The sequence below is a fragment of the Mastacembelus armatus genome, chromosome 3, assembly GCF_900324485.2.
Source record: "Mastacembelus armatus chromosome 3, fMasArm1.2, whole genome shotgun sequence".
Classification (NCBI taxonomy): Eukaryota; Metazoa; Chordata; class Actinopteri; order Synbranchiformes; family Mastacembelidae; genus Mastacembelus; species Mastacembelus armatus.
This window is the reverse complement of record NC_046635.1, coordinates 9,925,828-9,991,281: the sequence shown is the minus strand read 5'-3', so window position 1 is coordinate 9,991,281 and position 65,454 is coordinate 9,925,828. Positions and strand designations below refer to the sequence as shown.

The 65,454-nt window shown below is 39.0% G+C and overlaps 2 protein-coding genes across 2 annotated transcripts in view; both read left to right on the top strand.

Annotated features, from left to right (window-relative positions):
* Positions 1–5,098: 5,098 nt before the first annotated feature.
* On the top strand, positions 5,099–29,685 carry lmo1 (LIM domain only 1). Its single transcript, XM_026320105.1, has 4 exons — positions 5,099–5,564; positions 19,412–19,625; positions 27,315–27,440; positions 28,866–29,685. Exons 1-4 carry the CDS (start codon positions 5,543–5,545, stop codon positions 28,969–28,971), a joined length of 468 nt encoding a protein of 155 aa, XP_026175890.1. The 5' UTR covers positions 5,099–5,542; the 3' UTR covers positions 28,972–29,685.
* A 34,101-nt stretch (positions 29,686–63,786) lies between these two features.
* Positions 63,787–65,454, top strand: part of ric3a (RIC3 acetylcholine receptor chaperone a) — a 5,168-nt gene continuing 3,500 nt past the window's right edge. Inside the window, exon 1 of the mRNA XM_026320451.1 lies at positions 63,787–63,904. Coding sequence (XP_026176236.1) covers positions 63,787–63,904 — 118 coding nt within the window. The remainder of the gene's footprint in view (positions 63,905–65,454) is intronic.

The following is a 65,454-nucleotide window of genomic DNA, read 5'->3' as shown; positions in this document are numbered from 1 at the left end:
ATCAGATAAATCATATTTTGAATGTTACAATCTATTTGTACTCATACAGATTACAACTAAATTAATATCTATGCAGTTTCAACCAAGAGGTGAGGAAAAACATTATAATGCACATGAAGCAGAAAGTCCTTTCCACTGAATTAGACAAAAGAAATCCAAAAGGCAGCTATCATCTCTCTGCCTTTTATGGGAGCTTTGCAAAAAGGCTTTCTCCTGCACTTCATACAAAGCTCCTCCAGTTTCCCAGACACCAACTGGCTGGCGTATCATACTTGATTTGAACCAGAGCAGGGAAAATCAGAGTGCATTAACACTGCATGTAGAAGGCACTAACTTAATGATCCTAGCATTATGCGGCCTCTGGCCTGGCCTATCTGCGTTGTTTGATGCATAATTTGAGCATTAATGTAATTTACATTTTAACACAGTCCCAAAAGTAAACTGATTAGTTGATAGTATCTACTAATGTGCCAACAGAACCCACATGTCACTTGCGTGCAGGCAGAAGATCAGGATTACGCATGACAAGGCTGGCCTTGCAGGAACACAGGCCTGCCAGAAGGATAGACACCAGAGAGGTCACACATTCTGAATGTGTACAGTGTCTAACCCAGAATTTTGAGGTAAATGGTTGCTGTTCAGGTTTGCCAGTGTAGCAATTCTGTCTAACAGGATCCATCCTTCTTCTTTATTTTCAAGGACCTTTAAACAGATCATAGCATAAGGAGAGGGAACCGTAACAATAAATCAGGAAGCTATAACAATAGGTCCTCAGTTATGTTTGTAGTCTTTAGACCTAGTGGTAATGTCAACAAATGTGTGTATGTGCAAAGTTTGAAGAGCTGTTCACTTGCCAGGCATGGTGCTGATCAATCTAAAATTTTAATTAAAAAACTTATTAAAAGAATTTCTGGGCCATCAAACGTCTTTTTTCTCTGTCCCGGCAGAGTTCTTCCTTTTTAATGGGACAAATTAGTGCTCCCATAGATGACAGAAGTGCTTTAAAAATAAAGTGCAACAGAGTTGCAGTCCCATGATGCAACGCTCCCAGTGGTTACATCTGCTCCATTCTTTCATCTTTCTCTATTGTTAGGTGGGAGCTGTCACATTAGGAGGAGAATCGTGGCTCCTTCCCACCCCCAAGTACCCCTTTTTTCCCATTCCAGCAGTTGGCAGGGTGGCAGGCCCATACAAAGGAGCATGCACCAGAAGCGCAGAGGGGAGCACCGTTAGAGGAAAAACAGTTTGGGAATTAAGGTCATTAATTTTCCACTTTCAAGGGCTGCCACACAGACGGAGATAAAGTCAGCATAAATATTCCGCCGAAGTTTCTCCTGTTTTTCTCCTCTCCCCATTTTCATCGGCAGCCCATTTATCTCCATGCTGTCAATTAGAGGCAAAAGCAAAGAACTAATTAGGAACTGTGCAATTTTAATTAGCTGTTTTGATAATTAAACTAATTGGTTCCCTTGTGTTTCTGCAATGTGTGCTGAGAACTTTTTTGATATCTGGGCAGCAGATTTCCCATCCGCTGGTTAATTAGTCACTTTTGCATTAAAAAGGAGCCTTCCTTAATAGCCTTAATTTGCAGTTGAAAAGAGAATCTACCATCAATAATTTGTGTAATTGGTAACCGTTTGATTGTAATTTAGAGGCACGGCCGGACAGCTCGGCATGTCTAATTCCTAATGACTAGGATTAAAGTTGGATTAACTGTTTGGGAAAGGGATTCACTCTCCCTTCTTTCCTACCCACCAAATGACACCTTGTCTACATTTGATTGGTCATAAAATTCAAATAGACAACCTGAACAGTAGGGCTTATACCATTCCTATGAGTTTCTATATGGTGAGCCTGTCAGGTCATTTCAAAATTATTCCAGTAATTCCTATCTTTCAGCCTCTGTCTCAGGATCTCTTGGAAGGAAAGGATAAAAAGTGGTTGCAGTTTGTTATATGATGTGTCAAACCTCTGCTATCAAGTCCATTTGTGTGCAAGTCTGAGGGCAAAACATAGCCAAGATCAGCCACTAGGAGGAGCAGCACCTTAGGTCTCAGAGCAACAAAGTAGGTCTCACTGTGAAATGAAACTTCATCCATGAAGTAGGAATTGCTTTATTTTCTCAGAACATTAAAATGTATACACAGTCTACATGCGCAAACAATAACTGAATGTCTGCCTATGAGTTACAGGCCAAAGTTCAATGCAAAGACAGTGGCATTACTATAAAATATTTTGTACAGTTACTTACCATAGCAATGTTTGCTGCAGTGGCAGAAACATCAGAGGAAACCACACTGATGTTTACAGTTGTCAGCATAATGCTAGAATGCATTTAAATATTGCTAGAAGCTGGAAAACCTGGACTAAAAGCATATCATTCAGCATCTAAACTATCAGGCACATCTATACTTTTACAACACTGAGCCCCGTCAGTGGTCTGATTAAAAAGCACCATTCATCCCACTTAGCCAGAATACAATTAAGGGACATGGCTTTAAAAGCCCAGCCCTGAAGCCTCCCCCCATCCCATATAAAAGGAGCACTCTCCACTGAGCCTTGCCTGTAAATATCATGTTTGATATGAGGTTTTAATCTGCTTAGCCATTCTGAACTATAGAATGGGCTCATCCTCTTTCTGAAACCCCCGTCCAATGGCTGTGTGCTTGAGGACGAACAGGAACACAACACTAGTGCGCTATCTGATTAGGTGGGGTTAATTACAGAGCACTGTTTTGTAGTGGCTGCATTTGAGAGCCGCCCATAAATAGATGGGCATGGCTAATGCATGCTCAGAAATGAATTTTAATTAACGGTGTATCAGAGAACCCCACTCAGGGGCTTGTTTCTAGTATGTACTGACCTCCGCTGTTGGCTGTGGAGTGGGAAAGGTTCTGCACTGAAGACACTGTGAGAGGGGTGGAAGAGCACACCATGGCTTACATGAGCCGTGTATGAGAGACATACACACACAATGTTGTTTCTTTACACAAAGGAAATGTAGGTAATTATACTGATGAGAACTGTCTTGATTAAGAGCCACTGTGCAACCTGTCCATGTCTTCACATTATGATTGCTGTTAAAACAGGAATTGGACTGAGATACATAGTCTCTGCAGCTGCCACACCTGTGAGGGACTAAATACCAGTGACATTTGAATGTAAATTAAACTTCTACATGAGTTTCGTGTAACAAGTAGATTGTTATAGTTGTGGTAAATACACGACTTAATTCGTTTATTACCCTCCTTTCACATTTTCTTGAATGGTCTTATATAGAGAGATTTCAAATTGTCAAATGACTATTTGAAGTCAAGATACAGAACCATTATTTCCTTTCCAGTTTTCTGTGTGATTGGATTAATTATGTGTCACTCACTTTGCTAGAGGTCAGCAAACGTACATTCTTGGTCATAAGTCATCAATCTATGTGACCGTGGAGATGAAAAGTCAAGCATGTCAGCCAGGAAGCTGGACAGAGAGGGATCAGCCCATTGATTTCAGGGCCAACCCAATCTCACCACAGCCTATTGCCCTGAGAACCGAAATTATCCCCATAGGCTATGTACAGTGAGTTTTATACCTTAGATTTGTGGTGCATGATCACATTAGCAGGACCAATAAAAAGTTATTTCAAATGCAGGTTAGAATAATTAACAAATACGAAAAGCATGTGTAGTCCATACACTGTACTATAAGTGCAGGATAAAACCAGTGGATTACAATTCAACTCAAAATAAATACACTTCTATGGGCATGTGAGTATTTTTACTTTAGTTTAGCTCACGTATTTCATTCACCTGCACCCCAGTGTATACAGAGATAATGCTAGTTAAACAAAAAAGATGAGGATGTACTGCACAAAATCTTAAAACAACACAGTCTAATGCAGATCTTACAGAAGCACCAGATCGGGAATAGTTCAAGACTAATTATTACTGCAGTTATTTGATTGTAGCGTAGCTAATGATAATGCGCTAGAGTTGGTTTGCAATATCTGGTGCAAGATGTAACAGAAGGCGAGGACAGACTGAGCAAGCTCACACTACAGACAGCCTGCTGGCTGCTGACGAACCAGCATTATTGTAGCTATACTCCACTCCACTCTCCTAAATGGCTAATCTTTGTTGGATCTCACCCTTAATTGGTTAACAGTCTCCGCAGGGCAAGTGAAAGTGGTGCTATTTAAGGCTCCACCATGAAACAGCAACACTTTCATCTTGGCAATAACAGGCAACAATTATATTACCAGATTCGAAACTGAACCTTCTATCTACCCACTAATCAAAAACGCAGCCCATCTGTTGTGCTGTCTCTTTTGAAATGACTGTTTATCTGCAGCCTGTATGATAACTGTGTCTGGACACTAATTAACTGCTAAACAGACCACAATTAGATGTTATTTCTATTAAATTCTGCAGAAAAAAAAAAGTAAGGAGAAAAACAATAGACACATTTTATGTTTACTTCAACTGTACCAGGCACTGATGGAGCAGCATCACCCTCAGTCTCTCTCTCTCTCTCCCTCTCCCTTTCTCTGAAACACGCGCGCCCGCGTGCGTGCGCACGTGCATCAATACAACCTTACGTGCATGCGCATCTCTTCTGCTCTCTCTCTCACTCTCTCTCCCTCTCTCTATCACGCACATTCAGACTGGCAGGCAGACCAGTGACACACACACACACACACACACACACACACACACGCACACACACACACTTTCCCTTAGCTGTGCTTTTGTGTTTTGTCAGAATTAATGAGAAAAGTTCCCTTGCCCTAGGGGTAATTAGTGTCCTTGGAGTTAAATAAGCTAATACTTAGACACCTCTGGCACAAGCAATTATGTTTGTGTATTGAATAATTGATTCAAAGAGGGGGGAAGGGCTGCTAATCAGATCTGAGCATAATGAATTGATTTAATTAACAGGGGAATCCGAGGGTCTCTGGAAACTGCGCGCATTTATTCAGTAGCAGCAGAGGCGAGCGCGGCACATAAACTGGGAGCGAGGCGGCGTGAGTTCGCTTTTAGCAGTTGTCAGAGTTGCAATTGGATTTGTTTGAATATAGTTGCTGTTTGGGAGCAAATGAGAACGAGAAAGAGAGAATATTAACAGCGAGGAGAGCTCAGCCGTTCAGTCTGAGCGTCTGATCCGTCCGTGTGTGCTCAGTTCCACATAGGCGACACTAGATTTATATCGCTTTTCATTGTTTTGCCTTTTTTTTTTTGTTATTCGCATGGAATTTATCAAGAGCTACCAACGCTGTTTGATCGCTATTTATTTGCATTACAGTTCAGTCCGGATAGGGGGATCTCGCTGCGTGTATCACCGTGTTCCGTGTATGAATTATTATTGATAGGAGGAGAAAGAAACGTGCAGACTGCAATTCGTTTTTTCCAGGGTTTTGGTTTATCGAGGCGTAGTCTAGTCAACCGCGCGTTTCAAAGCCATTTCCAGGAGAAGCTCTGAGCAGACCGAGCGGTGCAGCCTGCTGGAGCCGAGGACGGATCGCCCGGGGAAGGACTCCTCGTTCCTCAGGACGATGGTGTTGGACAAGGAAGAGGGTGAGTAACATCTCCGACCTAAGGCGCCTTTAAACCGAGGAGTAACACGGCAAACTACTGACATTTTACACGTTAAGTGTTTCCCGTCGCCCGGGACCCTGCGCACTCGCTGCCTCTAGCTTTACATCGTGTTTTTTTTTTTTTTTTTTTTTTTTTATTATTCAACCCCATTTATTCAAGACTGGGGGGGGGGGTCCGTGTTTTTCGCGAACAAACCTGAATACCGTGGCTGCTTTCTCACCATGAAGTTGGGGTGCACTTACACAAATAGCCATTCACCGCCAAACAGCAGTCTAGTTCGGGAAGAGTTGCGTGTTTATTCGCAGCAGATGTCTGTGTCTGTAGCGTCTTGTTTGAGGATATTCCACAGACGCTGCAGTGCATGCGGCTGCTCTTTTTCCTTTCCTTCCTCTTAAGTGCTTTTTGCGTCTGTGAAGTTAGCGAGGCAGCCTTTGACATCACCACGGGATGGGAGATGACAGCAGAGTGCTTTTAACTTGATTGCAAATTATGGATAGCGCCGTGCATCGTTTCGCTCACTTTGGATCTAAATAGGCCTACTTGCATTACTTATCTATTTCAATGTATTTAGGTTAATGGGTGAGGCAATCTAATTAATTTTAATTTAAATTCAAACCCGCCTCTAATGACGTCCCATTTTGGATGGAACTGATGTTGAAATGTGCAGCGCATTTATCACATTCAGGACTAACTGGTGCATCTGCATTTAAATGTATGTCTAGAACATGGTAGTAATATTGATATGGTATAACAGGCTTTGTGGTCTGAGATGAAGTTATTCTTATGTCTGTCTTTCTTCTGGCACTTCTTTGAGAGTAATTTGAGGATTGATATGCTGACAGTATAGACCACCTGCACAATGCACAATGACAACCTCCATAACCATAAAACATATTTTGTGTGTGTGTGTGTGTTATTTTTCAGGGTACAGTATATTTCTCTTGCAGATTTGAGTTTTTCCAGGGCTGCTCCTCCTCCAAAAGTAATGGATGCATTTGTAACCCATTATTTATGTTTGAAAATGGATATTTCATATCTCTTAGCAGAGCATCCTTTCACTTACACATCTAAAAACCAATAAAAGGATTGCGGCAGAGACATAAATTGGTCTGTCTGGCAGAATCCATGTTGTGCTGCTAATGTACCCAAATTAACTCAACTGTAAATTGTCTCCTTTGGATGTCTGTCTAGCTACAAGTCCCCTATATGATTCATGATTCAGATTGCTTTTAACAGTTATTGGCTAAGCAATATGGTAAATGTACAAGGTGATGCAAATGGCATTAGTGGGAAAGGATGCACAGGAGCATGTAATGCAGTCAATACTACATTAACTACTGATGCCCAATTACAGAACCAGGGAGAGTGGCTTTTAGGAGCATTAGGACTTGCAGAAAAGCTGAGATCACCTGCTGCTCATTGCCTAAAAGCTTCACCCTTTATTTGCTGGGCCCAACCAGCAGCTCCAAGCATTTTGGCCAGGTTGTCAACAGAGCTGCTTGGACCTGGTCTCTTTCACTGTGGTGCCTCTTAGCGTTTATTGGCTCTAAAGTTATAGGCTTGTCAATTCAACCTCCTTGTCTAATGTATCCACTTAGTGCCTGCACAAATAAATGTGTGCGTATGTGGAGAGGGAGGTGTGGGATGGTGTTTTGGGTGGCCACATGAGAGTATGTGTATGATTACTGTCTGTTTCTCTTGACTGATTCACTATTATGCCTGTGTGTGTTTGTGTGCGCTGCTTAAGTGTTCATATTTCAGTCCTTATGTGGCCTATAAAACAGATCACCAGTGTGTCTGCTCTCATTTTGCGATCCTTATTGGCAGACTGTTTTTGAACTCTGACTTCCCTTTGATAAGTCTGAAACAAATTGTGCTAGAAAAGCAATAAGCAGAGATGAATCTCTGTGCCCCTTTACTTTCACTCCATTGAGAAAATCTGCCTGTTACAAATAATTTCACGCTGTACAGTTTATTAAGAGTTAGAATTAGAAAATCAAATTTCAGACAGGCTGCCGTTAGTTATGATTCGATCAAATCTAACAAGGATCAAACCTAAAATATTTGTTAGTTCTACATTTTGCACATCCTAAACTAACCATTGTGCTCTTAGGTGAAGCAGTCTTTAACTTTAAATACACTATCTGGTAAAGCACAAGTCTGACAGCACAGAGTAGGACCTGTAAAAGGAGCACTGCTCTGTGAAATGACCTAATATGCAGGTCATAGCTAGTAATGAATAGCAACACATGTACTAAAATATTCCATGTCAACATTTTATTTCACCCTACGATATGAAGGTTCAATTTGTGTCTAATTTGTGAGGAAATAGCAACTCAGCCATTTTTCCTTCTTCGTACAAACTACAGGAGAAGAAAGTGGGTCCACACATTTTGCACACTGAAAGCATATATTAACACAAGTACATTAGACTCTTTACAGACCTGAGCAGAAGAAAAAAAATCCTCCAGCTACTGATAAAATTGTGGTTACCTTTGCTTGTTAATTTACGATCCTGTTATCGTCCTGTACATTCATAAAGCATGTGATTGAAAAGCAATGCTTCAGATGAATAGAGACTGGTGATCTGTCGGCTGCTGTAATAAAACTTGGGCTTCAGGCTCCGATTTTTATTTTGAAATAATAAGTATTGCTTCATTCTTTACCAGTGTTTCCATGGTAATACTGTCTTGTAGCAATGTTATATTGATTTAGAAAGTGGACAGTAATATTTCTTTTCTGTTATTTGGTTTCTGAGGGTTGATTTCTAATTTCCAGTTGGAGATTACTTTTATATGTTCCTTAAGTCTTTTCACTTTTCCAAAGGAATGCAATTTGCTCCCCTGTATTTGCTATTTTCTCAGCTTATTGGTTTGCTCTTACTTCAAAATTAAACTTGCCCATTTCAAATATTAAAATTACGTCTGGTTTTTGTGCTCTGGGCCCTCAACAATATTGCAAACGCATTGCTTCTTTTGATATTTCTTAAGTCACTACCTTTTTATTTTTTAATAAAGCTTTATTTCAGACACTTGTGGTGCCTAGACTTTAGCAGTTTAACAGAGATTGTAAAAAGGCAGTTGTGTGTTTTAAATAGTCACAAGGACTGTAACCTGTGCATAGCTAATGCATGAAAAATGCCCTTTTTTCATTTGCATTCACATGGCAAAATATTACTAAACACGCAGTATGTGCCCACTTGATGGTTCGATAATCACATTATCTCTTTTGCATTGACATGTATTGTAACTTTCTTTCAATTTTGTCCATCCATATTATACCAGAGCAGTTCCCATTCATTTAAGCTACGCTCAGCAGAAAAAAATGATACAAAATCACATTTGTGCCATTTTCAGATGTGAGTGCATAATTCTGTCTAATCTGTTTCTGATCTTACAAATGCAGAATTCTCACTGGAGACAGTTTCGCCCGTTACAACTAAATCTCTAGATTCCTATCAGTCCTGATCATTTCACATCTATGAGTGCAGGAGATGTGTATCACTTCCCGTAATCTTAGAGGAATTCAAAGGGACTGAATTGAGACTTAAGAGACACGTGTTAGCGAGAGCAACCACCTGTACGTAATGCAATTGGTTGAACTCATCAGTGTGGCACACAAACTCAATTATGCACTCTTGAGCTGTACGAGCATCCCTTTTAATACTGCTAAAGGCCACATGCTTGTAATGTTATCATACAAGTTTTCACAACATCTAGCCACTGATCGCATCACAGGAACGGACAATCCCTGTTGTGTTGTCCACTGTCTGACCCTCTGTCATCGCAAAGCAGACTTTCTCAACCTACTGATACCTGTACAAACACGTGCACGCTTCCTGCAAAATCTCATCAGTTTTTGATTACACAAAGTTATTTTGTCACGTGTTTACCTATTGTGCACTCTGTGGTCTGACTTGTTTGACACTCTGACGCACTCTGTAAAACTTACTCTTTGCTCTCTGTCATCATAGGCTTAGAAAAGGAAAGAAGGAGAGATGGGAAAGGCAAATGACATGCCGCAAAGTTCTTAAAATGAGCAAAATACACTGTCATCAGCTACTGTTCTTTGGCAGGAGTGCAAGTGCCAGGATGTCTAGATGCTCATATAATTTAAGATAAACTTTAATATTGCACATACAGTTAGCAAATAAAATTTCCCCTGTTAAACCCAGTTCCCACATAGGCACTTTGTATACTGCAAAGTTTCGTACTGCCAAGTGTTAATGTCATGGTTTAGATATTTAAAATACTTTGTACGTACTTATTATATGTGTAATAATATGAATGTAATTACATTGTGAGAAACCTGTCTGACAGAATCAGCCACATACTACGCTGCAGAAATGCTTCTCTATTGCAGTGCCAAGGTACAGTACATATTTGAAAGGATTTTAGACCTAGAATACACTCATTAAAGTGGAAGTGGAAGTAAGTATAAGTAAGTGTATTTTATATGTTGATTTGATTACTATAATGCATTATTCAAGTGTTATCAAAATCTCAAATTATAATTGCACTGATGTATCTTAAAGCTTTCTCGGCCTTTAAACAAACAGGTCTGTTATTTTTCATTCAGTATTAAATAGATCTTATTTAATCCCTCCTAAAGTAGTCCCTTGATGCATATTTGTTTAAATGAAAGGCAGCACTGTTCATGTATGTGTGTTTCTTTGTGTTATATAACTGATACTGGATCTTTAAAGCCAATACCAATATATACCAATATGTAGCTAATAAAAAGTCCAATAAAATATATAATCTGACAGTAATTTAAAAAAAAAATATTACATCATATAAATGAACAATTTAATCTAGATTCCTTGGACTTTTTTTTTTTTTATCAAGATCACATCCTGAGTGAGACATTTTACAGTTAAAAAATAAACGTGTTAGTGCTCTGTGGTAGAAAGGTATGTAACAGAGACCATTTTTATTTCACCTCAAACCTACTTTGGTATAGTTGTACTGAAATTTATTGGTACTTACTGGCCAACATGTACACCAACTCCAATATATTTCTAGTAAGCTAACCAGCAATTCATAGGTTCAGCTGCAGTGTGTATCATTACGTTTGTGTGCACTCAGGTCCTGGTGGACAGCAGAAAGGCCCAGGTAAACTGTGTGTAGGTATTTTGAGGGATGAAGACTAAGTAAAAAATATGATCGGCTTCTCATGGAAATTCCTGTTTTGATCTGCGAACAGCAGTTGACAATTTTCACGTACATCCATGTTCTTGTGAGTTGTAAAGCGGGTGGTTGGATGGTTTGATTAACAGTGGTCTATGCTAAATATGGGGAAATGTACTCCTCTAGAAATACATTACTGGTTTTTGTTATACTGTAATGTACTTTTAGGCATAATGTAGTTTTGGGAGAAATCACCTATTTGTGTTCTGCCTGTAATGCACACATTACAGTGGCAAAAGGAATTCTTGCTGGTGCCTTATTTGCCATTTGCCAAATCCCTGATTGTTGCTGCTGAGTATTTTCATTTGTTTTTGGCTCTGCCTGTGTGAACGTGTGGCTCTGAGGATGGCGGTGTTGGTTGGTCACTAAAAGACACTTTGTTCTTGTGGGATGTAAGGAGGAGTGCAGCCTCTAGGGGTTGCTAGTGTGACTTTCAGACCTAAAGTCTTGTTTTACTGTAAGTGTCCTTCCAACACCACCGCACTCTTGTATATTGTATTCCCATTGCAAACTGGGTGTCAAAAAGTAGTTATGGCCTTAATGAAAACTTTCTCTAACCTGTGTTCACAATCCCTTAAAGATGTTGTTATGTGTGCATTTTATAGCAGTGGTAAGTTGTTTTAATCTAACTTCTTTTTTTTTCACACATTCACCCACATAATGCATTCAAGTACAACTTAAAATGACCTTTACTTGACTATTTTTTGGGAAAAACAAAATGTCAAAACCAAATAAAAGCCTCTTTAAAACTTTAAAAAATCCATTTAGTGCAAGAATCCAGAGAAAAAAAGGTTGTAGGCTTCACACTTTTAAGATATTAAAGCTGTCCCTGTTTTGCCTTCTTGCTTATTGCTGATTGGATGACCTTCAGTAAATCAAATCTAAAATAGCTAATTAAATTCTGTGATTCATGGGGGTATTTATTTACTTCTTGAAGCTAATAGATTAGATTTTAGATATTAAAGTTTTCGCTTCAATCTGTTCTCTTTGCAAGTATAAATTCATTAGTAAATGACAGCCACCATTCACATATGTTCCCACTGTACTCAACACCAACTTAAAACTGTTTCTCAGACCTTATCACCCCCTCCCCCAAGCCCACACCCATTCCAGCCTCATTTCTATTCATTTCATTTTAATTCATTTCATTTGACCAGCTGTCTCTAGCTGCCATTTGATTTTAGACAGTAACAAGAATTACTCCTTGAGGAAATATGTCAGTCTTTATGAATATTATATTATGAAGTAATTTAAAAGTATTACAGATACTGATTAAAAGCAAGCTATTTTCATAATCAAACATCACCTAATGTCAGTTATAATGCTAGTCCCCTATGAGTTTTAGTGCAGACTGTTTTACATGAGATAACTTCGTGTACAACCTGTCATGACATCACACCCAATATTCATGACCTGTTCTCTAACTATGCACCCAACCAACCTCCCTCATTATTTATCCCATCAGGTGTGGGAGTAGATGTTTGAATGACATCAGAGGCCCATTCTGCCAAATAACTGCCCCCTGTGGGGAATTTGCATTATTCAAGATTAAAGAGTCTCACACAGTGCACCACAGTGTAGTGTTCCTTCTTCCCCTCCATTTTCACTACACCGAGGGCCCTGAATGGCACACCTGTCTCCTGACATATCCTTTGAGATAATAAGTGTGCAGTAATTGCTGGGGAGTGGGAAGGATTTTGTACATCACTTCCTGACCTCATGAGTGACACAAACTTTAGAAGACTGCATTTATTCCTCTCCAAATGTATTTTTAATGTGCTCTAAAAAGTGTTTGTGCAATATTCTGTTCCAGATAGTGGAAAGTGGCTGTGACAGGTCTAATGGTTAGTTTTTTTTGTTTTTTTTTGCCAGGAATCATGAAGGGGCAGACAAGATTGTCTCTTCTATCAAAGTTTTAAAGAATGTAGTTTGAGAATAGATGGACTTTACCTTTATTCAGTTTCAAATGCAGACGCTTAAAAAAAAATGTCGACTGATCTCACAGCTACGCTATAAGAATTCAATTTGAAGACACATTTACGTTCTCGGTCAGTGAAAGCATGCAATTAAATGAAGACAGGCAAAATAGCACATCTTAAGAGCTAAAAACCCAAGACAATGCCGAACGATAGCCAACTAAAGCCCACATTTGTTTGGCTTACACACAATCCAAATTTTTCTCCTTACACTGTCAACACACTGACAGCCCTCTCTCTTTAAGTGCTCTCATGAGTTTATTTAGGGTAACCCTGCATGGTAAAACCATGAATGTTTGTGCTTTTTCGTCTTCTCCTTATTTGCTTGTTCACTCACTGTCATTTCTAGCTCCATCTCTCACTCTGTTTCTGCTGTTGACAGTTTACCTTGCGGAGCTCTAATCTCACCCTACTACTGAGTAACCAAGTGTTGGAACAAGTCGCCTTCGTAATGATTTGGAAACTCTGCCAGTTTCATGTCTTTAAAAAAAGCAGCAATGAATTTAATTAGAAAGCTGTTGCATATCTCTGTGATACATTTCTTTTAATTAACCCCATGTGAATAAATTAAAAATAATAGGGGGCTGAAAAGTGTGGAAAAAACACCCTAATGAAGTTTTCTGTTAATTGGGATGGAGTCTGAAGCCAAAGCACAGTGAGTAGTGAGCACCAGGAGCTAACAATGCCTTCTGTAAGCCTCAGAAAAGGGCCCAGGGCCTTCGTGCTGACTTCAAGTGTAAGAAATGCACCTCTGACGTGATGGAAATGACCGTGGGCTTAGAGAAAAGGCAGTCCTGTTCCAGGCTGCTCTGCTGAGACTCCCCATGCCGCGCTTGAAGCTGGGCCAGTGTTATTGCAGCCCTAATGCGGCTGACTCATTTGGAGCGGATCAGGAGTAATTATGGTAGGGAAAGTGGCTGCCGACCGTGAGGGTCAGGACACTTGTAACATGTGAAAAGAGCAATTATTCCAGGAGACAAAACCTTCCCTTATCCTGGGCAGTGCCAGGGTCAATGCAAGGGATGGCTGGGCTCTGTTTCACCGGGGCTTATTAGCTGCAGCAAGCTGCAAAGTTTGAGAGAGTGCATCTTGTTAATGAACAGTCCCCTCCTCATCTGCACCAGCCTTGTCTGCTTTCTTTCCCACTTACTGTGGGTGTTAATTATGTCATAATCATAGCATGCATACAGTCCCAGAATTCACCTCACAGACCCCAGCATTCATACACAACCATCTGGAAATGTAGCATGCAGTACAGTAACACAGAAGGCGCTTACAGCAAACTATTAGGAAAAAAAGACTCAGGATCAAATGTAATATTGACATGGGCCTTGTAAGAAACTGCCTAATTTGAGAGTGAGTATGCGTCTGTGCGTTTCCCTCTCTACAAGTGTGTGTGTCCATACATATCTTTTCTTTTGCTCCTTGCATATGCTCCAACTAAGGATAGGAACATGAATCAGACAGTGAATCAGTAGTCTTTATTTTCCTTATCACTCAGAATACACCCATCAGTCTCTTTTCAGCCATGTGTATTCCAGCTGATATTATTACCAGATGTCTTGTATTTTGTCTTGGCAATAGAGAAACATGTCTATGGGCGCAATTACAGCAATGACGGAAGCTGAATGAAAGGGGCTGATTCATGCACACAATGGCAGGACATCTGCATGAGATCCCTATTAACCTTAGTGGCAGACACCCTGGCCCAGGGACAAATTTTATTTGGGATTGCCATGGCCACAGCATTTACGGTGGTGGCATAAAAGAGTGGGAATTAAATGTTCTAAATGTGAGACTCACCGAGTTTGTGTAAGGCTGTACTAACACAATGATTTGGTTTTAGACCATTCTGTACTCTTCTCCGTGTTTGTGTCTCTTACCATCCATAGGAGTAATATAACATAATATAATAGTTATTAAGTTATCCAGGGTTAATGCATGATGATTTGCTAACTTTTTGAATCAATTTACAGATTCATTATATACCATTAAAGTCCAGTTAATATCTTGGGGCCAGAGTGCTTGGGATTAAGAAATGATGATGCTGGTGGGGGTGGTGATGATGATGATGGTGGTGATGATGGTGACGATGACAAAAGCACTTGTTTCAGCTAAATGCAACCTTTTGGTAATGTGGTATCTCATTTCCCAGTCTGTGTATTCACCGCGCTGGTGGCTAATGCTCTTATTTGCTGCAGCTGGGAGTTAGAATTATAGGGGCCCCCTCAGAGGAGGCCCACCCCAGGCCAGCTTCCACCTCCTTGAAAGCCCACCTCATGTGTCAGGAAGCCTGAGTGATTCTCATCAAGATCCCTTACCTCCCCATGAACCGGCAAAGTCTGCACCGCACCATGGTGTCAGTGTGCTTTTAATTGATCAAAAGATATTTAACAAAACGCAGAATCAAATGTAACTGTCCCTTCTGCCATTAACGCTGAGTGCCTGTGAGAGCAGCTGTTCCACTGGGATCATGTGCATAAAAGTGTAGTGAAGCATACCAGGGATTTGTGAGTCAATTTCCTTACAATTGTGTTGTAGGCACATGGAACTAGAAACGATCAGTAGACTAATTCATTTTCTGATCACCACTGACATTATTAACTAATTTAGATAGCAAACATTTGTTGGTTTCACTTTATCAAAAGCAAAACAATTTCTGCTTTTAGTGTGAACTGTTGATTATTGTGATATTTGATGATATTTGAAAATGACACCTTACTGAATTATCAAAATCAGGATTACTATAACATAAACTGAATATCTTGGCTTGGAGCTTATGGTTAAATGAAATAAGCTGTCCAAAAAGGTCAACATTTTTCACTTTATGACACAGACGCAATTAATAATTAATTGAGAAAATAAATATCAGAATAATCAATATTGGAAACAAGTAAGAGGACAAATAATTACACAAATAATTGGTTTTGCACCATCAGCAGCAGATTACAAGTCAATAACTAGTGTTCTTTTAGTCTGCGTGAAATGACACAGTCTGACTAATGATGGCTGCAGGATGAAAAGAAAAGCTGTATACATTACTGCAGCATATTATCCAAGCAGCCCCTAACTTGTTTTAAAGATAATAACCAAACATTTTAGTGATAATGACAGCAAGAAGGGGTTTGGGACAAACCATCTCTTTTCACACACTCCTGTCAGGTTTGAGGAAACGTGGGTTTTTGCCACGTTTATGTGATAATTGCATTTTTCCACTTTTGAAAATTTCCTTGAGTGCTCCAAACAGCATATTTTCTTTTAAAACCTTAAATATATCAAAAAGTTAGCAGACTGATGTGATTTTTTTGATAGCTGTAAAGACGGAAGTCTAAATGGGGTAACACAGAAATCGGATGCTATCTCTATAATGGAAAATACATGCTCTGACAGATTGCTTGGGCTGAGAAAAACTAACTGTACATAGTCTTGAAAGATGCAATCTTAAAGAAAGTAGATAGATGGAAGAAGAGAGAGATGACAGGCCTTTACACACAGTACTAATGGCAAATTAAATTCCTTCTCAGGAAGGATATTTGGCAGGGCAAGAGCTCTGTCTTCACTTTGAGGGGGAAAATGCATCTGTTGTTGAAGAATGAATCGTGATGTGGAGGGGCATGCTTTTGGTGACATCAAATGACACAGGAAGGTCAGTGGCACTTGTATCTGTTAAATGGATTGGATTAAGTGGAAGCTGCCTCCTACTCTGCCGCTTCCTTTCATAATGCAGCTTTTCTTTCTGGGAGGTGGCAAGCATAGGAGGCTCTGTTCTACACCACAGTTTCACAGAGCGCTGGGAGTGGTGACAGGTGCAAGAAAATGTCTCACGGCATTAAGGGAATTGAAAAGACATTTACTTTACACACTCATTTTTTTTTCTGTCACTTCTCTTTGTTTAGCAGGTTTGAGGTAGTGCTTGCTACACTACTATTAAAGTTGTTTTCCAGAGGCTGCTTTGGTAGACGACATCAAACCAATGTTTGTTCCCTGCAATGGCTTCAAGTAAGAGGCATCAGTCGAATGTGCATACTGGTTTCCAGGCACAGAGACATCTCTCTTACAGCCAGGCCTGAAGTAGTAGGACATATGCATGAAGACATGAATGTCAGAGTAATTGCGAACACAGAAATCGGGTCGCAGTAAGATACAGAGTGTTGTCACTTTGATGATGCTGAGCAGGGTTTTAAACAAAGCGTGCATCCAACAGTGCGCGAGCAGCTTACAGAGCTTCCAGCATAGGTTAAGCTTTGGCCTTTTCAAACGTGATGTAAAACATACAGATGATACGTTTAAAGGGATGTGTGGCTGCTGGTGGTCTCCATCAATTAGGAGTAGTTCTCTGGAGGTGGAGTAACGACCTTTTTGTATAATTAGTTCTCTTATTTAAAGCAAAGATTTTGAGTAGAATAACTAATTAGGTGTCATAAAAGGCATATTAAAGATTTTTGTGATCTCTGAGGGAATTGCTGCAACTCCTTTCTTTTTCTTTGTACAAGTACTGAAGCACACATTCATATACATGTACACAGACACACACAGAGGAATTCTCCCTCTCCTCATTAAGACTGTTTTTAGTTCTGTAGAAGCCTGTCAGCCAAGCACTGTTGGCATACCTGCAGAGAGCTCCCCTAACAAGCCATGAAATGCAGGTAGAAGAGTCCGCCCTTATCCAGCGTAGCTTGAATTTGAAGCTTTTTAGCTTCATTTACACTGAACATTGGTATTTATAGCAGGTTTTGTGATCCTAATGTGCCAACTTCAAGGGGCCTGTTTTGGGGAGAGAGGGAGGTGAGGGAGCTGGAGGGCAGACAGAACACTAATTGATGGCTCCCATCACCAGCACTGGACCAATTAGCCTCTCCGTTCCACTTCTGATAAAGAAATAAGACGGCTCAACACCACCAGAGCACTTACTGACATATAAACTAAAGCCATAAATTTAACTAACAAGCTCTCCTATTTCTTTCACCTCTTTTTTTTTAAAGGGTGGAATGCTAATTATATTACAATAATAGCATTATTGATGTGAGGATGGCCAAAAATTTGCAGAGAAAATCTGGATCCAATAACATGCTTTGCAAGTCCATTTACATGTGTAGATATGTGCATGCATGTGCGTGTGAGACAGACAGAGAGAGAGAAAATATGCTTTTCTATGCCAAAGAATTCCTTTGAAAAGTGGTATAAGTTTTTTTTTTTTTGTGAAAGAGAATAAACTTGACAGGCTTAGGCGAGAAAAACAATGCACAAAGTGAAGCAGTCCCTTGTTACCAGCTGAGGTTGTGTTTATCACGGAGCAAACCGCAGACTTACAGTCAAACAGCAGATCTAACTACAGAATGACCCCATTCACACTTTATGGAAACTGTGCATACCGACACAGAAATAAAAATCCAAACTTTTTTTTTTTTTGTGTGTGTTCTGGACAAAGTACACCTGTATGCTGTGCTACAGCAGAACAGTGAAACGGTGACATTTCATACACATCTCAGTATAACATGTTTAAAAAGGGATCTTTATAGTGTACATACTCCCCCACACAACATGCTGGCCTAACCCCCTGTCATGCAGAGTGTCCAGTCTTTTTTCTTCCCAGAGAGAGAGAGAGAGAGAAATGTGTTTTGAAAGTAGAGTGGCAAGTGGCGTCCACTGTGTGTTCTTTTGGACGGATCAATAGCTCAGTGTGTGAGAGAGTGTCTTAAGAGCTGTTGTCTTGTGCTTTCAGCTGTGGCAGACCTGTTAGTGCTACAGAGGGGAGCTGCACACCCCTGCCTCTGTACCAGCAGTGGCCTGAGGGGGGCTTTTAGTCCAAACACAAAATGTCAACCACACATAGACTATTAGTGTTTAGTGCAGTTATTAAATGGACTTTATTTGTCCTTTAGGAGGCTAAAAGGTGCACTTAAAGGGGACCTGCGTGACAGCAGGGCAATTTGTGAGTTTGATAACTTAGGCTCGCTGGTTGCAGACACATGAGTACAGATAAGTGTAAAAGGAGGAAAGGCTGTAATGCTGTGAGTAAGGAACACTGTGCGTGTGTATTTGTGGTTTATGTGCACATGTGTGTGTTTGTGAGTCTGTGTGTGTATGTATGAAACACCGCGAGTGAGTGTATGCTAAAAGGCACTTAGGCCATAACATATCTCACTGGGGTCTGGTAGCAACGTTTTTGTGGTCAGAGGCTTTTTAAAAGGTTAATGTTAATCTATACCAAACAAAGCCCATGAGGAGCTTTTACAGCTGTGGACAGTTGAGTGAAATAGGCTTTGATGAAATGGTAGGTAACTAACATACTGCACAGCTCTCTCAGTAAATACCACAGTAAGCAAAATAAACACTGTGTCTTTTATCCTCAGAATACACAACACATGCCCCTTCCTCTGAAGGCTGCTGCGAGTGATCATGTAACTTTTGTATTACAGCATGTTCTTAGTGGAACCAGTAAGTCAGGGCTTTGTAGTCCAATGTGACCTGTGTGCCTATCTACATGGAAGAATGTTTTCTTTAATGCATATGAAGCAGGCAGGCAGTGTGCTGCAGTCGTGCGCGAGGCCAGGCTTAGGCGACTCGAGAAGCAGCCAGCTTATCAAAACAGAATATGAAAAGTCACTTGTGTTCCTGGGCCGTAAATCACGCATGGCTGTTTGTCTCCTTATCGCTACAGGTGTGCCGATGCTCTCCGTCCAGCCCAAAGGGAAACAGAAGGGGTGTGCTGGCTGCAATCGCAAGATTAAAGACCGCTACCTGCTCAAGGCCCTGGACAAATACTGGCATGAGGACTGTCTCAAATGTGCCTGCTGTGACTGCCGCCTGGGGGAGGTGGGCTCCACCCTCTATACGAAAGCCAACCTCATCCTCTGTCGCAGGGACTACCTGAGGCAAGAAAGACACACAATCACCTTTTCTCCACTCACAACAAGCACAAAGGCCACACCATTCCAAGAGCTGTGTGACATGAAAAGATCACATTGGCTTTTTTTTTTTTTTTTTACCTTCATCTACAACTTTTGCTTTGCTTTCTCAGTGTGTGTGTTTCTCCCAGACGCAGCTAAATCATGCAAACATTCCTCAATGTTTCTATATCACAGGAAAACCTGGCGTAATATATTGAGAACTGGCTGTCATATTCTGTTATTGCATGTGTATAACAGAAGGTAATGCTGTTTTGAGATGCCTGAACACAAGAATTTGGCAGAAGCAGAAAACAAGGACATTTGGGGAATTTTTGGAGCAGCACGTCTCCTTATTTGTAATCCATAAAATATATATATAAAAAAAAAACTGCATAAAGATTCCCGCGCAACCATCAAAACACAATCATGCTTTCATGACATTTCTGTGTCATTGCATCCACAGTAGAAAATGCATCACACAGAAGTGGTGGTACACTTGAGAAGCTGTTTCTAACTTTGACTGCTATTATTGAAAGTTTTTACAGCAACACTACTGTGACATGACTGGTAAACAGTGTGGGGTTCAACTTTAAAAAAGACGGTAAATTATCCCTGTATTGTTGATGCATTTTGAAGACATTGGAAGCTGTATCAGGTGCATTCATTCATTTCAGGTGAAGCAATCAAAACAGGCATGACAACATGGATAACTGCACATCACACAGTGTCATGCCATAGGGACTTTTATACTGACAACAAATATGTCCATTAAGCTGAGTTAGGTATAAACCACATGTTTGTTTTTGCAGTGGTTTTCTTTATATTTTAAATACAATTTTATTTTATATTTTTATATTTTTCCCCATGTTTACATGAACACATAGGACTTCTGTCACGAAGAAGACTGACTCTCAGTTATAACAGTACTGCAGGCTGTGCGAACCCCCTCCTCCTTTTCAGATGCCCCTACCATCTGGTTGTTAAATTAAACATGACCATTTCCTAGGCGTTAAGTCACATTCGCAATGAGATCCTACCATTTATCTGAAAAGGGAATCCCCTGGGGCCGACTTAGAGATGCCGGTGCCCTAGCCCCCATTTCCAAAACTCCCTGTTCACACTGTCCTCCCCCTTTCCCTTTCTACAGTCCTGTTCTGCCCATGAATCTCTCAGTTCCCTCATTGATATCTCCAGCTTGCTGCTACCAACTTATGTTTTGGGCAGGTTTATTGTGTTTATTAAAGAGCGGAAATTACAAAAGAGTAGCACAATTTCAGATCACGACTTCAATCCAAAGGAAGTGGAACCTTAATCAACTTGAGTTTCTTTGGAGTCACTCATAGATCTCCATGACATTTCACTTTAATCTCAGCTTTTCCTCTGACCTGGAAGAAGCCTGCAGCCCACTTGAGAGGCGCTTAGGGACGTTACATAGAGCTAGGCCATTACCATCCATCAGCTCCCACCCACAGTTAATGCTTTTAAGATACAGTGAGAGGTCTACTAAGACCTGATTTTGCCCCCAGAAGGGGCAGATGGTGTAGATGAGGTAATAATAAATGGGCAAATGACCAAGAGAAGGCAAAAATGATGAAGCTCAGAGTTTCACTTGGTAAAATACATCTGCTGAAAGGACAGCAACCCCAACCCCCAAGCCATAAGTGCCTAACTGGCACAGTGAAGGGAGACCGGAAAGCTTTCTCGCACATTAGACCAGTAAGATGTAGAGGTCAGAAGGGATGAAAAAAGGAGACAGGCATATGAAATCAAGAGTTAGGAATACCAAGATAACAATAAAAAAGTAAAGAGAAGGAGAGAGCTTTCTGTGCTCCTCTGTTGCCCTGGATTGCCTAATGAAATCCATCCCACTCGCCTGCTCTTCAGTCTGCGACAACTGCAGAAGTCTTAATGGCTGGAGATGCTTTAGATGAATTCTGTTATGAACAAATTAAAAACCTTGCCTTGAGTAGAGAGAAGAGGCAGTTTGAGAGACCAGAGTATTTGAAAGTAGGTGATGCAGTCTCCATCCAGCACCAGTTTCTTTTTTGTTCCTTTTTTTCATGTAGAAGACAAAGGCTTCCCTCACCTGCAGTAATGAAGTCAAATCTGTGCGCTGAATTAGCCTCCTGTACTTCATTAAAGACAAGCGGGTGGATCAAACACACTTTGGTTATTTCCCAGGGTTTGGAACCCTGCCATGTTCACATTAATTATTATAGGAGCTCCATCTGCGATTGTCCTTCACTGGCATTAGCAACTTATTGAATGCACTCATGCTTTCCTGAATCTTACACTTTGACACACACAAACAGTATAAAGCGCACACACCTCAGCCAGTGTCCTCCTGTGCCCTCCAAACCATTGCACCAACAAAAAAGTTCAGTCTTTAATCCCCCTTACATTCATTTTCCTGTACCAAGTGTTTTTTTAGCTACTTGGACACTCTCTCATTATAAAATGAGAATAATAAATTAATTAGACGTTTCCTTTATGTCTGTGGCTCAGGACTGTACGACATTACCAAAGGGTTGACAATCTAGTCATGGTGTGATCATCAGGACTTGAAGCCTGAAATCATTTAATCTTCTATTTCATATATTAGAGAGGACATAATAGTCATCCACTTATCAAAATGGGGTATAATTAACTCTAAGAGGAAAACGTTTTCAAGATAATGAACATTATAAGTTATCCACAAACCGGTGAAATAGTGGGGGAAGATGATAGCTCCATCTGGATGTGACTGTTTTTCAAATCTGTCCTCTCCTTACTACTTCAGTAAGTAAAACAATTGTTCTCCTCGTAACAGTTGCTCTTCCTCTCTGGGCAAGGTAGATCTGAACAGAAAGGTTTACTCTTTCAAAATGACACAACTGTTGGGGAAGGTCAGAACATGCAATGCATGCATTAACAGCTTTCCCTTTTATGAAATCTGACAAACCCTGTGCAGGCAGGGAAGTCTCAAAGAGCTCAGAGAACAGGTAGAAAACTTCAAGAGCCACAGCCCAATCTGAGGGAAGCAATACAGAGAGGCAGACGATGCACTGTAGGAGCTTTAAGGGTTTGAAGTTAGCAAAGCAGCAAGTTGAAAGAACTAAAGAAGGCCCTCTTTTCTCTGAAGACCCATTGTAATAACTCAATAACAGAAGAAGGAGAGCTGAGCTTCTTTACGTTCCTGCCGTCCAACTTTGCTCCCAACAACACACATCAGCACACGAAGTTACATTTTTAACTACTAAATAAGAGCTCTTTTAAAAGAAGTTCTCCGATGTTGATGAGGTATATGGAGGAAACTGAACAGGCAGGGATACACATTGTCATGTAATATATAATCTCTGCCATTACAAATAATATTACTTCTAGATTCTATTTTGTTGGCACTTTAAACAGCTTTTATTATTATTACTACATTGTTCTCAATCATTTTCAAGCTAATATTGTCTGAATTTATATTTTATATATTTGCTTATTAACTTTATCATATATGATTAAATACTGAATAACAAGCAGGTGGTTGAATAAAACAAGACATCAGAAGTTGTTAACTTAGCTCTGGGAATTTATAATTGAGATGTGTTGTTAGTTTACCACTATATTTACTGCTAAAGTTGCAGCACTACTAACTATTATGTACTATAAAAGGCATCACATAATATCTGAAAAATAATTTTTTTAAAAAAACCAACACCATCCAATAAACAGTCAAGCTGCTCTCACTCTATACAGCACTATCCCACTCACAGAACCCTGCCAGACTGTCTCACAGGTTGTGTGGAACAGGCCAAAATGCACTTCTAACCTTCTAACCCATTTAAATGAATCACAGAAGCATCTATTTTAAAATAAGACTTTTTTGTGCACTTCAAACCCTACTAGAATGCAGATGATTGATCAACTAAACCTGATGGGCTTATTACGAGAAGCCATGAACAGTGCTCTCTTATTTTCCACAAAGTCACCATTCACACACTATTTGAATAGAAATGCTGAAAAAAAAAAAACAGCATTGATACTGAATCTTTTTTTCACTTTCCCTTATGAGAATATTGATTTATTTAATCCAAATGACCAGGGAAATTGAAGTGCATGAGCCACTGCACTCTTACAATACGGAACATGTGTCTGAACAATATGTGGGATTTCAGCGGAAAATAGCCTATTCAAAAAAAAAAAAAAGATTGTAAATGAAATGAATTAATGTTTTCAAATGTAATCCACAACTTGTCTTTGAAGACACTGTTTCAGTGCCGTGAAGCATATCGTGTTTAAAGGGGGGGGGGAATGACTGAACCAATTGTGTTAATACAGTTTTCTTGTGTGTTGTATACATACTGTACACACTACATACAGTTTACTTGTAATTCTTCTTCACAGGTAAAATACAGTCTTCTCTAACTATCGTGAGACCATCCTGAGCCTTTGTCTCGTGTACATGACATTAGTGCCTTAGAGCTTTAATCAAAGTATTGAAACATTTTAACGCATCTGGTCAGTCCATTCATGGGCTGGCTTCTACATTTCTTTCAAAGGCTTAGATAAACCTAAATGTGCCTATTCCTTTTCACTTTCTGTTGCTTACGTCTTTGTTTGTGTGCTCATATGTTGCATTCACATAGTTGACACCAAATCTTTTGACCTAAACTTGCCTCATGAGCATTTTCGCTGTGTGGAGAATTCATTGCTTACCATACACCATTTGAGAGAGTGGTTCAACTCTGGTCACTTTTAGTTCCATAGGAACAGGAAGAGAAGAGCGTAATGTGTTTGAACAGGTATCTCAAGCTGTAATCTCCTCTTAGCATGAGGAGCTCAATTATTCCGTTTGCTGACATTGCATTATAACCCAGTATGAGTGAGAGACGCAGCCATATCCATTGCACTTTTTTTTTTACATTTCAACTCTTCACATTATGGAAATGACGGATCAGTTTTTCCTCTGTGTCAAACTTCTGCCTGTGATAGTAATTTCGCTTCTCATTTGAGAAGTTAATCAAAATTACTATCTAAAGATAAGAGCCCAAGCACAGATTAAGTTTTTTTTTTTTTTTTCCCTTGGCACATTATCTGCTGCACCCTCTCTTTCATACTGTAGTTCCTGAAGATGATCTTCAAAAAGTTCAAAAGGGAGACTCAATTTAATGCATAAAGGTCAGCTAATGGGGAGTACTAGTCTGCCTTATGATGTCCTCGCTATTATCAAACTTCCCTACATTTGTGCTTTCCAGTCCCAAGCTAACCCTTTTGAGACATCATCAGGATTTTTCTTCTCAAACGTGATAATGACGAGCCACAGACGACATCATACAACTGTTCTCGTGGCCGAGCAACATTCAGTACCACTACTAAAACTGGTTATGGTGCATAAAGTTGGTATAGTATGCCCTAAAATAGCTTAATTGTTTTTCAAAAACAAGACAGAAATTGAATGCATTGCCGTCCTATTTTATTTATCTGCATTATTTATTCTCCCTGCTTTATAAAATAAACCTTAAAGGTCAGTTAAAATAACCTGTATGTCTGCTGGGCTAGTAAAGTAAAGGAAAGTAAAATGCTGCATACCTGAGAGGGGCTAGGGTTGCATAAGTAAAAAGCTCTGCAGAGGTGAGATGCCCAATAGAATTCTTTGTGTTTCATAATAAAGCAAAAAAAAAAAAAGGTTATACCCTCAATATATGGATTCTAGGTTTGCAGAGAATATGGATAGAGCTAAAAGCTAAAAACTCGACACAGACGCCACACACTCTTTTGACTGAAGGTAGAACTTAGTGTTGGCAACAAGCTGGGCTTCCCTACCGGGCATTTTCACAACCTATATGTATCAAGTGAGAACCATGTCCACAGCCCAGCGGGGTGTAATGGAGAAGGGTTAGAATAATCCTACGAGTTGTTATAAGGTGTGTGCATGTCAGTCGCTGTAAATGACCCGGGCTTTCTGTGAGCGAGAGAAAAAGACATCACTGTGAGACCGCTCAGTACAGCAGAGCTCAGGTTTTGTGAAACCTGGAGCAGCACCTGTCACATCAAATGGCAGGTGCTGCTCCAGCCACTTGTGTCATGATGACACAGAAAGTGTGAGGCTGTGGTTATTAACAGAGGGACTTCTTGGTGAACAGTCAACAACTGGAAAGAGAATTAACTCACATTTCATATAAGCTGTAAAGCTGACCAGAACAAAATCAGCAGTATTAAATCAACACAAAAAAGGTGTTTACATGTGAACAGTGGACGCATACAGTATAAACACTTTTTATTGTTAAATAAACACCCCCAGAGCTGGAACACCTGGGTGTTTTGTGCACAGGAACTGATCTCTTACGTTTTGAAGGCAGGAATATAACAGTAATAAGGTCCGTTTCTGTAGAAGCTATACTACATGTACTATACTATACAAATTGTTTTGCCTCTAAGTTAAGAAAAAAAAAGCTACTTCTTGGCTTTACTGAGTGCCCTTTGGGTGGCAGATGTCTGCTCCATGAGAACATTCAGATTTTTTTTTTTTTTTTTTTTTTTTTAATTGAAACAGTAACCAGTTGTAATAACGTCTCTGTTTAACACCCTGTGAATCCCTCTCATGGAACATAACAGCCTTTCTCCCTCTGTGTCTGCCTCTCCTGCTCCTCTGGGGCACTGGGCCCTAATTAGAAGCAGGGCTGCTGGATAGACGCTTTCTTTAACAAGGTGAAAGCAACTGAATGGGACTAGCATAAACGAGGCAGAATATCAACACTGTGCCTCCTCTGTCTGAGCCCTACAAGTTTGGGGGAAAGTGTTTAACATACTGTTGGAATGAATGGCAATCTGCTGTTGCCTTATCCCCTCTTGCAAAGCTGTGAAACGGTCCTTTTCCTTCTGCAGAATATATAAATCTATCTGTGCTTCAGAATGTCCAAATTAAACATAGGGGCAGGCGCTTGGAAAATGAAAATGTAAATCTGACTGGGAAAAGCATTTGAGGTTCTGTTGCTTTGAGGAGCAGAGAGATCTACACCAGTGCCTCCTTGGTCTGCTTGTGACCTTTATCATTTGGCTCCTATTTAATAAGCCTAAACAAGCAGCAGCAAAGCCTGAGCAGCGAGTCTGTTCGTTGTGAAACATTTAGTTAACTCTTCAAGGTTACATCTCCAATCATTGGCTCCACTCTGAATGAGAATGGAAGATGGAAAAATAGAGAGAAGGGATTGAGCATGAATCCTTGTAAAAGAAATCTTTTTGAACTTATGACTACATTACAGAACGTAGCCTCTTGTGTAAAAAAAAAAAAAAAAAAAAACCAGCTGGCTTTGGTTGGAGATACACTCATTAGGTATTTTCATTTTGAAAGAAGAAAACTTTCAACAGCTCAAATGGTTTGCCTCAGATCTGTTTTTATTGCTTGGGGGAATGTGCAAGGGGGAAATTCTTTGAAGAAGATTAAAACCATGTGATTATTTTAATTAGATCATTAGCTAAGAATTAAGACCTATGTTTGTAACTCTCCTTAACAAAAGTACCAACTGGGTGCCAAGAAAGATTTGTGCCTTAAATTCAGTGTATTTCCATTCTGACCCGTTTCCCCTTCCATTGTAGCATTTCTTTGCTATTGTTCTTGCTGTCACTACGTTTTTGTTTGCTCTTTTATTGCATCAAGGTAAAGGGAAGGTGGGTTAATCTCTGTCTGTGCTCTCTGTCTTTCAGGCTCTTTGGTACAACGGGGAACTGTGCAGCCTGCAGTAAACTGATCCCAGCCTTTGAAATGGTGATGAGAGCCAGAGATAATGTTTACCACTTGGACTGTTTTGCCTGTCAGCTTTGTAACCAGAGGTAAGAATGGGGGTCATAAATGCAGAACAACATTGCCTTTTTTTTTTTTTTCTTAAACAAAACCATGAATGAAGTGTTAAAATGGCCAATAATTTAAACAATTGAAGCTGCTGAAAAAGGTCTCAGGTGCAACATTTCTTTCTGGCTTAATACATTACTGCAGTAAACTACAGTTTGTAAGTCAGAAAAAAATAGTGTTGGTCTTCCTGTGATTTAAGACTAAAGCCTGCCGTATTGCATTTGTAACACCCTGCTAATTATTTTCTATTGTGACACACTGCCAGCCATTTGTCCTTGTTTGTGGCTAGATCTGTAAATCTTTTAAACCAGCAGGATGGTAAAATTAGTTGTTGCTCGTAGGCATAGGAGCTGCAAAAACAAGGTTCTCCAAAGGTGTGCTGCTTCATAACAGAGAGAGAAAAAAATCTACACAAGTATGAACTGTTGTTTCCTTAATAAAAACTATTATGAAATTGGAGTGAGCAAAAAGCCTATGGGGTGACGTACATAGAAGATGACATACCCAAATATTGCTTTTTTCCATTAATACATTGTCAGTAATGGCACCACTCTGGGAGCAGAACGTCCTTTGCATGCTTGTCAGGGGTGCTGTGACCCTGTTCTTCCACACAGCACAAGCCCATTAACCTTCTGCAGGCCAGATTCAGTTACCATAGTGAACACCTGCTGTAAGGGAATTATGACTGCAGTCTCTCTTCTCAGCTGGCAGACGTGAAGCCAGGTCTCATCTGGCACAGCATTGCCACGGCCGTGACTGTTTTACCAGCCTGGCACATTACTAAAGCCAAGCCACGCTCGGCTATATTCTTATCTTCACTCCCGTTCAGTCACATTATGGAGCTGTCTCCACTGTGTCACACAAACAAACAGCTGCACAGAAAAGAACATCAGTAGGACAAGGCTGCTATGTGTTATTTTCCCTTTTCAGTTTACTTTAAAGGGGGAAAAAAAAAAAAAAACATTCTCGAGCACTGGAACCAAACTGGTGTGTCAAAAACTAACCCCGAGGCAGAGTTTCCTTGGAAACTCTTTTGGAGCCAGCTCCTTTTTGCCGGGCCGAGTAGAGCTGACCAGCCTTTTCATTGTGTGCTTGCTCTGAAATGACGAGGTTTTAATCTACTTTTATTTGAAGCTGTACATTTATGATGACCATCAAACCAGGCTTTTTATCTGACAAGGCACTGTCAGCGTGCATCAGGTAAAACATCTTGAGCCAAATGTGTGCAATTAAACCAAAGCATCATTACCTGCTGATCTTAAATGCAACATTTTTACTGCCAGAGCACAACAGAGACAGCCATTTAAAACTACAGACACACACATCATTTTGTCCTAATGCCAACAGTAATCATCTTTGTATTTTTAACAACAGTATTGCCTTTGTTTCTGTTCGTCTGCCAACAGGTTTTGCGTGGGGGACAAGTTTTTCCTAAAAAACAACATGATTTTGTGTCAAATGGACTATGAGGAGGGCCAGCTGAATGGGAGCTTTGAGACACAGGTTCAATAGTTGGAACCTCATGGCAGCAACGATTTGGCTCCACACTTTACACATGAGATGGATGTTCTGCTGCACTTGGAAAAAGACAAGCGTCTGTCTGCTTGCCTGCAATACTTTTTAAGACCCCTTTATCAGTCCCTAAGGACTCTATTGTAAATGTTCAACTTTTTGCCCCTCCCACACCCCAACACTGAGCAGTTACAAATTCTGATGTACAGTTGTGCCTGCTTAGCTGAGCACTGTATTGCTTGTATGTTTTGTGAAATTTGTTTAAGGTTTGCTTTCTTTTCCTTTTAGAAATGGTTCATTGGAGGGTATGTACAGTCTGTTTTCTCTGTATATATAAACTGGAACATTTATTTTATGAAATGTAATGCAATTTTATTACTAGTGTGAATTAAAGATTCTTAAATGTTCATAGTGAGTTTTTTTCTCTTGTACCAAAACCAAAGTTGTCAGAGGAGGTTGCCCCATGTGTTGATATGTAATAATGTCTCCAAAAACCGCAAAGCTATAAAAAGCCTTGCAAGAGAAAAGTATATTTGAAGTCCTTCTTTAAAACGTGATGCAGCAAAAGAAGTTTTATTACATTTTGCAGAGTTCTGATGGAATTAGAAATGCTGTTTAAGCTGGACTAAATAAGATTTTATTTGGAATAAAAGAATGCTTCTCCAAACTGTGTTGTTGTGAACGTGCAGGTGTCATGAAAGGGAGTGAGTTAAGCTGAGCTACTCTCTGTGATTCATGCTTCACTAATTGCCATCTGATTATGAGGGTGAATTGGCCTGGAAATGAAATGCAACAGCAAATAAATTAGAGAGAAAATAAATGCTCATTGAGTTTGAGCTCATTCAAACTCATCAGCAACAGAGGTGCAGAGCTGTATTAAAAAGTACTTTTCCCAGAAGACTCTGTTAATGGAGCTGTGTGACACTGTCTGTTTATCTGATGAGGTTATATCTGATACACACACACTGACAGCCAACAGTATACAATGTCTGGTGGAGCTGTCAAATATTCAGCAGATCCTTCAAATGATAATTCATGTCAATGACTTTGCTTATTACGTGTAGATGTATGAATTAATCATGTAACCATTTTATTTTGACATCGGCTACTCGATCTCTAAATATGATAAATAAGAATACTTTGAAGATAATTTGCTGCAAATAACATGATGTGGGTGATCTGGCAGCTTAATGTGTACCTGTGATTTCTTTCCCAAATATTAAAATATTCCCCAGATTTGATTGACTTTTATTGACTAAAAAATGCAATAAAGGTTTATGACTGCACGGTGGCACAAGTATGCTGCATTCTTAAGACTAGTTTATATATTTTAATTCTGCTAGTTTATAGATTAGGTCTGTGGGAGAGCAAGCTGAGGAAATTAGTTTATTTTAGGACTGAAACATAGAGTATTTTCAGTATTGATTAAACTGCTGATTATATCTCTCAATCAAATTTACTGTACAAAATATCAAAAATATGAAAAATGCATGTACCGATTTTTAAGCTTCAAAAGTATATATTGGTTTTCCAACCAGCAGCCGAAATATTCACTTTGAAATTATGTAAAATGAAGAAAAGCAGAAAACATTAACAATTACAGATCTTTATCATAGTGTAGTTCAGATTCTCTGCCAGTAGACATATTAATTAATTGTTCATTATATTTTGCATGTTAGAGCCACTTTGGGACAGATGAAATGAATTCAGACATATTAACTTGTCAGTGCTGTCATGATACTATTAATAAATCTTTAAAATGTCATGTTTTTACGTGGTGAAACAAACGTCATGCTTTTAGTGAAAAAATAATGTTTTCCTTACAAGAACGTAAGCACAATTCAAATGAACGTTAGAGAAATTAAGAGCTCTTAGATCATGTCATTCATCTTATATAAGTTCAAGTTCAGTAACAGGTAAAATGCCATACATCAGTCTGGACAGAGGTTCTCGGCCTTTAATTTCACTGTGGTGCAATGACATCACATGTTACCAGACCTCATATGTGACATGTCAGACCCCTGAAAACCAAAAAGACATGCTGTTGCTCACCTTACATCACTAGCTTTTGATTTATTGGGATCTTACAAAGCGCCTGGAAAACTGTATGACTCCTTCTTTCTCACCAGGGCATGGTGTTTGTAACATAGGCCTCAAAGATCAAATCGCTGCTTGAGGTTAAGATCGAACCTGTGCTAAACCCACCGGCTGCATGTTATGTTCACCTATGTAGACTCTGAATAGACTTCGACATAGTTTGCACTTAATATATGTTTGATCCAAGTGTCCCATTTATAGCAATACAATCCTAATAGAAGACTAGGGGAGTTTGTCACATGTCCATGCAGACTGAATGACGCTCAGCTGGTGTATGAATGAATAGGTGCATAGAAAAAAAAAAACCTATTACAGCTGCAGAACAATCATAAAAAAAGTAATTGCTGTATTATTGATTAATATTCATCACAGTATCATTCTTCCATTTTGAAGAAAGCAGGTAAACTTCAAATTTCAACCAAGGTATGACATTCTGCGGACACTTTCCTACCAGCAGGACACAAAACAGCAATATAATTTGCTAACACACAAATCAAGTGTGCAAAGAGCATTAATTAGAAATTCATTAAAAATTCAGAGTCACCGGCAGGTGTGCAAATAAAGGATTAGGTAGACATTAATTATACCACATAAGAGAACATTTTAATTGCAATTCCTGGATTGATTTACACAGGGAAACAATCAGGCTCTATGCAATATGGCTGATTGCTCATTTTCTGGAAGAAATAATGAAGAAAACACCTCGCCAGGAAACACTGTGCCCAGCTGTAAATTCTGTAAATTCACACACACATACAGATTCAGAGTTGTGTATGTTATATAGTCCAGATGCATTCAGGCTTACCTAAGATATAAAACAACTGTATATCTTTTGATATGAATCATACAATAAAACATAAACAGATTTGCACACATAGCTTCTGTTGAGACATATCCACACTCGCCCAGAATTACAAAACCTGACACACACACACACACACACACACACACACACAGGCATGTTCATCAACATAAATACACATACACTGCAGCTTGGCATTACCATCTGCTTGTGTTGGTGGAGAAGTTCTTAAGCACCAAATGTTGCACTGTTATGACTCAAGTTTGTGAATTCTCCAACCTCCTCTGTGTTCCTGATTACTGCATTATGGCATCTGCTTAATTAGCTTGGCTTGTGTCATATGTTGCACACGAGGGGGTGTTAAAAAGTGCCCTTCCCTCTTGCTCATTATCTGCCTCGATTCATGTGATGTATAATCTCTCTTGACAGACATTCATATTGACATAGGGACAGCTGTCAGCAGAGTATGGACATAAAGGGTACACATTGAATAAATAAGACAAGAAGGTCAAATAAGTGAAAACCCCCCAAAATTTTAAGTGAAACTAGTAATTCTGTTTCATTTTGCATCTATCAACACTGCTACAGTTCTATTTACATTACAAGCAATCACAAGGACTTGATAATAAACTAAGTATTTTGATCAATACAGATATAATATAAAGTCAGCTCTTGCCTGTGCATTTGTTAATCTGGCTCGGTTCAACTCTTGGCAAAGAGTCAACCTTGTTATCATCATGCAGGAAATTCTAATAGTTGTCTGCATAATAGTTGTAAACTTCCATCCCTCAAAATGCTACTTTCTTAATGGGACATAGATTATGTAGGCTGTATGAAGACTTAGGTTGTTTTTAGGTTCTCTAACAATTCAATATTTTGTCTATAACATTTGTATATGGCAGATAAAGCATGGCTAAATTAAGTAAAATATCATGGCTATGGTCAGTAACCTATATTTTGGTTAAAATAGTTTAGCACACCAGGAAAAGATTGTAAAAAAACTGCTAATCTGCAATGTGACCATCACAGGATGTGCTACATACCCATCAATATCTCCTTCTTTGCCACAGTCTATAAAGAACACAGAATGTACTGCACAGAAATCACAACCTGTATGAATATAATAAATATCTAGAAAAAAAAATCACCTGAGCCAGTAGGATTCATGATCTGTGGAACATAAACTTTACAAAATATTTAAAAGTTGTTAAGATATTTCTGGAACAAAGTACTGGATCGATAGACTGGTCCTACAAAAAGGGGGATTTATCTGTTTGTAATATTTTAGGAAAATATTGAGAATACTGCTATTATTAAATGGATATAAGTGAGACTGTGCCTAAACTTTTAAAAAAAAGAACTGATCATGTAAAAAATAAGTGATGCTGACGCCAATAAGACTGGTTGATATACATGTGGAAGGTTTATTATGTATGAATTATCTATAATCTCGACTCACGAACCTAGTATGCTGTGCGTCAAACAGAAAGCTGTGACCTTACAGCCTCAGAGACAAAGCTACAGCTTTTGTTTGAAAAATGTGGTGAACACAGTTCTCTTACGCAAATGAAAATAAAGATAGAGATGCTAATTTTGGTCAAGTGACTATTATTCCCCTTGAAAATAAACAGATTTTCACACCCACTCAAAAACTCCAACATATGTTCCATTGATGCCTAATGGGCCTGCTTGTGCAATGCATAAGAGATTGAAGAGGGCAATTAGTTGCATGTGGCTTTGATTAGTAGTGATTCCACAACAGTGCTGGAAGGAATATGGAAAACAAAATACTAAATTACTGTTGAAGCTCTTTTTGACAAAATGTAATAAAATGGAAGAAACTATTTAACTTCATGGTAATAACAGGTAAATGTGGACACGTTAACTATAGTGCAGAGCCTGTGGCTAAGATTATGCATATTCTACCTTACAAACAGCCTGTGCCAAGCAATGCATATAAAACTGAAATAAATGGCTACAGATGCATGAACTTGCCCTGAAAGAGGTTTGCTTACTCTGTGATCTCATTCTTAAATGAAACCAATTTGCCTAGAAATTGGTTCTAAGGCCTAATGCTGAACTCTGTACATCAGCTAAACCACACACACACATATACACAAGCGTGCACGCACACAGACATACACAAACACACATTCACACACAGAGTTTGCTTTTACAAACACACTTTCACAGTCACACTGCTTCCACCCCTTGCCTCACTGCAAATCATGTTTGACTTTGAAGTGCTAATTTTGGAAGTTTAGCCAATTTTTATTTGCTGCTTTGAAATGTATCCCCTAAGCTGCTGCACCAGCAATGAAATATACAGACCTTTACAATGAGGGATAAGTGACCAAAATGAGAAGCGCCTGGTTTTCTTCCTAACATTATATAACTGTGAATAATCCCCACATAGCATTTTCTCCTGTGCCATCACTGCTTCAATTTATATTCAAAAATATTATGCAGACTTTTTACTTTTTGCTCATTCCTCAATCTCTGCCTAAAGTTGGAGCTAATTTAAGATATCAACAATACAGCGCCACAGATAAAAACCCTAAAACATTTTTCACGATTGCTGTGTTTTAAAATTTGTCAATTACAATGGCACAACTAAAAAGGGCATGTAAAACAGTAATATGAGCATATGAAGTTATCTGATTTTCTAAACTGAGTCTTATAACAAGGACATTACATCATTAGTACAGGTGAAGACAGAGTGCAGGGCTTTGTTTATATAGGAGAGTGATCCACTTTAGTAACATCCAAATCCTGATAACAAACCACAGTTTGACCAAGGCCCACGTGGACCTATAGTCAGGTGTGTCTGATCATGGATAAACACACATCTGCTTTATGTAAACATTTAACAGTAGTCTGTTGTGCTTTGTCCCTGTGTTGTACAGAAAACCCACACACTGAGAAAAAGGTCTGGGTAATATACAAAGCAGTGTGATGGGTGCAAGGCTGACCTCAATCACAATCCTTTTTTAACTGCTTTCAGAACGAACTGAAGCATTATATAGTAAAATGAGTTGATCAGATTGGTTCCTCACCAAGCAGCCCAGCTAATAACATGGAAAGTAAAGAGCTTGAGGGAGAGAAGATTTGGAATGTGGGCCCCTCCACTTTTCAGTGCTGCTCTGCTTTAACACTGTCCTGGACTTGGCAATAAATTGCTCTGGTAATCAGCTTTTTGAAAAGCTTATTTACTGCTTGTTTTGTGTTTATTGTAGTTCTCAGAATGAAATATAAAATTGGATTTTATTACATGTGCAATTTTCTCCTCTTGTTCAGAATACAGAGAGAGAGAGCAAGTGAGCACACATCACCTTGTTGAGTATGGATGATCCAGAGAGGATGTATACTGTATATTATTTTTGATGATCTCTGTCTGTCTCTGATGCAATCTCATTACACTCCTATGGATACACACTATGATATTGTGTGGAAACACTGCATGTATGAAATTTCTGCATAAAAAGCTGAGAATGCATTACATATTATATTATATATTATATATATTGTATTATATTTATTTATTATATTACATATACATATAGCATAGCATATTTTCACACTTCATGTCAACTTCCTTAGGTTGTAAACATGTAAATAAAGTGACTAAAGTGTGTATTGAGCTCAGGGCCTAGCCAAAATTTATGTGACCCACACTCACTACTGTACCTGAATGCATCCTACTGACAGACAGTGCTCTGATGCTGCTGCTGCTCTGCTAACATGCTGCTTGCATATGTTATTCCTCCTGTGAACACACTGTGTCACAATCTGCAGATGTGCTATGTCCTTTAAATCTGGTCTATAAAAAGTAGCCCAAAAACCCTCAAAAATCAATGTGAAATTTTTAATTTATAGGCTCATTCAAGTTGCTTTTATTTCATCCCAGCAGCTCATAATGTGACTTAGAAGTGTGTATGGCCACTGAGTGCATGTATCCACTCCTAACAGTGTGTGGGCTGCTCCTAATGAGTCGTTGTATGGTGTACTGGGGGATCACCCCCCAGTGTCATATTCCATGGATTTGGTTCCTGTGTTGTGTCTTTTATTTTGAAAGACTTCCTGTTTATGATTGTCCTGAGTTCTAAACTTTAGTCTCATTAACAAGAAATAAAGTCACTTGTGTCTTGTTAAGCCCACTATTTGAGCTTTCTTCTCAGGTCAGCCGGTGCCAGATTATTACAAACAGTAACAAGAGTAATCCAGCCTTTTTCTCTGCACCAGTGATTGGTGTTCTCTGACCTGTTTCTGCCTCGGACTAACCTGTTGCCTGATCCCTGAACCAGTAAGCCTCCTGAACTCTATGTACGTCCCATTAGTATTCCGGTTCTTGTACTGTGGATTTTGGATTTTGGATTCTGTCTTTTGGATTCAAACTTCTGCCTGATTTGGAAAAGGATCCTTCCATCCTTCTTGTGTTCATCAGTTACAGTCAGAGATAGTGAATCTGTAGTTTCGCTACTTTTACTTTTAGACATTACCCCTGTTCTAACACATTATCTGTTGCCCAGCACTTCTGCCTATCTTCCAGTGTGCCATCTCCCTGCAGGAGGAAAGATTATGCCCTCACTTCATTAAGGAACATGTCACCCAATTCAATTCAATTCAATTCAATTTTATTTGTATAGCGCCAAATCACAATACAAATCATCTCAAGGCACTTTACAAAAACTAAAACTAAAAACCCAACAATTCCCTTATGAGCAAGCACTTGGCGACAGTGGAGAGGAAAAAACTCCCTTTAACGGAAGAAAAAAACCTCCAGCAGAACCGGGCTCAGTTTGGGCGGCCATCTGCCTCGACCGGTTGGGGTGAGTGGATAGAGCAGAGAGAAAAGAACAGCAACAATAAACAACAAATAGACACTGCAAGTTGGTGGGGCCAGTAACTGCACATCAGCGATAAACAGCTCCAGGACCAGGGACACCTGCAGAAGGTACAGAGAGAGAGAGAGAGAGAGAGAGGGAGGGAGAGAGCACAAACTAGGGGAGAGAGAGAGCACAAGGTTAGTAACATTCAATGGTGGAATATACATGAGGTCGGAGAGAAGGGGGAGGGGGGGGCGGGTAGGGTAGGGGAGCTCAGTGCACCAATGGTCCTTGGGCAGTCTAGGCCTATAGCAGCATAACTAACTAAGGGATGGTTCAGGGTTGCCTGAAGCCAGCCCTAACTATATGCTTTGTCAAAGAGGAAGGTTTTAAGTCTAGCCTTAAAAGTACAGAGAGTGTCTGCCTCCTGAACCCAGGCTGAGAGCTGGTTCCACAGGAGAGGAGCTTGATAGCTAAAGGCTCTGCCTCCCATTCTGCTTTTGAGAACTCTGGGAACCACAAGTAGGCCTGCACTCTGAGAGCGAAGTGGTCTATTGGGATAATATGGTACTATGAGGTCTTTAAGGTATGAAGGAGCTTGATTATGAAGGGATTTGTATGTGAGAAGAAGGATTTTAAATTCTATTCTATATTTTACAGGGAGCCAATGAAGAGAAGCCAATATAGGAGAAATATGATCTCTCCTGCTAGTTCCTGTCAGGACTCTGGCTGCGGCATTCTGGATTAATTGGAGGCTTTTTATTAAGATATTAGGACATCCAGATAGTAATGAGTTACAGTAATCTAGCCTTGAGGAAACAAACGCATGGACTAGTTTTTCTGCATCATTTTGAGACAGGATGTTCCTAATTTTGGAAATGTTGCGCAGGTGAAAGAATGCAGTTCTAGAAATTTGTTTTATGTGTGAGTTAAAGGACATGTCCTGGTCAAAAATAACTCCAAGGTTTTTTACAGTAGTGCTGGAGGCCAGGGCTATGCCATCTAGAGTAGCTATAATTTTAGAAAAGTTATTTCTGAGATTTTTAGGCCCAAATATAATGACTTCTGTTTTCTCCGAGTTTAAAAGTAAAAAGTTACTGGTCATCCAAGCCTTTATGTCAGTTAGACAGGCTTGAAGTCTGGTTAACTGGTTTGTGTTAACAGGTTTAATAGATTGATATAACTGAGTGTCATCCGCATAGCAGTGGTAATTAATAGAGTGCTTCCTAATGATATATCCTAAAGGAAGCATGTACAGGGTGAACAGAATCGGTCCTAGCACAGAACCTTGTGGAACTCCATAACTAACTTTTGTTCGTGTGGAAGGTTCATCATGGACATGAACAAACTGGAATCTGTCCGATAAATAGGATTGGAACCACTTTAACGCTGTTCCTCTGATACCAATCACATGCTCCAGTCTCTGTAATAAGATGTTGTGGTCAATGGTGTCGAATGCTGCACTAAGGTCTAGGAGGACAAGTATCGAAACAAGTCCATTATCTGAGGCTAAGAGAAGATCGTTGGTAACTTTCAACAGTGCTGTTTCTGTACTATGATGTGCTCTAAATCCTGATTGGAAATCTTCAAATAGTTCATTCCTGTGTAAGTGGTCTGATAGCTGCTTAGCAACAGCTTTTTCTAGGATTTTAGAAATAAATGGCAGGTTGGATATTGGTCTATAATTAGCCAAGACACCTGGATCAAGACTAGGCTTTTTGAGTAAAGGTTTGATTACTGCAGTCTTAAAGGCCTGTGGTACGTAGCCTGATACTAGAGATAAATTTACCAAGTCCAATAAAGATGAGTTCATTAATGGCAGGGTGCCTTTAAGCAGTCTAGTCGGGATGGGGTCCAAGAGACACGTTGATGATTTCGATGAAGCAACTACTGATGTAAATTCAGAGAGATCTATAGGAGAGAAGCAGTCTAAACATAACTGAGGTCCTACAGATGATTCAAGAGCTACTGTAGTAAAAGATTCATTTATTGCAGGTATAGGAAGCATCTGCTGAATTTTATCTCTAATAGTTGTGATTTTATTTGTAAAGAAACTCATAAATTCATCACTGCTGAGAGCTAAGGGAACACTGGGCTCAACGGAGCTGTGACTTTTTGTCAGCCTGGCTACAGTGCTGAAAAGAAACCTGGGATTGTTCTTATTTTCCTCTATTAGTGATGAATAGTATGCAGTTCTGGCTTTACGGAGAGCTTTTTTATATGTTAGTAGACTGTTTTTCCAGGCTAGAAAAATTTCCTCTAAGTTTGTGGAACGCCACTTCCTTTCCAGCCTTCGTGATGCCTGCTTTAAGGTACGAACATGTAAATTATACCATGGGGCTAGTCTTCTCTGAATCACTAACTTCTTTTTCAGAGGGGCTACAGAATCAAGCGTTTCACGCAGTGAGGTTACAGCGCTGTCAACAACATGATCAATTTGGTAGGGAGTAGGATTAAGGCAGCTGCCCTCCATTATGTTTATACTTGGCATAGATGTAAATAAAGATGGAATCATTTTCTTAAATTTATTAACAGCGTTGTCAGATAAACATCTGCTGTAGTGGAATTTTCTTCCAGACGCTGCATGATCCATCATTTTAAATTCGAAAGTTATTAAAGAATGATCTGACAAAACAGGATTTGGGGGGAAAATTATTAGATGTTCAATTTCGATGCCATAGGTCAGAACAAGATCAAGGGTGTGATTAAAACAGTGGGTGGGTTTATTAACGTTTTGAATGAAACCAATTGAATCTAATATAGAATTAAATGCAATGCTGAGGCTGTTATTTTCAACATCTACATGAATGTTAAAATCTCCCACTATAATGACTTTATCTGATCTAAGCACTAAATCAGACAGGAAGTCAGGGAATTCAGTTAAAAACTCTGAGTAAGGGACAGGTGGACGGTACACAATGACTAGTAGAACTGGTTTTTGTGTTTTCCAGTTTGTATGTGAGAGACTAAGAGTGAGGCTCTCAAATGAGTTATAACTGTTCTGAGGATGAAAGTTTAATAATAAGTTTGACTGGAAGATTGCAGCTACTCCTCCACCTCGACCTGTGCTTCGAGGAACATGATAATTTTTATGACTGAGGGGGGTTGATTCATTCAGACTGACATATTCATCCTGCTGTAACCAGGTTTCAGTAAGATAAAGTAGGTCAATTTGGTGATCAGTTATCAAATCATTTACTAACAGAGATTTAGAAGAAAGGGACCTAATATTTAATAATCCACATTTGACAGTTCTGTTTTTCTGTTCAATAAGAGGAGTGGTCTTAATTTTTATTAAGTTTTTATGAATAACTCCTCTTCTGTTAACTTCTGATTTGTTTGATTTATATGTTCGAGGGGCAGACACAGTCTCTATGTGGTTTGAAGGGGGCGGCGGCTCTAAGGAAACTGCAGAGAAGCGTTTTAGACTGAGTCTCTGCATCCCGGTCCCCACCCTGGATTGTCAGGCTTTAGGTCGGCTAAGAAACTCGGCCAAATTCCTAGAGATGAGAGCTGCACCATTCAAAGTGGGATGGATGCCATCTCTCGCTATCAGACCGGGTTTTCCCCAGAAAGTGGCCCAATTGTCTATGAAGCCCACATCGTTTGCTGGACACCACCTAGACAGCCAGCGACGGAACGACGACATGCGGCTAAACATGTCATCGCTGGTCAGATTGGGGAGGGGTCCAGAGAAAACTACGGTACCACCCAGTACTCAATATCCCATCAGTCTCAGTTCTCCGCATGAAACCTCTGCTTCCTGCTGAGAAGTCATCTAGCCTTGATCTATCCCGCTAACGCTTCAACACAAGAGTCTCTAACTCACCGTTTACCTGCAAGATCAAGGGATCTCATTTATGTAAGTGCATTCTACATTTGCATAGACTTATACTATGTAATCTACAAGACCAAACTTCTGAGACTGTGTTTACTCTGTTCAGGACCGTTCATGCGAGAACCACTTCCAGTTCCTGTTTTCCAGATAACTCCGGCTATGTACATTTTCATTATGACCACACTGTAGACTTGCCCAAATCTTTTTCTCAATTACAAAAACTCTTGATTAACTTGACCATTCATTTGTGTTGTTTTTGGGTCCAAATTTTTACTCAAATCCAATATCCAGATCATGGTAACAGTGAGCTCCTGGACAGCCTGTGCTAGTACTTGGTGTCGTCAGATGCACGACATAATGTCCCAAAGGTGCTCAACTGGATTTAGGTCAGGGGAATGTAAGGCCCAGTCAATGGCATCAATGTCCCCAGGTACACACTCTGGCCACATGAGGCCAGGTATTGTCCTGCACCAGGAGAAACCCAGGCCCCACTACACCAGCGTAAGGTCTGACAGTTGCTCTGAGGATTTCATCCTGGTGCCTCACAGTAGTCAGTTACTGTTGGCTATGACATGTAGGGCTATAAGGCTCTAAGCGTATGTTTCCCCAGACCATCCCTGACCCACCACCAAACCAGACATGCTAGATTATTTTACAGGCAGTATAATGTTCACTACAGCATCTCCAGACATACCTGTCACACCTGTCATATGTGCTCAGTGTGAACCTGCTATCATCTGTGAACGGAACATAATGCCAGTGCTGGACCTGGCAATTCTGGTGTACCCTGGCGAATGCCAATCAAGCTGCACAGCGCTGGGCTATGAGCACAGATTGTACGTTGCACCCTCAAGGAGTCTGTTTCTGACAGTTCGGTCAGACCTCTGGAGGTCATTTTGTACAGTACTCCTCCTGTTCCTCCTTGAACAAAGGACCTGATACAGGTCCTGCTGCTGGGTTGTTCTTCTTGTGCCTGCATGGATGGATCTGCCACCTTGGAGAAACTAGACTACCTGTGCAACTTGATTGGGCTGCAGGTACTGCCTTGTGCTACCAGTAACAAAAGGACTAGCAAAACACAAAACCGAAAAAGAATCAGTCAGCAAGGATAAGTGGAGAGCATTTGCCTGTGGCCACCACATGTGAAACCGTTCCCTTCTTGGAGGTTGTCTTGCTGTTGCCTCTCCATTACACTTGTCTTCATTTGCACCAAAGCAGGTGAAACTGATTCCCCATCACTTGTGCTTTCTAGATGGTCTAATGATTCTCTCTGAAGTTTAACTGACTTGGTGTTATACTGTGATGATTAAGTGTTTCCTTAAGTAGTTTACCTCAGTACAGAACTCAGTACAGATTCTATAATAAAAATAATAATAAAGTAATTACATTGATACAAATTCATCTATGTACTCTTCAGTCAAATTAAAATTTTATTGTGAACATTTTATTAGTTTGTATCTTAAATTGATACATAAGAGGCTTGTTGCTACATACTACACCCATTACTCAAGACATACTCTTTTTATTAATCATTATCTGTTACTGGTTTTCACTGATACACAAGTGTTTTATACCATTATGCAGATGACACTCAACTCTCTAAATCTATTGTTCAAATCACATTTCATTATTCACCCACCAAAGCAAAATTAACTTTATTTTTCTTAAATCAAAACATCCAGTATAAAATACACCAAAGCTGTTAGTGTGATTAAATCCTGTGTTCTTATGCATTCATAACAATAGAGGCAGAACAGCCTTTCCAAAAGCCTAATAATCAGAGAGGACTATTTTGTTCGAGGTAATATCATAATAAGTTGACGCTGTAGGTAGAAATTAACATTTGTTTACAGTGCTCAAAGATATATGTTGTAGGTATGTTAAAATTGCACTCTGTCTCGATAGATGCTACATCTTTTCATGATAGTAGCTAAGTTGCTACCTACCTATATGGCAATGTATATCCCACACACAGAGCTCTGATTGGTCCATCGTTTATCAAACATAATAAAACATCCATTTTGTGGCGCACGCCATATTTAATCACTCAAACCAGCATCACAAGCGACAGAGAGTTGACTTCCTAAAATTTCTGACAGTAACAATAACTGGTATGAAAAATATACAAGTAGAAAACATTAGCTCATATTCAGTCACATTTTGTCCAGTATAACTTCCAAAGCTGTTCATATTCAGCAATTATTCTTGTGGCACATATTTACAATGAAATCCAAATGAGATCTCTGTAGCACTGACATACTTTCCGCTAGCAGGTACAGGATGCCTCATATATGATTAATTAATGGCGGCAGCCTGCCATCTGTGTTTTAACTGATTAAATAGCTCACAAAGTGGGATGCACCTTTTGATGTGAACCTTTGGGGAACTGGCTCTGTCTTTGTATTTCTACCTTGATTAAGCACAATACTCCAGCACTTCCTCCAGCCTACTATTTCAAAGTCTCTTTAATTTGGGAGGAAAGGACACAAAGACATTTGGGGTGCTTTAAAATGTTGCCCATTTCCAGTAGTCAAGGGGCTGTCTCTCTCCTTCCTTCTTTTTGTGTATTTTATAAAGTGAATGTTTCACACAGGGTTGGGCTGGTGAGCAAGCATTGAGCTTTCAGATAAAAATTGATTCCAGTAAATTCTCACCTGAGATCCATCATGGTGAAAGGCTTTAAAAGGTCACACATGTAATAAGTTCCTATGGTCTCAGTCCCTCCAATAATAGGCCTTTAGTCTGCCATGGAAGGCTGGTATATAGAAATAATTGAGTAATCTGTGGACCATTCAATTCAATCGCGGGACTCAGTGACAGTGCAAGGCCTGCTGGGCTGCGAAGAGGGTGTTCTGGGGAGTCTTTCTGCTACTAGGGAAATGGTGTGTCCCCTAAAGCCATGCACCTCCATCTTTGCAACGGCACAGTGGATCACTGACATTTTTGAGGCTCTTCCAGGCCTAAACTGTATAGGACGGTGTCAGCATTTCAACTCAGAAAGAGGAAAGAATATGACATGTCGTATGCCTTAGAGCACTACATAAATGAAAAGCTCTCTTGATATCCCAAATTAACATGATCCAAATCCATTTTACAAAAGTACTAAAGTTCATCTGATGTGCAGAGCAGCATTACTGAATGTTTTCGTATTTGGAAGCATTTAAGAGAACAAAGTAAAAACTGTTTAGACTGAACAACTATTGATTTTTTGGACTGAACTGACTGGCTGGATTGTTGCAAGGAGATTTTACCTGCCATACCAAGCTATTTAACAAGCATTAGTTCCATGAGTTGTTTAGAAAAGCAGTCCCTGGCAGACTGGTGACTCTAAATTGCCCATAGTAGTGAATGTGAGTGTGCGAGGTTGTTTGTCTCTATGTGGCCTTGTGATGGACTGGTAACCTGTCCAGGGTGTACCTCTGCCTTTCACCCAAAGACAGCTGGGATAGGCTCCAGCAGATCCTCATGACCCTGATTAGTAATAAGCAGGTATAGTTGATGGATGGATGTAAAACATTTCTACTTCTTGCTTACATACTTGAACCTGAGGCTAAAGCTGTATGTCACAGTCAAAAAGTCTGCATGCTCAGGAGTGATGATCTATTGGAGACATAGAAATTTAAAAAAAAGAAAAGACAATAAAAAAAAAAAAAAACACGGGTTGCAATTCAGTTAGTTCACAAGTTTGATAGGAAAAACATTTTTCCAATAGCCCTCTTTGGCTTACCATACTGTACATACTTGAACAAGCTAGACAGAGGTTAGAGTTATGCTTCATTGTTTGTAAAAGTCATTTTAAACTAACATGAGAAAAGACTCTTAGCATTAGGACTAAGCAAAAAATATGACTTATCTAATAAGATAGATTCACATGGCATCCAGAACCAGTTTTCATAGTAGGCTACACACTACATTTCCCTTCAAATGAACATAGTATAAAATGCTACGTTATATGCAAATGTGTACCTGGTCAGTAGTTATTTGTTAAGATTCTACTATAATTACCATGTTAGTTATGCCGGACATGCTAATTTTTGCAGCACAAATTGAAGCAGACAAACACACTGTTTATTCCGTCCCTTACACTTTTATTCTTCTCTATTTTGAGTTTTAGAAACAAAGACCCCACATGTACAAACAATAACTTTTAACATCCAAAGTTGTCTTGTTTGACTTTTTATTGTTTTTAATGCTTTTCTTTGCCTCTGTTGTGTACATTGACTTATCAATAATTGTGTTTAAAATGCACTACATAAAGGAAGCTGCCTTGCCTTGCCTAGAGTACTAATCTCATTATTTTAACATCTTCAGAAATAACAAATGGATGGATGGAGCATGACAAATTTCATTGAAATATGCGCAACTGTGCAACTTTCACATGAATGAATTAGGTGCTGTCTTGTGATCTGATATCCATTTCTGCTAAATATAGCTATAATTGCGCCCCAAAGAAGTCTGTGTATTACTGTATGCTCACATTTATTCAGTGAAAATGCTGAAAGGCTTAGTTAAACATAAGAAGTAATCCTTATGAATTAAAAAAAAAAAGTAAGTAATTGACTATGAAGCGATGTCAGATATCTCAGCTGCTTCTTATACTGTTTGGCATTTGAATAATCTTTTCATATTGCAATTCAATATGAATCTTCTTCCACTTTCAGCCTTTGAGTGAACCACATCACTCATCACTCAATCTCTTTATCTGGCTTACCACATTGCATCTCTTTCTCTCTGTCTTTATACGGCACCAATGTATCTGAATCTGGAAGAAAAAGGAAACAGACCTTCTGTCTTGTCTTATATTGTAAAGTCTATTATATGTGATGGATGTCCTGTAATTGACTTTAGAAACATCATTTGTTGACTATATGAAGTTGCTAATGGAGCGATTTTTAATTACCACATAACTGACAGTATCCAGTATAAGATGGACCTCTGTCTTAAAAAGTCTGCAAACTGCAACAGCATTTCCATGCAAGTCACAGATGTCACAATAGTTTTTAAATTTTATTTTCAGCAAAAAACTGTTCCCACCCATCAAAGACGCATTCTCCACACATACACACGCACAACATGACATATTTAGAAATATGACTTAAACCAGAACAGATGGCCCTTAAAAGTAAAACACAGTAATTCAATCTGGCTAATGGGAGGAAAGCCACAAACTGCTCCATTCTCATTTCTTTGACTGAGAAACTGAATTGCTTCTCCAGCTTTGATGCTCAACCCTTCTATCATAGTGTGTTTCTGTGTTTCCCATGCATATTATAAGACATTTAAAAGGAAAACAGTGTATATTTACTAGACATGCCTCACCATATGCACAGACAGGCACTATTAGTACCTAGACACGGGGGGAAATGTATTGTAAATGATTGTTACAAAAGATTACCCTCTTCAAGAACCATCAAGCTATTTCAGAACTGCATTTGACGCCTTAAAGCACTGTGCAAAGAAGGCTCTTTCACCATCACACATTCACGCTGACATGCAGTTTGCAAAACAATTACCATGAACTGTTGTTTGATCTTTGTCCTGACTTTGGTTCTTTACAAGAGTACTAGCCACGCGGGCAATAATGGCTTCTATCTAGGGATGTCAGTAATAGGCAGACTGAATGCATATTCCCTAAACATTTCCCAAACTGTAAAAAAGGAGTTCCTTTCACCACTAAAATGATGAAGTTAAAATGATAATGAACTGCTACTGGAGAGTTGTGGCTGCATATGTTTTTGCACTTATTGTACACAATGCTGACTAACTTTGAAATATATAATCTTAAATGTATTATAAGTGTTCCAAAACATTCATTAGTTTTGGTTTAGAATAGGGTTCAAAAGAGCCAACTTAATCGGCAATGTAGCATCCAACTGCAGGACACAAAAGTCTTTCTCAGTCTGTGAGGTGGAGTGTTTATGAAAAAAATCTCCGGTTACAGAGGGGCTCTATTCCCACATGAGATTTGCCTAATTGCCCAGTGAGTCTCAATGTAGATTTCAACTTTACAAATAGATCAACTCTACAGTCTGCACAGAAATGATGATGACTAAAATAGCTGATTTGATGGGAAACACATCTGTGTCGATTAAGGATAAGTAATGTGTGTGAATGGGGTGGGTATTGAATCTGGAATTCCCAACAAGCAGAAAATTGGTTTCTGTATAGCAGCAATATAGCTTGGACACTTCTAGTCTAGAAATATATTAACCTGCTGGGCCATACGCGCAAACTTTCCAACCTTATTGTTGACAGGTTTTATGAGCCTAATGCACTTTGTGATGTATAGCATAATAACCCATTCTATGACTGTAGGGTCTTACTCTTAATATCGACTGTGGAGTGGATCAGGCAAAATTATTGTAATGAGACAAAATTTCCATACAACAGCAAAATGAGTTCATTACTCTAAGTTATATTGGTGAAGTGACCAAAAGAAATTGATGGTTTTATTAAGCTGGAATTGAATTTCAGCCATAAACAGAATTAGGCAAACATGCAGACAGCAAAATGTAATAATAATTACATTAGTGTTATCGAAAAGGTTATCAGAGTGGTCCATGCTGCTTCTTATTCATTGTTTCCAAACAGAGGTACTGCTTTCAGCCTTAGGATAGCTCTAATTTCCTGGCCCTAGCATGCTGATTGAAATTTGTATAACTGCCTGTCAAACCTGATCATATCCCTGAACACAGCTGTAAAAACACAGATGGAAATCTACAAATCAACTGGCCAAGACTTCTCTGTGTTTAAGCATAACGTGGGACACGTGATCCAACATTGGGTTGATGAGTGTAGCAGCAACCGGAGCACTTCACACGTCCCTTTGCCCACACTTTGCTCTTCCGTCACGTGCAGGACTTCCAGAGCATTAGTCCATCCTGCACACCCTGTGTCGGCCCGGGGCGTCTGCTAATTTGATCACTTCTGTACACAGCCATAGGGAGGGGCTTACAAGCAGTCATTCTTCTCAAGATCTGGGATTACTTTATATTTAAAGCATTTGAGATAATTTGTGCATGATAGTGGAGTATACAAAACTGATCTTGGCATAGAATAATTACAGTGTTTGAACTTAATACAGCATGGACACGGAATTTCAACTACAATCACAAAGTTAAGAGCAGAATCTGAATTCGGTGGATCTTAACACTGTCATCCATATCTTATATATCCATTAAACAAACTATCAGTTGTCATTCTCTCAAAAGTTACCATTTCTTTCAGTAGCTGGCTGTACTTGCCAGCTGTCCACTGAGGATAGCTTTAGTGCAGCCTCTACATCAGCTGATTATGCTATCTATCAAGCCCAGCTGTTACTGCCCATTTAAACCTTTGTCAAGTCCTCCATGCAGTGCAGCCTGCAGTAAAGCAAGTAATTGCACTTTTGTAATTCAACACCTGAACATCAATTGCCCGGTATATTTCTAAGATAGATAAGCAAGCTGGTGTATTTAAAGAGTAATATTTTATGGGCCTTGTATTGCGTTGATGGAGGCATAGGGAGTAGTCCTGATGACAAATACTCTGGGATCGAAAAGAACATTGTTTTGTTTTTGTTGTAGCTACAGCACGCTAAAAGAAGGAAAAACAGATGCCAACTGCTTTTTTCTTGTTGCCAAGACACAAACAGGATGCTGGCAGCTACAAAGATTCAATTATAAAAAGTACAGAAAATAATTAGAAAAAATAATGGCACTTGAAAAAAAATTGCCCCTCCAGAAATTGCGCATAACAATAAATCCGTTAATTAGCTCATTAATATTCAATTGGGGTCAGTGGACTTAATGGAACCTTTTTCATGGGCCAAGGAAATGTTTAACACTCAGTTTTTCCTCTGCCTCTTCTCATTATCAACTATGCACAGGCAGGCCTTATCAGTCCTCCAGATGGTGAGGAACAATGCAGCACCATTATCGTCTTACAGCAGCGTGTGTGCCTTGTAACTGGTGTGTGCCTGGGACAGTGAAGTATAGATACTGAGGCATTTAGTGTAATTGATATGTGGTATATATCGTATTGTTTAGGCCTGTTTGTTTGCTCTGCTGGTATTCAAGGCGAGAGGAGAGGCGAAGATTGATTTTCACCGCAGCCATTCCCGCTCTCACCACAGGTCACAGATAACTTGTCAACGCAGGTTTTTGGACTGGTGTAAAATGCATCAAGGCTAAACTCTCTCGGGCATAGTGGAGGATAGGGAGTTTCATCTGTGCAAACACAAACCGTGTCGTTGCCGTTACCTTGTGCATGAGACAGATGTTTTATTCAACAAGTACATGGGATGGAGAGATGTCCAAGCAAAGCCTTTTTGGATCTCTGCTCTGTTAGGTTCCCATTGTAAATTATTTGTCAGCTTTGCAAAAAAACAAAAAACAAAAATGATTTACTGCATAGATAACAATAAGTATGAGATTATTTTTTAACTGTAGAAAGTATTTTCATTACAATTCTTTAAAAACAAATTTAAGGATTCTTATCTATGTGTTTAAAAGCTATACGAGCCAATATACTGTTTCAGAACTGTCAAATGTTCCCCAGGATTGGTATCAACCTCAAAAATCTAGACTATATTGAAAACTACTGTTATAGGCTGATGTGCTATTTGATAATGTACTCTAAGTATATGCCAAATCCTAACATACGGTCTTCATGATTGCATTTCATTTTTTAAAGCCATGCATCTTATAGCCAGTCAATCTTATGCTTCTTACGTCATTAAAACCACCTTTTCTGGTGGCACAGAGAATCTGTACACTTGCTATGTCTGCCTGTGCAGTCTCTCTTTATGAGCTTCTCAAAGATTCAGATTACTCGAAGCTATTTTCACCAACATTCAGCATCAGCCTATCATCAGAAAGCAGACCAAGACAGAACCGCTCATGCATACACAATTGGCCAGGAAATGACTTTGTCAAAGTCTATGGTAAAGCCAAGTTTAATTAATGTAGGTATGATGAAAGCTAAGTTGTCACTATGGGGCATTTCAAACCTATGACATTTACATTGCCTTTGTTGGGATCTCTCCAAGAAATGAGGAACACACATATGCTAGCAAGAATTATACTAGCAAGGATTTTACAGTTCTGTGATTTTCTGAGCATAGTAAATAATGCAATCTGTTAAGAAATCTTCATTCACTGACAGTCAAAAGGGAAATCGCTGCTACTTGTTACAAATGTTCACTGCATTTATTTTTTATCAGCATTTTCCATAACACTGTAGATTAATGTCCTTCAGTTTGGAAGACGAACCGTGACATTGTCATTTTCCATTAACCTGCTCCACCTCTTGTATCCATCATTATATCTACAATAGTTAAATGTCAACCTTTCTAAAAAAAAAAGAAAAAACCCAACATTTTCAGTCTCATCCAGGGTTATATCTGCCTTTAAAAAAAATAAGGAAAAACATAAAAGCACAGTTTGTTTTTCTGTCTGAAGTAAGCAAGTGGATTTTTAAATAGATAAAGGTTGTTGCGTTTGTTCTTAACATGTCAGTTTATTGACACCGGTCTAAACTCAAAGAGAGATTATTAAAAATGATATATTATCACTTGAAAAAGATTTTTGTATCAATTCAGTGGTGCAGAAAAACACAGGGATGGACTGGATGACTTAAAGGAGATTTCACACATCTTCTTGACAACTAAGTGAAACTAAAGAAGGTACAAACAAGGATTTTACAAGAAAAAAAAACCATTTCTAAACAAACAGCTGACAATGGCTTTCAGTTGTCAGAGCTAACAGAGCATAATGGCTGGGATTGAATGTGCTGAATGCGCTACAGCTATCCCACAAATAGAGGTGATTCTAAATCATGTGCTTAAAGGTTGCAGCTTGAGAGCCCAGGTGTCATGGATAATTCCTACTCAGATATCTATAGCCCTCACTCTCTCTCCTAGCTTAACTTCACTTCTGTCAAACAGGCAAGCTGCCATCCTATTGATCCCCCCTCCCCCCCACCCCTTCCCAGCCTCCAAATGCCCACCCCCCTCCTCAGGCTCAGGAGTAAGGGCAGCCACTAAACCTGTGGGCAAAGGGAAAGAGGACACTCCCCACTGAGTGCAATTGGGATTTGAGAAAGTTAAACACTTCTCAAGCACAAAATTCCAGCCTGGGCAGCAGAGAGGGGATTCTGTCCTCAGGCCTCCTCACACACACCTGATCAGAAGGTCAGTCCCATCATCATCGTCCTTCTTGCCCGTCTTGCACTCTTACCGCCTTTCTCCCTCTCTTGAAGGGCTCAGCTTCCTCATTTATCTCAAACACTGTTGTCAACAGCTTTTGCTGCTGTTCTTTACGCTAAAATGATACATGGTTCATGGTTTGAGTATGACACTCTGTCGGGGTGAAGGGGAAAGGTGCAAAGGCAATAAAAGTTAGAGAGTGAATTAGGTCTCCATCGTGGACAATGCAAAACTACGAATAATAACACAATTCACATAAAGCACTGACCATAAAGCACTGAAACGGGAAAACAAAGTTTAAAACTGGTCATTAAAATAGCCTCCATTGGCCCTTTAGTTTTACAGAAGGTATCAGGCTTATCATCCATATATCCATCCACCCATCATCTACTGCTTATCCTGGAACATACAGGATTGGGGCCACTGGATGAGAGGCTTGGTACACCCTGGACAGATCACCAGTGGCACACTGGCATATCATCTAAGCACACAAATATACAAAATGGAACCCAATAAAATAAATATGCAACAAAAACATATGCTGCACACAAATTAACATGCTCTTTTATCATTAAATGCAACCTTAATATACAGTAAAGAGCTTGTAGTAGGATACAAATCCTCAGATCTCAGTTAAATACCACAAATTTTCACATTGCAAAAAAAAACTAAAGGAACTCCTTATGACTATTAACTTACAAGCCAATACAAGCCAATTAAGGACAGTACAGCCTGTGTACTGTGTGTTTTGTGTCAATGTGTGACAATTCTCATATAAAATCCTTGGTTGCATTTACACAACAGAAACTGTAGCACAGTGGCACACAACTCTACATGCTTGTAGAATTACTACTGGCTTGTAACTGTAATCTTTAACAGGACAAAAAGACAGTGCAAGACAGAATAAAACATGCAGAACCAGACACAGGAGGTCTTAAAAAAAAAATCAACAAAGCTGCACATTTTATACATAAAGGTAAATTGTTATGATAGCAGATCAAAATGAATCATAATCCATGAAATGTCAGTTTACATTTTAGATCTATATGGCCTCTACTTTATAATACCCTAGATTTAATTTCTTCACATTATGTTCTAAATGTGTAAATAATGTCAATGTTAAGAACTTTCATGGCTAAGCGCATAGTGAAAATGTATCAATACTGATGAATAGTATGTAACAGATGGTGCATAACAAGTTAAACTGAAATGAACAGGGCACAACACAAAGGACAGAGGGCAGGTAAGGACACAGTAACCATTTAATCCTACAAGACTTCCATTGTATAGGATAAGACACTAAAATTCACAGGACAAAGAACAGGACAGCACACCGATTGGCCTGCACATCTACAGGGTACGGAGAAAAGTCTATCCAAATGTACTTTCCTCGTATTCTTGTTCTGTCTGTTAAACAGATGAGACCAGACAGTCTCCATGGATGTATACATTACAGTTGTGGTTGGGTCCACAAAAATATTTCTGAACTTACAGTGTTTTTTAGGCTGACATCCATGTTACCCCACTGCTCCTTATATATTCAGACCTGTGGGTTTCCTGTAACACAACCTGCAAAAGTAAAAGAGGGCTATTTAAGGCCATATCACCACTACAAAAAGACCTGCATGTTTACAAGAACAAGACAAGCACATTACGCTTAAACAATGCAGCACTGCCTCCAATCCTGTGCTCCCTTTCACTCACTACATCCCACCCCCTCGGGGTTAGCAGACCTTCCTTCATGTTCAAAGATTATCTGTTAATCCAAAATGTGCAGGAGCATGAGACGACAGGAAAGGGACCAATACTCTGAGGGGAGAGGGGGATGCATGGCTTTATTTGTTTGTTGGCTTTCATATTAATCCATTGGAACACACTGCATTTTCCCCCTCTTTGCTGGGCATGTGTAAATATTTTAGAGCCATTAAATGGAAGATGAAATTTTCAATGGATAGCATGTAAAAGTATTAATTGTAAAGACCATTATTTGGTGTCCATGAGGCTGAATCAGCTTAGCCACTCCATTCCCCCATTTGCATACAAAATGCTTTATTTTGGCAATCAATGAAAGTGCTCCACTGTATGTGTGGCTTATCACATGCTTGCAGGAAATGGATTCCTTAGCCATCTCGTTAAATTCTGTTGATGCAGAACAATTTGAAACATGGCACAGGCAGCAATGACATTTAAAGATGCCTCGGCTTAATTATATTTTGCAAACATTTGGGCTGTTTGTCCTCGGGGATGAAGTGCCTCCACTACAAAGTTAACTTGTTAATAATTCAAAATGAATCTCTCTTTTTGTTGAGCACCAATCATTATCTCCTATTAGTGCTGGTTAAGGGCATTCAAGGTGCCTCAAACACACATGGGAGGCAAGCTGCTATTTAATACTTAAAATGAAGCACACATGCAGCACAATGAACTTTGTAAATTTCAACAGAAAAAAATCAGCCACTAAACGTCCTGGAAATTAACCGTTAATACAGGGCAGAGATGCTGAAATACACAAAAATAACCAATTGAACAACGAATACTTTAAAAGTAATACTGTACATACATACACCCCTATATAGATATAGCCGTCTTAAATTGCTGGTTGATATATGGTGCGACTTTGGCCGATTCATGGTAGGTCCCCACCGAATCCACCCTCTGTACATAACAGGAATGTGAAAAACCCCACGCTATGATGATGTAGTGAATGCGGTGCCACCTTGTTCGCCCGTAAGCATCATGTGTGGAAGCCTGCTGCAGTGCTGTGTGTATCCACCAGGAGGAGCAGTGATTTGTTTCAGTTTACAGGAGAGGCAGACCGATGATTCGAGCTTTCCAACAAGTCCCAGAACAAGGACTGTATATTATGATGGACATCACTGCATTTACTAAGGAAGCCACTATAAGCCCTCTGGTGACTGGCTGCAGTCTCAGTCATGTCAGTGTTTAGGTCATGAGCCAAACCAAAAAATTCAAAATACAAATCAAATGCATTTTTCCTTAAAGATGATTTTTGGCATTTTAAGTAAATATTATCAGAGTGATTTGTGTATAAGTGGTAATTTTTCTGAATTTATTTTTAATAATGTTATACAGGTATACTTTGGATGATTGACACAGATTGACACAGTACACAAAATCTGCTTGCAAAATGGGTCACAAAAACAAGATGATGTCACTATATTTGTGTGTTCACTTTTCAATAGTGGCAGGAAGTGATGAAAACATCATCCATCTTTATAGAAACAGAACATTTGACTGATTCACATTTCAATGCCAGTACTGGCACAAAAAGACACATTACTTGACTGAGATGCATCTGAAATGTTTTTTTACATAAGGAAAGACATAACCCAAATACATATAGGTGATGTTAAATTTAGGAGAAGGGCTGAATCATTAAGAGTTCATATTACATAGTCTTTCACAAAGCATATACATTTTCTCCACCTCAACACATCCAAAAACTAGGTAATTTTTTTAATGGAATCTGGGGCTAGTGGGCAAAAGATACATTCACATGTGTCTTGTCTTTTGTCTTGGGAAGGTTATATTTTGGATGTATATAGGAGTTAAATTAGATCTTGAAATATCCTCTTTTTGGTCACATTGACCATGAATATAGGCTCCTGTTGTTTTTTATTACTTGGGCTCAATACCTGATTGTCCAAACTGAGAAAGGGGCTGTGTGCAATTTAAGCATGTGGCCAAGCAGCAGCAACTCAATAATAATAATAATCTTCTGATGTGGCACTGTGAACCTATAGTAACCTTATTTAAATATATGCTTTTCTGCACATCCATCCTTGTTGCTGAATGAAAGTAAGATGTTTTTAAAAAAAGCATTCCTTTGTAAAAAGTTGTTCATTTTAAGTCATTTATGTTTACACCTCTATTTGCCTGCCCAATGACACACACACACACACCTCCAGGTGAGCAAGAGAGAGGGGCCATACATATGGACAGAAGCTGAAACAACTTAATTTAATTTGATCAAACGTCTGTCACCCTTGAATTCTGCATCGACGAAAAAGTAAAAATGCCCATGTTCATAATAAACTACAAATGAAGGCAGGAAAAAAGTGAAAATGCCGCCCAAAAGAAAGAGCTATACTGCAAATGTCAGACTATAGGAAAAGTATGCAGCTGAAACAAAGTTTGGAGTGAGTGTCGGCATTCGGGCAACCTGAGAGAGGACATGGACATGCTGCTTCATCCTTCCCCACCCCAATGTTGACGCAGTTGCAACTTATATTCCAGAAAATACGGTAAAAATATAAATGAAATACATATACTGTTACTAGCAGGAACCAAAGGAGAGATGAATAATAGATCTCCAGGTTAAATTTGAAGGTAAAATCTGTGTTTATGCTGTTAAAATTATTCAAATGATAAATATGCAATGCTTGCAGCTCATCTAGCTACATTCCAGCAACTGCTCTGAGTCGGGAACATATTGTATAAACTATGACCTAAACAAAGATATATAACTAACTCTGCAGTATGAATTCAGTACTTTGGGCAATCGCACGCTGGTTTATGTGTGGATTCATTTTTGCAAACAAAACACCACCTAATGGTGACTCTATGCAAATGAATGGATGTTGCTTGAATGGGCATTTGAATGGGCATGCCTTATTAGGCAACAAGAGAAGGGTTGATGGAAGTCGGCCGAGAAATGGTTGCCAGCCAGATGGCCTTCAGCAGAGAGCAGCAGTTCTGAGCATGGGATTTTTCACAATTTTGTGGCATCTTATGGAACAAATTAATTGATTAATTGAGAAAAGCATGTTAATCATAAATCATTACATTATACTAATAATGACAAAAGGTTTTTCTTAATCAATATGAATAGATTATTCAATATGTGTTTATGGGCTAAAATTATCTCCAAATAAAGATATAAGGTTAATTTTGATTTAAATATTTATTTTGTATGGTTAGTGGATAGTGCTATTAGCTGTTTTTAGTGGAATATATTGTATATTCTTGTCGTATACATCTATGTTTTGCAGTGCATGCTACTCTGCTTCTTGTCGGACTTTAAATACCTGAAATATCTCCAGGTCCTCAGACCCTTCCTCTCAACAATGCTCTCATCTTTTGAGCCTTGGGCTGTGTCTGTTTGGGTGTTCTCATCATTAACACTGACAGTGGACTTGTCATCAACATTTTCTGTTCTGTTCATCTCTTTAATCAGGTCCCACTCCTGCCTGATGTACTGGCTTACACAGCGACAGCAGCCCAAACATTAGCATGTGAGCTGCTGCTGGCTGCTCCTCCACGCTCTGTGCTCTGTGCGTCAACCTAACTGACGTGCTCTAACTCTCTTCAGCTACATGATTGGTTCAGCGCAGCACTATTTTCATTATCATTGGCTGTTCCTGCTTTCTGTCAAAACAATGATGGACTGAGATGTTAGAACAAAGTGGGTGATAACCGTAAACACATGCAAAACTTGTGCCTAGCTACTCAGTCTTATATTTCTGTTGTGTGATTGGCTGCGAAGACCTGTCCATATCAAATAAAATGTGGCCAACTGTTATTGAGATTAACCAACATAAAATTCGATATGCCCTACCTACACACATACAAAATCATATTTTTGAATACATACTGTAAGTATGTGTGTTCATGAAGAAGAGCTCCCCACAGCAAGAACTGTGCACATTTCTTAATGATATTCTGTACAGGCAACGTAAATGTAAATTGCATCCATTGGGCTCTCCTTCTGACACTAATAAAGTATGCAGACTAAAAGATGGACAAAGGTCTGGCCTATATAGTAAAGCCTGTTTTGACTCCATTAATCCACCTCATTCACTTTCACAACTTTCTTTATTCTATGCATACACAAGATTCAAATTTGTGACAGCGTGTCCTTCATGACAGCCAAAGCCAGGGGCATCCCCATACATATCAGAAAAAAAGAGGAAAAAATTTAAACCTTTTCAAAATATGTACTGTAGGAGTGCATTGATTTAATATACTGCCATAAGCCCTTACACTCGACATGCAATTTGGAAATAAATTGACTGATTTAGATAGAGGCACAAGGAGGAGTGGAAAAAACCTGATGTAAACCTGCTCCGCTACCACTGAGTAAGGTGACATTGCGCAACAAATCACTTGCATGAATAGAAAAAGAAAACGATTTCTATTTCTAAAAAGTAATTTTGTTTGGGGAAGGTGTGTTGATTGCCATGTATGTGAATCTATTCCTCACTCGACTCGAGGAGCATGAACATTTTATAAAAGCCAATGTTATATTTTGCTGTTAGCATAATAATCAGAAAGGCCAGACTTTCATCCAAAGAATAACAGAATCTCATTTATTCCAAGTACATAATAGAAGGCCAACAGCCTATCTCTCCAATGCTTTTCACACTGCTGTGCAGGAGCAGAAATAGTTGACTTTTGCATCAGCAGAGTCCATTGTGTTTTAATTGAACCCAATGAAGAATAATTAAGTAATTAAAGGCTTGATAAGAGAGAGACACAGTAAACAGATAAAAAGCAAGTGCTGGTATTAACAATATGGTACAGTGCTATGTGAATTGGACATACCTCCATTACAGCTAAAAGAATACAAAGCTTCAAAAGCACCATCAGAAATGGGTCAACAATCTGTATGTCATTTCTTAAAAGTGCTTGTGGCTGTGAATATGCATGTGGTCAGATTCAAAATTTAATACTTCCCAGCTGGATTTTGGGAATGGGAGTGCACTGTGATATTTTCACCACTCTGACATTAGCTGGTTTTATTTTTTGAGTAATTGCACAGCTTGATGTGTACTCAGGGGTTTCCATGAGAACGATGGAAGTCTTATTTCAACAAAGCTGCAATTATGGGAAATATGGAAATACATTTTGAGCCAGTTCACAGTTGAGTTGACTGGAATAATAGGAGTAGAAAACAGAAACAGGGAGTAGGGGTGAAAATGGCAATTCAAAACTCAACTGTTGTTAAAATACCAGCCCATTATGAATAAGAATCCTTACAACTAAAATCTCTAATATCCTCTACATGTGTCAAATACTACAACACATCCAAATTACTTTGAAGGAGTTTGTGTTGCCAAAATTTTCCAAAACTTGGTATCTGCTTTATTCAACATACAGCAGCCATAATCTCTGTTGGCATCATATGCTGGTTGGCCGTGATAATCTATAATCCATTCATCCAGAGAGGGTACACAAATGCATATTTGTTTCCTAGGATTAAAAGCTTATAGAGGGTGTATGGCATGGCCAATGATGTTCATCCATGCCAGCTATGACAGATTTTTCAGCAGTATTGTGAATCCAGTATTTATTATTTTTTTTAGTCTCAAGGCCCAAAATACAGACTTACATTAAGTCTGTACTTTTAGGATTTGAACATTAAAAATAACTATTCTAATATATCTTTTAATGATGCTTGTACAAATTGATGATAATAATAATAATAGTGATGATGATGACTTTATACCTTTATTTGCCAGCCTGTCTTGCTGTCAGCAAACCAAACTGTCACACAAAGGTCACTTGTTTATAGTTCAAGACTGAAAAGGTCTGAAATGAAACCTTACACTGCTAAAGAAATAAGATGTCAGTCAAAAAGAAAAATCTTCCTGAAAAACACAAATTACAGTTTCAACACTAACAAATGAAAAAAAATCTCACCACTGTGCTGCATATATAGTGCCACAGATTGCTGTGGTTGCTGTCATACACATCGAGTTACACACACTGGGGTTTAAAGGAGGAATTAAAAACATCACATCTAAAACACACTACAAGCTTGTTCTTTCGATTGGTTGACAACTTACTAATCAACCTGGGACAATAATTTGGTGTGCCATCACATACAGTACATTCACTTTACTTAAAACCCTATGATGCCTGAAGTACTACCCAGACTAAAGATGCCTTTGAGTGGCATAAAATGGTTTGTACATATTTCGCACTACGGGTTACTATCAAGAAAGCCTTGATAATCTAGTACTGCTTACCTTAATGTCCTATACTTATAAAAGAGTGGTCTGTAAAGACACCAAGTAACTTCACTGAAATGTTGAAGTACTCAGCACTCAAACTGCCAGTATATCATTTAGTGAATTTTAAGGACAACTATAGCCTATAATGACAGACCTTTTTTGTTTGTTTGTTTAAAGCCACTGTGTCTTTGTCCTGCTGAAAGTGAAAAGAGCATGCACACACACACGCACGCATGCACACACACACACACACACACACACACACACACACACACACACACACCGCTGTTGTGATGACTCTAAACGCAGGTTCTCAGGCCACTCTGTAGATCTAAGCAATATTTGCAGATGTCTTTCTGGGCACCACAGTGAGAGTGGAGGTCGCACTTGCGCATCAACTTATCCTGCTGCTATATTATCGCTGATCAAGTTGACGTGGGGGGAAATGTCCCAGTGTTCCCAACAGTCTGCCCCCCACTGGCTCACACCACAACAGTATCCAGATTTTTTTACAAGGAAATTCACAGGAAAAAAAAAACATCCAGCTAACACCTGTTCTCTGTTCCTCACAGAATTGTGTTTTTACAGGCAACTCACCTGGATAACGTCTAGCAAAGTTCAGGTGCATGTCTGAAAGCATGTTGTTTTATTAGGATAAATGTGCCACATACTTTTTCTTTCAGTGTTAAATTCTAGTTAACAAGCGCCTTTTTTAATGTAACAAAATTAGTTTAAATGTCATCACACATATAAAAAACAGTTTGTTTGTAGCATTTGTAGCAAACTACTTGTTTAAGGTTGATATTTTAATGTTAATAAAAATGTTGAAAGCAGACTGGTTAATCTATTATATAGATAGTTCTTTGTTGCAGCCCTGTAATAATGATAATGATAAATAGCATTACTTTATGAGAAAAAATTTGTACAGACCATTTGACCAATGCTTGGTGGTTGCTTTACATGTCCTTCGAGATCACACCTGTGAGTAAAATTCTATTTAACAAGTTTCACACTTAAAATTGTCTTGGTGGCCTGTCCTGTCAAGCTATGCTGAACTTGTTAAACATGAAGAGCTGTTAAAGAATTGTATCTGTACTCAGAATTGAAGACAGTACACAGAAGGGACTACCATTTATATGGATAGTAACCACCACCACCATCTCAATGGTGGAAAACTATGTCCAAAGACATAGAAGTGTGTTAGGAAAGAAGTGTACTGAAAACAGGGACTGCCAATTGCAACCAGAATTTCAAGCCCAACTAAGAATTAAATGAATATTATGTTTTAGTAGCAGAGCATGAATAAACAGAGACTCTCAATACCTCCATCATCTGAAAATAAAATAAACAAAGGTGCCCAAGGTACTCCTCCTCTCACCCTGCAGCACAAGCCGGTTAAAGGCCAGGCAATGCTCCTTTGTCCACAGCACTAATGAGTGGAAAAACAATATATCTGGAGATCCTAATCACTGGATATGACTGCACAAAATTGGAGTCACTGATAGATTATTAGGCCAGCCTACTGTAGAGTTTCAAAGGTGCAGATTCCACTGGGGTTCCAAGAAATAGACAACAAGCCTAAGCTACTAAAGCACCTCTTAATAACCGTGTAATTACCGGACAGCTCCACACTGCAAATCATTCACCTTTCTGAACAGTTTCAACTGCTGCCACAAATACTCCCTACATAGAGAAACACAACCTTTCTGAAGCACTTCCTTAAGAGGTGTGCTGGAATTATGGAGTCCATGCACAAAGAGCTTAAAATCAGTTCAGGGATGCAAGAATTTGAGTGATTGCTTTGGACCAGATAAATGTTTAGCTGATGCATCTGGAAAAGCAAAAAGGCAATCATGGATTTTTGCCAATATCAGAATACAGAGCATTACAGTACACTAGGCGGAATATGATAAATAGACAGATAACAGCTTCTCCATTTTAGCAAAGATATGATTGCTTCAATCTTGAATGCAACTGCATCACTTCTTTAACATGCTTGTCTAAGCAAGGGTGATTGTAAAAACAAGGTTTTCTGTAGTGTTGGCTTGCATTATGTGTGAGTTACTCATGATGTGATTAATGAAATGGCAAATGTTTCAACTGTATTTCAATTTACCTGCATAAAACACTGAAGCACTAACTTCTGTCTTAGTGATAATACGATAACAATGAAATCCCTGTGAATTCTTCAGACTGAATAGGTGAAACTGCATATCACCTGCATAATAAAGAACACTGGTGATATGTACTATAGACAGAGATTAATACAGAGAAGTGTTTTTGTTATTTACCCTATTGTCACTGATATACATGTAATTGACAAAATAACACTATCGTGCAAAAATTCAACAGCACCACAAACTACATCTTCATGATCATACAGTTGAATTAACACCCCTCTAAAACTGTATAGACACAAACGGAATATTATCCCCCTCACAAAGGTAGGATTTATGACTGTTACACCCATTTTTGCTACTGTAGGTGTACCAAACAAACAAACTGGGTGTTTACACTGAACTTAAGTAAAAAACTGTTGAAAACAATCATTCATACAAGTTATACCATGAAGGAAAAAAAAAAAGAAAACAGTAAATTTGGCCAGTGACAAGTCATATATATATATATATATATATATACATATATATATATATAATAATTAGCAGTGATCTGTACTGGAAGGTCTGTGATCGGCGGATGGTAAAATTGCAGTACATGAATATATTTAGGTTAACCCCAGGGACGTATTCTCAGTCTTACACATTCAGATGCCTAGCTGAATTTTAAAGTAGGTTTTCTGATCTAATCTCAACAACTTCAAAGGACATTCTGACAGGTTCATAAAAATATCCTGATGTTTCATTCAGAAAACTTTTTGTTTAGTTAGTCGACTTTAAATTTCTCTTCAAGTTCTTTAATTTCACATTGGCCTTCAACAGTCTACAAAAATATAACTAAATTCTTTCAGAGTCAGTCTGTTCGTGAATGCAGAATGGCAAATACCTGCCAATGCCACTTACTAGGAATGACTATGTTGACATTTGTGTATGGTGATGAACACAGATGGGTATGTATGAATTAAGCCTCCTTCATTAAAGACAAGAACCACTACACCTAAATTATCTCTGATTACATGTACAGTATACCATCAACTATTTCACTGCCCCCTACAGGGTTTTACCACATTAATTACTCATTTAAAAACCTCATACGTATTATGTGAATGACACATGTGGGAGTTGTTATCTCTTTGCTAATAAGTCACCTATGTCCCACCTACTTGAACCCTGCGCATGTTGTTTTGAGTTAAAGTACTAAACTAGAGTGCTGCAACTTTTAAATTATTTTAAAATATAATGTCACTATTAAAAAAATATATATCTAATACTCACTACAGCCTTTAAGTTAGCCTTTCTTTCATGACAGAGTGATGGAAGCAGGATCTCACATGACTATCACAGTAAAACATTCACTTATTTTGTTGAAATATGTAATTACAATACTGAAAGTATAATTTCCCTATGCATCTACCCTCTCCATATTTTGCAGTACTTTCTGACAACTGCTTCTACTACAAGTCACATGATTAATTTGAACTTCTTAATGTTTTGTTTGTCTACATTTTACATTGTGGAGAATGTAATTAAAACTAACAAATGTATTAATTAAGCAAAAAAACAACATTGTTTAAAAATTATTGTAATTATAATTATTGCGTGGTTCCTAACAAGCTGGTGGTGAAGTGATAAACTTCCTTAGTGACTGCTTTTTATTACAATGGTACACAAATCTACACTTGGGACTGTGACTAACTAATCTCCTGTCTCCTACATGCCACACCTCTGTACCTGAGCCTGCACTGCCATCTGCTGCTCTTTGGTATGAAACATACAACACAGGGCCTCCAGAGTGGATGAGTTAATAGGTCACGTGTTGCATTCAAGTCCTTATCGTAAATATGTAACTTCTAAGTGTAAAGTATGTCGTGATTTCAAAGCTCGGAACCTAAAAAATACGTTTAAAGCCTTTTGTCTGTGTGAGAAATCAAACAGCACAAAGCAAGTTTGTCCTGTAGCAAAGTGATGTAAAAAACAACTTGCACATGGAACCTCCTAATCTCTTACTTTTTTCACTAGAAACAAAACTTTACCCAAAGTGTGTCACCTACTTTAATGTTTGATGGTCCAAACAAAAATACACACAGCCAGTGGCAAAAACACATTTGTTCAGTATGGTGTCACAGTGACTTATCTGTGACATCTCCAGCAAGGCCAGATTCTACATTTAGAAATATGATAACATACAGTAGGATAAAACTATGAAACGGTTTCATTGCACATAAAAATATGGCACTAATACAGGTTTAATAACAAATCTGCCAGTGCTGCACTTTCCCTTGCCTCACATATCAGTCATCGACCTAACACACTTCTCATTAAATCATCTATAACATGCAGTCAAACAGGGAGCTGTCTTATCTTAAATCAGGCGTTTTTTAAACTCACCAGTCTCTGGCCACAGGCTTCCATGACTTTATTAAAAGCTCCGGTTTATTTCCAGCATTGGCTTGTTGGTGCTGCATTGATCCTACAAGATGACAATAAAATACAATTCAATTCATTTTGAAAAATACATTTTTTGATCATGTGTCACCTCCAAAGGATAAAAAGTCTCCTGATTTTGCCATGTCTTTGTGTGTGCACTACATGTGGGTACACTAACACAAAAGCCACACAGCTTGGTCCATTATGTTGTTAACAAAATCAAATTACTAAACTAATTTTTAAATTTTAACATTTAATCAAAAGGGAAGATTATGGATTTCACAAAAAGATACCCAGGGAAAAAGATATTTAAATTTTAGACTGTTTAGCTGACACATATCTCAGTTAACACTATTATCATCATAATAATGCACTGTGCCCAGTGGTCACCTCCCTGTGGGTACTATTTCAGACAGCACTTGAAGGCAGCTGGTCTAATCTGGTCTAATCTGGGCAGGAACGTCACCAGATGCGGGATGACATCTGTGGACAGTAGCATTACTGTTCAAACAAAATAAATGCATGGCTGTTGTTTTCTGAGACAAAATGTCTATAACAACTTGCCAGAAGGTTACTCTTATATCATGCTCTGTTCTCTGTGTTTCTCTCTTCCTGCCCAGAATGTTTTTGCCCGGAGGGAAAAAGGAGATTGGGCAGCCTCAGGGTAAGTCATTTTATCAAATCATCCATCCACCTCCATCTTACTCCATCTTCAATGTCTTTTTTTTTTTTGTTTTATGTTGCTGCTGCTGTTGTCGTTGTTGCCAGCTGTTACTCTGATTATACAGAGTGCAGTAGGCCTAGGGCCCCATCAGAGTACATTACACAATGAAGAAGAAAAAAGAAAAACATAAACCTATCATATAATATATGATAATAAATTTATGATAATTACTTAGCATTAAATGCACATGTGCCTATCCTTTGGCCTATTTATTTCTAATCTTGATATATGGTATGTCTACACTAATTTTAGATATACACAGCAAGAAATGGAAATTATTATTTGGTGTCATTTTGGTGTCAGGTTTGTGTGTCATTGATTAAACTGCTGTGTTATGGTTAGTGTGGATCACTTTCACCTAAATCTTTAGGTGAAACACTTTTCACAAATGGATAAAGCTATTGTAATCATTCGGCCCGAACATTAGATTTTAAAATGTCTAGTCAGACACAGTATCTGAAAAAATTAAGCATAAGGTGACTGTTTGCTTCTTATTGTTGCTCTATTTCCTGTGAAGTTTTATTTCTTCTTTGATGTTTGACCTGATATAGTTGACATCGTGACATGCATGGGTCTGCAGATGTGTCAGTCACATAGTGACACGTCCATCCATCCATTATCTGTACCCACTTATTTCTATTTGGGGTCACAGGGATCTGCTGGAGCCTATCCCAGCTCTCTTTGGGTGAAAGGCAGGGGTACACCCTGGACACGTCACCAGTCCATCACAGGGCCACATAGAGACAAACAACCTCACACACTCACACTCACTCCTATGGGCAACTTAGAGTCACCAATCAACCTGACATACATGTTTTTGGACTGTGGGAGGAAACCAGAGTACCTGGAGTAAACCCACACAAGCACAGGGAGAACATGCAGACTCCACACAGAAAGGTGCCTGATGGGTTTTGAAACAGGAAACTTCTTGTTGTGAGGCAACAGTGCTAAACACCAAGCAAACATAATCAACAATCATATTTTCTAAATAGAAACTTAGATTTGCTTTACTAAAAAAATACAGAACTGCAAAGTTTGGAAAAGGAGTGTCATTTAGCCTTCAGGTAGAATAGCTTCATATAAAGACTGTTTTTAATGGACAGCCAGCTTTTTCTTGGAAAATGTGAATTTATAAAATTATGATTCTCCATGTAAAGTCACAGTACTATGGGTACTATTTGGATTTGTGAGAGTACACAGAATTGGACATTGCCCAGCTATGAAACAAAGCATTTGCAGAGCAGTGCTAAGTATGTTTAGTTTTGAGGTTTAATAAAGACAAATTTGACGAGAGTTCACAGTGTGTGAAGCCTGACACAGTTAAAAGGAGCATAAGGGCTGATACATACAGAAAATTCAAGCACAGCTTTAGACTTTCAAAACACATCAAAACAGAAATTCTGCTCAATTATTAACAATCCCTGCAAGCATTACCTGATCCAGTACCAACACAAATTAATTTATCAACAATCAATGACCTAAACAACGAC

What these genes read in the sequence shown, in the direction of transcription:
- lmo1 (XM_026320105.1), top strand. Translation starts at nt 5,543, where the DNA reads ATGGTGTTGGACAAGGAAGAGG. An exon ending in GGTGTTGGACAAGGAAGAGG is followed by an intron (nt 5,565 to 19,411) that starts GTGAGTAACATC and finishes TTATCGCTACAG; the next exon opens with GTGTGCCGATGCTCTCCGTC. An exon ending in TGTCGCAGGGACTACCTGAG is followed by an intron (nt 19,626 to 27,314) that starts GCAAGAAAGACA and finishes TCTGTCTTTCAG; the next exon opens with GCTCTTTGGTACAACGGGGA.